Source organism: Camellia sinensis, chromosome 1 (assembly GCF_055761805.1).
Source record: "Camellia sinensis isolate YWXY chromosome 1, ASM5576180v1, whole genome shotgun sequence".
Classification (NCBI taxonomy): Eukaryota; Viridiplantae; Streptophyta; class Magnoliopsida; order Ericales; family Theaceae; genus Camellia; species Camellia sinensis.
This window is the reverse complement of record NC_138961.1, coordinates 32599723-32654087: the sequence shown is the minus strand read 5'-3', so window position 1 is coordinate 32654087 and position 54365 is coordinate 32599723. Positions and strand designations below refer to the sequence as shown.

Below are 54365 nucleotides of genomic sequence, written 5' to 3'. Positions count from 1 at the left end.
AACGAGAGAGAGAGAGAGAGACTTGGAAGAAAATTGAGTTCAACTAGAAAACCTTGCTTGAATTTAGAAGACTTGAAGAGGACATTGCAAAATTAGACTCCCACACTTGAAATTGGAGACTTAAGGTAGAGAATTTACCTTCTTGTTCATATTTTGGGTTGGTTTTTGCATGGTTTAGAGGATTGTCGGAGTTTAGAGCCAAGTTATGGCTTAAATTGTTGAATTGAAGCTTGAATCATGCATGCATGTGCATATCTTGAAATTTAGAGTTGTTTTCATGGAAATTATGCATGCATGTCCATTTTATTGTTATAATCCATGAATTCACCATGTTTTTGGAAGGATTGGCTCATTTGATCTTGTGTTTGAAGCTTTAAGTTCATATAAGTTCATGCATGTACATATTCTTGCATTTTGAAGTTGATTTTCATGAAATCTTGCATGCAAGTTTACATTCTTGTTCTAGTCCATGAGTTCATCATGGTTTTGAGTTTAATCTTGCTTTGGATCATGTTTTGAGGCATTAGAATTCACTAGAATTCATGCATGTCATATGTTCTTCATGTTCATGAAAACTTCTTTGAATTTGTGTTCAATTGAACTACCTTTGGGCTTTGATTTCTCAAATTGATCTTTGAAATATGTCATATTATGAGTTTACAAATGTTTTCCAGAAAATTAGCCCAAAAGGATCGATTTTGATGCTTTAAAGTTGAGTTTTGAGCTTGAGGTTCAAATATGGAAATTCCAGATTTTGGACTCACGCTCGAGCGGGGAACTCCACGCTCGAGCGTACACACTGAGTTCATGCAGTCTGCTCGAGCGGGGAAAGGGACGCTCGAGCGGAAAATGCGTGTATCCAGTACTTTGCCCATGTTTACAGTCCGCTCGAGCGAGGGAATGCACGCTCGAGCGAGGACTTGTGTCTCACGCTCGAGCGGGGATCGAGTGTCCGTCGAGCGTGAATTGCATGCATCCAGTACTTTTGCATGATTTTACAGTCCGCTCGAGCGGGAGAAACCACGCTTGAGCGTGGACCCCTGTTTTAGCAAATTTTGAAAAGTGTTTTTAAGTGCATCTTTGCATCCTCATTCCATCCTAAGTATTCTTAGGCCTAGTTTAAGGCATCTTAATGAGGATATTGATGTAGAACCACACCGAGGCAAATTAGGGATTAAATTATTATTTCCCAACTGTGTAGCTTAGTGTGTGTTCATTCTGTAACTGTAGGGTTGGCATCCGAGGACGCTCTAGCTGCTTCTAGCCCAGTGCTCTGTGAGTAACAATATTGTAAAGATATGTTCAATCATGAATATTTTCTGAATGAGCAACTGTACCGCTTTCTGGAATGATATTTCTTACTGAATGAATGTTTGTCCTATTTGTGAACTGTATTCGTGGCATCCATAGCAATTTACTGTTACTATATTGTACTGTACTGCTACTGTCACAGAGATCTCTGTCGGTTCCTATGTTTGGAACCACTACTGTTTACTGATATAATGGCCATCAACTGACTGTTCGGTCTGTTAAGACCTACTATACTATTTTGCTATTGGATGTACCACATATGACTATTATAGTTTCTGAATGACTGTTATGGCATGAATTATGAGCCACAAACTGAATGACTGATATACTGATAAACGACTGTTTTCAATACTGAAAGGACATTCATTCTTAACCTCTTTACGCATATGTTATTCACTGGGTTTTAGCTCACTGTTTTTATATATATATATATATATATGTAGGTGTCCAGGCACCGGATCAGAGCTAGGGGCGTGGGGTTTAAACTCCTTTTTTGTCAAGCCAACCAACGTGCCTCACTGCGAGTTTCCAAGTGCTACCAAGCTAAGGCTGCTTCGGAGTGTTTTAGATTCCCCCTTTTTTGTCTCTGTTTTGTATAGATTGTATAGACTGTTACTCTACTGTTATGGTAGGGATTTGGTCCCTAACCTGAATACCTGTATATGATGTATGTATATACTGTTATGGCTTGAATGTGTATATGTTTAAAAATTCTTTTTGCATACAGACTGTCACAACTCATTGGACATCTTTTATTACTGATTTGGCTTCCGCCAGCCCCTGTGCTCTGTATTACTGTCTTACTGATAAGCAGGCCTTTGGTAATCACAGATTATTGGCCGGTTACGGTGCTAAACTCATAGGGGCGGGTTTGGGTCGTGACAGAGATAGACGTCATTCATCCGTAAACACCGAATCGGGGCGAATCTATCTTAAAGATAGAGTGTCACACACTTGACTTGATCTAATTTTGTACTTAATCATTTCGATAAAATAAATTCTATAAGTAATTTATTTTTATTTGTTTGATTTGTTTCAAGTTATTTATTTTACACAAAAGATTGTTCCAACAGTTTATTAGTTGATTGGAATCACAGGTTAAGGGAAAGATACTATTTGATTGGATAAAGGGGGAACACCATGAAAATTGGAAGCTTACTATGGGATGTAATCTTCAAAGAATGTAAGAAAATTGGCATCTTTTACTTTCATTCCTTCTAAATAGTTTGGATACTCTCAAATGATCTTGGTTTTGAGTTTATGATTTTTTTTCCCCTCTTTTTTTAAATTGATCACATCTTTTAAATAATATTTTTATGGAATATAGTAAACTATCATCTCTAAACCAATTGTCTTCATTGTTCTTTGTCTTGCTATTTCATATAGGATTTCATTTGATAATATATGCAAGATTTTTTTGATATTCTATACAGAATTTCTTTTGTATTCTAATTATGGAGCTTTTCTTAATTGATTATGAAATGAATATTAAATTACCAATAGATTATAAATGCTGCCATGAGAATGCTCAAACTAGCTGTTTGGTTACTTCTCTTGCATTTGAGGCAACAAAATTGAAGTAACTTTTGTACTATAAACAACTTATACGATGCCAAAAAAAGACAATTCAATGTTTCATTCACCAATTGCGTTATTCTTGGTTATTCTACATGGAAATAGTGGAATGTGAATGTAGGAGAGTTAGGGGAAAGAAACCCAGGTGAATAAACTTTAATGGATTGATTTAAATTTTTTTGGTGTTAAAAGAATGATGCTAATGGAATATTTATGGTTGAATTACTCTTACAGGTTTTGAAAATATATTTTTTAAGTTTTTACATATACACTATCGAATTTTATAAAAAAAATTCCCTTATTTAATGTTGAGTTGTATACATTACCGAATGCTTAGGTTTTGTTGAGGAGTGTCTTTAGGCATGGGTTATCACTGTATTGTCTATGTTGTTGTGTATCAGTGTCAAAAAACATTAATTAATCTTCTAGGAGAATACAATTTGATTTGAAATTTACATTATTTAAACTTACGGTTCCTACACATTGTGTAGGTTATTTATATGTAACTTTGAATTTAGTTTGGCTGTCATGATCTAAATTTTATGTTTCTAATGGATTTGTCTCAAGGGTAGTAAAAAAATGTATAATCTGAATTTCGAAACATCAACAAATGTTTGCTGCATAGATTAGCATATATCCTTATTTTGATTTTCTTGAAAAAATAGAATCTTCGAGAATTATTTCAAGATTGAAAATGGAGTGGGAGGCTGTTCATATAGAATAAAAATTATGCTTGGAGAGCAAACGAATCCGTAATGCGATGAAACGAGTAAAAGGTGAGTTTCATATAAGACGTGTTTAGACTTGTTTCAGCTCTGAATTGTTGCCAACAAAATGATTTATTGAGTTTCATGCATTTTGCAAAGCTGGATAAAAAGAGGAGGCACCGAAGAATTTTTTTTTAGAGAATTATAATTTCATTAATTGTCTATGGTTGTAATGTTTTCTTGGAGATATTCCTATTCAAAAATTAAATTAGACCTTTTGTTTTTCCTCTAATAATGCAAGTTGGGAGGGATAGATTTTTTATTTATTTGTCCTTGACCATTCATGAAAGAAATTTAGCATTACTTTATCCTTAGTTTTGTTTGGATTGGTTTATTTTTTTTGTTAAGAAACACACTAGATTATAAATTTATTGTTTGGTGATTTATTAATTGCTAGAAAATTTATTTTAATCTAATTGGTTGGCTTGCAGTTAGAGTAGTGGAGCTTATTGTTTGTTTTCTCACATGACAATGGACATAGCTAAGATGGAGGATGCGTCAAGTCCATGGAGGGAGTGCTGGTAGACATAGTTTTAAGGCAAGATACCATTATATGACAATGTCATTTAAGCTAAAATGTCTGTTGGTCACACATAGAAGATGGTTTTGAATTGATTGTCTCTTTTCAATGTTAATTAACTCTCAATTACATCATTCTAAAAAATTTGGTTATTATGTTACTTTTGTTGGGTTTATTTTTTGTTTTACTTTATGCCCTTTCTTTTAACATAGTGAGTTTGAATGTGTTACAAATGTTAAGAGCATGAGATATTGTGCTATTTCAGTGCTTGAGTTATTTATCTTTCAAGGTTCATTTGGTAGTTTCAGACAGTTCTCAACTTTGTTCACAAAGTTTTATTAGAGAGCTTAGATGTATTACAAGAAGTTATTTATGGCGTATTTAGCTGTTCTATTAACTAAGTAGGCACTGTTAATTAGTTTTGCTAGCAATGTTCAATTTAGAAGTATCGTAGGCATGATTAATTTTCTATTTTGATTGTTGTGTGCTACTTCAAATTTTTAGACTTTAATTTTGTCATTTTAATTTGTCAAATTGTTAGAAGGCTATAGGAATTTTTTGAGTGTTGTAACCTATTATCTCTCAAGTTATTAGAAAGCTAAAGGATTTTGTCAAATTGTTAGAGATCAAGCGTTGCAATCTACAATCTCTCAAGCTGAGTCAATTTTGTAAAATATTTTGGTGACATGTTAGAGTTATTTGACTCATCTCTAACATTTTATTTGAAAAAAGGAATTGTTGGTTAAACACAAAAATGATCCGTAGCTCGAATAAAACGGGCTCGAATAGCTCGAAAGCAAGTTTCTCTCTCCTCCCGAGCTCTCTAATCAAAACTAGCACTCTCATCTCTCTTTCACTCTCGCCTCATTCCTCATCTCTCTCACTCTCGCCTTATCATCATCCCTCTCATATCTCTCGCCTTATCCCTCTCATTCACTCTCGCCTCTCTCTCATCTGTATCTCTTCAGTCTCGCCTTTATCACCTGTCTCTTGAAGAAGTATGAAGGACGACGAGACGGTGGATGAAAGACGACAAAGGACGAACAAAAGCCTGCGACAACGAATCTGAGGTAAACCTGAAATTAGGGTTTATGTTTTAATTAGCGAATCTGAGGACGAACAAAGTTAGGGTTTACGTTCGGTTTCAATTTTTGTAAAAATTAGTCGATTGGGAGTGTTTATGGTTGGATTTTGCTTGCAATTTGGGTTAGGGTTTGGGATTTGGCTTTAATTTGTTAGGGTTTGGGATTTACCTTTGAATCTGTTATCCTCTATATACATTTGATTGGTTTTGCTTGAAATACACATTTGTGATGAGTTTGGTTTGGTTTGAAGTACACATCCATGGGTTTGGTTTAAAGTTCATACATCTGTGTTCATATTTTCTTGAAATATCATTTTGTTATTTTGATTCTGTTTTTTGAATCTGTTTTGTTTGAACTCTGCAAAAATCTATTGTTTGAACTCTGCAAACGAATCTGTTCGTTGAACCCTAACACAGATTACAAACGAACAAATACAAGTTGAATGTTGAATCTGTTTGGGGTTTTCTCTTATCAATGTTGAACTGTTATGAATGTTGAATGTTAAATATGTGGTGTTCATTGATAAGAATCCTCTTCATCAACAGATTGAACTCTGTTATCAAGAACACATTTGAACAGATTGAATAGATTGAACTCTGTTATGAAGAACACAGATTGAATTAAAAGAGTTCAACATTCATCAAGAACACTTAAAGAGTTCCCTGTTTAGAATTTAAACATATTGAACTCTGTTATCAAGATTGAAATCTTTAAACAAATCTGTTATGAAGATTGAACTCTGTTTATGGATCACATCACTATGAATGCATTATTATGCATCAATATGACGCTTATCCATCAGTATGAGGAAGTTGAATCTGTTGGTATTTTTTATGTAGATAAAAAAATGGCTTCATCTTCTACTAATAATAGGAACATAAGATTAAAGCCAAGACTGATTGTGAAAGAACAGTTTCCATGTATATTGTACGAACTAATGAGAATGGAAATCGAGGACGTGTGTTTTTTGTTTGCCCAACAAAATATGTAAGTATCTGTTACATAAATTAATCTTTTACTTTTTACAAATTTCATTTGTCTGATTTGATTAACTGATTCTTGTGCATTGTAGAGTGCGGACGAACACTGCAATTACTTCGGGTTCGCAAATGATGATCACGATAACGTTACCTTCACAATCCGTTCCAATGTTGGACCTCGAACAGCTACAAGAATAGAAGAAATTAATGATCTAAGGAGAAGGCTTGGTGAGATAGACAATGCAATTCATGAGCATGATAGAAGGCTTCAAAGGATGGAGAAGATTTTCAAGGTAATGACTTATGTCATTATATTTTGTGTATTTTTTTACTGTATCATCTAAATCAATCAGTTGTTAGGTTTTGGACAATGTTGTGAATGTAATCAATACTTGTTTTGTATTTTATTTTATAATTTATATTTTGTAATCAATATTGTCTACCATTTTCAGTCAAACAGGTTTCTAGTTTGTAATCAATACTGCCTACCATCTTCACTGAAACAGGTTTCTATTTTGTAATCAATCTGTTGGATTGAATGAATATGTATGTTATGAATCTGTTGGATTGGATTGAGTTGAATATGTTATGAATGAATTTGTTTTATTTTGTAATCAATACAAGTTTCTGTTGGATTGAATGAATCTGTATGGAATGAATCTGTTGGATTGAATGAATCTGTTGTATTTTTGAATGAATGTGTTGGATTGGATTGAATATGTTATGAATGAATTTGTTTTATTTTGTAATCAATACAGGTTTCTGTTGGATCGAATCTGTTGGATTAAATGAATTCACTCAACATGTTTCTATTTTTAAATGAGAAGCATTCAAGGACCATTCCAGATTTAAAGACCATTCAAGGACCATTCCAGATTCAAGCATTGAAGGACCATTCCAGATTCAACAAATTCCACCAATTCCACAAACTTAAATAAATAATAGGACATTCACTGAACAGGTTCAGGTACATTCACTAAACAGATTCAAGGACCTTCAATTCACTTCAATTCAAGTCAACTTCTCACTTCGTTGAGTGAATTCACTGAACAGGTTCAAGGACCTTCAATTCACTTCAATTCAGGTTCAAGAACATCCACCAATTTTCAATTCAACAAAAAAAAATGAGACATTCAAGTCAACAAGTTCAAGGACCTTCAATTCACTCAATCCGAAGTTTAAAAAAAATGGGACATTCAAGTCAACAAAACAATCTGAAGTTTACAAATGAAATTCACGTACAATTAGCACTTCGAAACTAAAAAAAAAAATGGGACATTCGGATCCCCGTCGATGTTCAAGTCAACAAAATTTGATGGTACTATCGAACTTTGACTGCTAATATTGTTGACCATTCCAGCTTGAGTATGAGATGTGCTTCTAATGTCGTCCCCAATTGTTCTAACCGGTGCCTGTAAAAATAAAGTAAATATTTCAAAAAAAATTCCACAAACATATTCACCAATATAAAATTTAATTTGTCACAAGAATACATTTAATACGTACTGGTACATACATACTGTTTTGTGTGGCATCCATACAAGGGAAACAGTAAGGTTGATTTGGCAGCACCTAATGATGAAATAGTAACACAAGTAAATTAGTAATTTGAAGCAAAAAAATTAAATTCGAAAAAAAAAAACGAAACAACCTTCACATTTAACACGTACCGGTTCATACATAGTGTGTTGCACGCCTCCCGTACAAGGAAATCTTAACTTACGAGGTTCACCTTGGCGCACCTTCTGACCCTATAGTACCAGACATTGATGAATATTTTAAGTTTAACAAATTCTGAAACATATATATGTAGTGCGGAATGAAAAATGTATCTGTACCGGATTAGCCTTCTTATTCTTTTCCTTCAATCGATTCACTATTGCATCAACCTTGCTAACCTTGCTAACCTTCCGTTTCGTACATGGACGGCCTCTTCGACGAGCAACCAAAGGACTGAGTACCTTGCGAGCCATGCTTTCTTTTGTAGTATTGATACGAGGCGGACTTTTTGTTGAAGTATGGAAAGGTAGTAAAGTACTACTTGAAGGTGGTAAAGTACTAGTACATGGCATATTACTCGCACTACTTGATTGAACTATTCTCACTTCATCCTTGATTTTCATCAACCCAAGTTGAATCACTTTGTGTTTACCATCATCATCGGTAGCAAATTCTAGGATCTCATCCAACGTGTTGTGATAGTTATCATATAACTTTGGATGTAGAGAAGAGCCAAAGTTAGTATATGTGGTTGGAATGCATGTGCAGCCTCTTTCCAAGTCTTTTCTCCATTTCGAAACAATGTATTTATTTGGCACCTCATATAAGGATCTCTCAATGAGCACACAAAGTGAATAGGCACATACATAATACCTCTAAACTCAAACAACCGACACATACATTGGAGCTCACATTCAGTTGAATTAAAGTACACAACAAATTTCACTTTCTTCATCCCTTCACCCACAACAATAGCCTCCCTCACATGATAGGTATAAATTGCGCCCTCATCTTTGATAAGATTTGCACGACAATACACTAGATGCTTCATTTCTAGTTGACCTTCTTTAAATTTTGAATTAGTGTAAGCTACACGAAATTGCTTCTCAAAACGATACACCGTTAAGCAATCATACAATTTGTTACGAGACTTAAAATCTGCTTTTGTCTCATTCTCTACCTTACTTCTCAATGCATTGTCATACTGCTCAACAAATTGCTTTAAGGTTGTCTTGGAGTTCACATATCCATGAAAGAATGCATTCATACTCTCACTTCGTTGTGTAGTTGACATGCCAGCCCAAAATATGTCTTTAACATAGGCAGGAATCCACCTATATCGCTCACGGTACAATACCCCCAACCACTCGTTATCATTCAAATTGAAATTTTCAATCATTGTTTCCTAATATTCCTCAAATTCATCTTTTGTTAATGAATCATAAACTGCATTACTCAAAACAACCTTTATGGACTCATATAGCGAATATCCTCGCAATTTCTCCAGAATTATCTTCATAATATGCCATAAACACCAACGATACCGAGCCTGTGGGAAGACAATTTCTATGGCATTTTGCATAGCTCTGCATTGGTCAGTTATTATCGCTTTTGGGGGAGCATCTGACATGCAACTTAACCATTCTTTGAATAGCCAAACAAATGTCTCTATGTTCTCATTACTTAACAACGCACAACCAAACAAAATTGACTGTCCATGGTGATTAACTCCTACAAACGGAGCAAACGACATATCATATTTGTTTGTCAAATAGGTTGTGTCAAAGGAGATAATATCTCCAAATGCTTTATAGGTCGCCTTACTCCTTGCATCCGCCCAAAACAAGTTTCGCATGCGACCATCTTCATCAAGGTCAATTGCCAAATAGAAGTTCGAATTTTGTTGTTGCATTTTATGAAAATAAAATGAAACTAATTCAGCGTCTCCTACTCTAAGTCTCTATCTTCTACCATTCTGAATATAATTCCTTGCATATTGTTCATCAAACGTTAGTGCCTCATGTCCCCCTGCTTCAACAACTATGGAATGAAAATTCCTAGCCACCCCGATCCCTGCTGCATCGTTAACTTCTAGTCTTCTCTTCACCGGAGTAAGAATCCTCTTATTCATTGGAAAATGCCGTGAGTCAATCGGAATCAAATCATGAGTGTGCTCAAGCATAACTGTGGTTAACTTATATCTTCCATCTTTTTGTAGACTAGCTCTTACCCTTGCTTTACAATCAATTTTTGATGACAAACATGGTTCGAGGAGATTTACTTCTGATCTTTTTGTTCTATTCCGCGCCTGAGTACATTTAATTCCAAAGTACTTTACTTCTCCATCCCTTGTTACATTTTGTGTTCTATAAGCTATAGCAAATCCAAGCTGTTTCGCATATTTTGCATACAATGCGTACACTTCTTGCTTTGACATAAAATACATCCCCTTCTTCGGTTCTTCACCTTCACCACTCTCATTAAATTCAACATTGTTATCTTGTTCTTCAACTTCGTCACTCACATTGAATGAATTATTGTTTGAATCAATATCCGTTCTAGCTTCAAAGTAAAAGGTAAACAACTTTAAATAAGCAAAATAAGCAATATGGCAACAGAAAATTATCATTGGCAACATAAATTAAGGAGGTGAAAGTAATTATTGTGGCTCCTTTCAGATGTAGAATTCATGAAGCAAGGAGGTGAAATTAGGATTAGATAGAAAATTAAGTGAGGTCTCTGTGATTTACACTTTTAGTCTTTTGTAGATTAAAAAGGTTGGCCATGACATGATGCTTAAAAGAAAAAAACATTGGCTTCAATAGTGGCAAGAGTTACATCAAATGCCAAGAAGTCCAACTATTATGGAAATATTATGGTGACCTGGAACTTTGGTTTTATTAGCATAGTAAAATTGTTAGATGAAAAAATGGAGTTAATTTTTGAATATCTAACTAGTTTGTTACTTTTTGTTGGATTTCAGTGGAGAGCTTTGTTCGTTGCGGTATGACTTAACAGTTCCATTTGCTAGATATGTGGCCATGAATGGTATTACATCATTTAAAAGGTATCAAATAGTGAAGGTTTATCGAAAAGATAACCCATCTAAGGGAAGATACCGTGAATTCTATCAATGTGATTTTGATATTGCTGGTCAATATGAGGCAATGGGGTCAGACTTTGAGGTCATAAAGGTTATGACTGAACTGTTGGACGAGCTAAATATTGGTGATTATGAGGTACTTAGATTTTCAAATCATTCTGTTGTCTGTATTGCATTCAATTATGTTTGCACACTTAATACTTGATATGAGATTTAAATTACTACTAAAGCTAAGTCTTTTGGTCTTATATTTTCTATAATATTGTTTTAGTATTTGACCATTAAAATAGAAGTCATATTACAAAAACATGATTAAGGAATTATGTATGATATTGCATAACATATTCACCCAATGATATTTCCACACACACAACAGATTTTTGCATAACATATTCACCCAATGCTTAGAAACATATACATTCAAACAACATATTCAATGCCCAGGATATATTCAATATTCAATGCCCAGAACATATATAATTGTCAAACATATATATTCACCCAATGCCCAGAATATATTCAAAGAACATTTATTTTTATTTGTCAAATATTTCCACACACACAACAGATTTTTGCATAACATATTCACCCAATGCTTAGAAACATATACATTCAAAGACCATATTCACCGTCCAGAATATATTCAATATTCAATGCCTAGAACATATATATTTGTCAAACATATATATTCACCCAATGCCCAGAATGTATTCAAAGAAAATATTTTTGGGGCTTGTGATCCATTTCTGCTATCAATCCTTAATTACCCAATGCAAAACCCTAAATAAAAAAACAAAACCAACTGATGGGTCAAGAAGCATGAATCATAAGCAGCATGAATCATAAGTAACATAAAAATATCATAAGCAGCATGAATCAAGGAGCATCGACGACACCTTTCGGCGTACACAGCAGCAGCGACAACACTCTTTCGCACACACAGTAGCAGTGGCAGCACCCGTCGGCACTATTAGAAGCAGCAGCAGCCTCGTTGGCGGCACCCTTTCGCACACACAGCGTCGTCGGCCCTAATGGGTCTCCTCTCTCTAAGTCTCTCTACTTTGTTCTTTTTTTTTTTCTTTTTTTTTTTCAACTGAAATGTCTGAGTTTTGTATTCTAACACAGCTGATCTGTACAAAGAAATGAGGGTGGGTGTGGAAAGAACTCGGGCCAACTCAAGCCTCGATCTTTCGAGCTACAAAATGGTGCTGGGTTAAATATTATCTAATGCGGCACTATTTTATCACCAAGTTCAATTTTTAACTTTTATTGTGCCACCTTTTCTTTTTCTTTTTTTTTTCCAATTAACTTTTGCAATGCTTGCTTAAATATAAAAAATAAGTGCAAGACATGTAACCAAATTGTTCGAGACATGAGATCTCTATTTTTTGTGATTCAGTAGAGATTATTTTATTATGTGATTTTATTTGACTATGAGTTTAAAAACATATGAAATGTTAATACACTCCATGTGTGTCGTTGGTTGGCTCTCATTCTAAATTGAATGATTAAAGTTTTATTTTGGGCTAGCTAGGATGATTATTATTTTGTATCAAAATATTCATTCATCCACTCAAAAAAGGTATTGAAATCTTTTATTGAAGGTGAAATGGTTACCAATTATGATACTAATTCAGTAACATTCTTTTATTGAAGGTTTGTTATACATGTGTCATTTTAACGTGGATCAAATTATAAAATTTGCTATTTGGACTTAGATTTTAGCAAATCTTTTTAGATTCTTTGTTTATGTTACACTGATATATATAATTCATTATTTGGACTTTATTTTTGAAGTTTGCCATTTGAGATTTATAAATATTTTTACCAGTTTAATGTGTAGAAACAATTTCAACTTCTTATCTGTGAAGTTATAAATTGAAATAATATTATCATTTTGTATTAATTTATTACAATTGAATTCCATAACAGATGTGATACCAAAAAGATTGTTGATCGTGCCTTTAGGCACTGGTTATTTCTAGTTTTATATATAACGAAGTCATCATACAAAAATTATAAAATATTATTAAATTCATAAATAAAAAAAAAGAATGTAATACTACATTTTTCACATTGTACATAACAAACAACTAAAAAAAGAATCATATTGAACTTGGTATAGAAACTTATACAATAGCGGTAAGTATTGAAATTCTCTTCATAAGTAGTTGCAATAGAGAATTTTCATCACATCAATCATAAAATAATTATGTGAATTACTCTTTATTTCAAATTAAGGAGTATTACAACTATTGACATAGATTTTGCATAACCATGATATAATGGAGATTTTCCATTGTAACCAATATAATGAAAATGATTTCAGTTCCAAATATTGGTATCATCTTATATATCTTACCAATACTAGAATGTGAGTTGGTTGGTTGTATACTTGTCTATTGAGAATGTAAATTTTAACATTAATACTATGATGATTATATTTCATTACTACAAAAATAATTAAAGATCACACTTTGATAAATGAAAATATCTCACTTTTATTAGAAGTGTGATAAAAAAAAATTAGATTGATATTTTAATCCCACTTAATTTGATTGAGTGTGATAATATTTATTTTTTATTAAAAAATATTTATCATCTCATGTATTACTATTACATTAGTTTAATTGATACAAATTGCCCTATTACTCATAAATAGTACCAATGCAATAATAAAATATAAAATGACAATTAATTTTTGGAGTAATGCTAGAAATACCAATTTGGATCTCTAAATTTACTTACAATAATGTGGTAAGAGAGGTAAACTTTACACAATTGAATATATGATAAATTAAAAACTGACATATATTATGTCACATTATTGTGGATCAAATTATAAGATATTTTTTTTTCTAAATTTTAAACATTTTCCTAATTTTTAATACGCATTCATCACAACAATAATATTTCATTAATACTAAGAAAATTTAACATAAAACAATTTTTTGGAGCACTTCTTTGATAGACAATAGGAGAATCAATTCGATCCGCCTTTGGGGGTGCCATCCCCTCATAACACACCATCGAAGAATGAAAACACCCGACATCATGTATGGCTTTGTTTGGGAAGTGAGTCGATTTTTTAATTATTTTAATTTGAGATTAAAAAGTTTCGTTTGGATTGGAATAGTCTGTTTAGTAATCATTTCGTTTTCAGTTTTTAGTTTATATTTACAAAAACTTTAAAAACTGTCATAAAACTTGTTTAATAATTTTTTTGATTTATAAATAGTTGTCTCAGTTTATACATTTGAGGAAAAAATGTAAACTCCAAAAATGAGTTTACGTTGGTTTTTAAACAGAAATTAAAATTTTTGACTAACAATTTTTTTTCAATTAATTTTTTTTTTTCAATTATAATGTGTATGATTCCATTGTCATAAATAATATAAAATAAATATAAATATTTTAGGCCTGAACACATATATTTTTTAGATTATGTTTTTAAAATATTTCAAACATTTTGTTCAAACCAAACACGTTTGTAATTTATGTTTCTCAAAAAATAAACAAAAACTAGTTTATAAAATTTTTGTAAACATAAACCAAAAACGTAAACTTTACCAAATACTACCTTAGTTTTTTTGATTTTTGTGAGAGAAAAAATGAAATGATTATGGTTTAGATGTGACATTTTATCTTATTAATTTTTTTAATTTATTTTTTCTTTTTGTGACTATTTTAACCTGATAAGGGCATCTCCAACTGTTAACCAGAATTTTCATCAAATCTGAGTCAAAAAAAAAGAGACAAATTCCTTCTACTTGATATCGCCTGTTCCAACGGAGGAATTTGACTTTTTATCAAACCACCAATCGATTGAGGAGATGACTGGCCTGTCGACCGGCCGGTCGACTAGTCAATGCAAAAAATAAAAAAACAACAGTTGAATTTCATTACACTTGGGCAGATCAAAGCTATCGTTAAAATGTAATTAAGAAAAATGAAAATCCCAAAGCTTAAACCAGAAGCATGTTCATCGATGCAACGCCACAAAATTAAAATAAAATAAAGCCTAAAGCATACGTAGATGCAGGAACAGAAATGGGAATCACAGGCAAAATTTCCACGACTTAAACGAAAAGGAATTGCTCGGTATACGTTTATACTATGTGAAAACGATAAGATGAGTCTGAAACCTCCGGATTTGAACCTCATAAGAGGGATGACAGCAAAGTTCCATTACCAATTCCAAAACTTTGGGAAAGAATGGCTCATAATATGAGGAAAACCGAAGTGTTCTAATCTTCGAGCTCAATAATCTATGACTCCTGGGTGGTTTGGGTAAGACAACACATGCTCAGATTGTGGACTGGGACACACTGTCTTACATTCACACACGTACACATACACATACATACATACTCTGCTTTATAATTGTAATGCAAAAAGCTAAATGATGATGGCGAAGAAACCAGAGCAACTACCGTGTTGCTGAAGTCTCTTTTGGAGTCAATTTCACATTAACTCGGAAAATGGTTTGGATAACCAAATATACGAAGTGAATCACCACTTGGCAAAGAATGCATTTCTGCCCGGACACACCTTAATCGGTGTCTGGAGCCCATCTCAATTTAGGCCCAAAATTAGCCAAGAGTCATGATTTCACAAACCATTTTACCAACATTGTGATACCTATTTTTGTGGGAATTGTTCAAGGAAGAAGACGATTGGGGGAACATCCGTCTGAACGTCCAGCCGGTCGTCCAGTGGGTCCCATCCTCAACGGTCATACACAGTAAAACGATGAAAGGTGCCCAAATTCTCAGTTTGGTGAAACATTTGCTATTTTCTCAATTTGATACAAGTTTGGTAAAACCATTGGAGTACAAACATAAATATTTTTTCATCAAATTTGAATTTGATGATGGATCTGATAAAACATTGGAGATGGCCTAACCCCATACCAAATGTGGGCTATGAAATTCGGACTGTTGTTGTGAGAAGAGGTTGCTAGTGATGAGCAATGTGGTCTGAGGGGAGCAAAAAGTAAAAAAAAAAAAATTATTTTCTAAACAAGTGGAATAAAAAAAATTATTTGTAAGAGTTTAATAAAATTTCTAAATTATTTATAATTTTTTTTTTCAAATAAAAACAAACACAAACTGGTTTCTGTGTATATGTTTTAAAATATAAGCCTTACCAAATTATAAATGAAATACCTTAAGAATATAATAACATTTATTTTTGGGTAAATTACATTTACCTCCCCTGAGATTTCTGACAAATACAGGGACCTCCCCTGTGGTTTGAATAATTACAGTGACTTCCCCTACTTTACCTGACAATATATACAAACCACCCTTCTGTTAACTAGTCGTTAGACAGGTGATGAAAATTTCTTACATCAGCATATTATGGTGACTGAATACCAAAATTACCCTTTGTTCCTTGTAACCAAACAACCCACAACATCACAAATAAACATTGCTCTTCTTCCTTTCCCTCCTCTCCCGCTCCTCCACTGGTAGTATTACTGCCATCACCTCTCTCTCTCTCTCTCTCTCTCTCTAATCCTTACCACTTCCATCTCCTTATTATCCATTCCAAACACAACATTAAATATATACAAAAATTGTAAGAACTAGTAGACTTCATAATAGCATGATTTGTCTCTGCGCAGAAGTAACAATTCATAATATTTGGGAACTATAATGTGCAGGAAACAGAAACAACTAGAATGGCCTTAGCATATACATACAAATTTGTAAATTCATATTATTAGGCCATCCAGATTTAACATGAAAAAAAAAATAAACTAAATTAATTTAAAAAAAATCAAATCAAATCCAAGAATGCATGCTATACAGGCAATAAAAGTAAAATTCAAATAAAATGCTTCTCAAACAGATTCATTGTTCAAAGATTAGAAATAACCCAATAGATTTCAAAGAACTATGGTCCATATCTACCGTAACCCAATAATGAAATTGGGTTTCAGTTGGTCTAGATTTTGGCATCTATAATGTATTGTGAACCATCATGCCAGAGAAAATGAAAATTAATGAAAAAGAATCCAAAAGAATAAAGCCAATCATGTTCAATTCCTTTTTCATTACAAGCAACAATAAATAAAGCTCATAAATCTGTTCTATTGTAACAATGGAACTGTATGGATTAAACAAAAATCAATGGTTGAGAAGGCAAGAGAAGAAAAAAGTATGGTTTAAACAAAAATCAATGAAATCTGGTTTCAAAGAAGAAAAAAGTAATAGAAAGCCAGTTAGCAAGATTGATGAACTTTTGCATCTATCAATCACTACCAGAATGCTTGATGTGCAAAACTTATGTTTCATGTTTCTTCAACACCATCCCAATCTTAGGCCCACCATTGCCATCCTTGCAATCAAAAAGAGATAATGCTCCATTTTTATCAATTGATGCCATCTTCCTCATTTCATTCTCCCGTCGTTCGTCCTCCTTCTCTCTTCCTCTCCTTCCTCTTTTTTTTCTTCTTCCGATCGTGACCAAGATCGCAACCAACTATCACAAACCCAGATCGGTCAATGCTGTTGCCATCATCGGTCAACCTAGATCGGTCAGCGACGGACGGCGGAAAGGGAGTGGAAGAAGAAGAAGATGAGGAGAAGGAAAGACGGCAGTGGCAGACGGTGGAAAGAAGGGGCACTGGTGAAGAAGAGCTTTTCTCTCTCTCTCTCTCTCCCACTCTCTCTCTCTCTCTTATTTCTTCAGAGGGTTTAGATTGGTCAATGGAGGAAGGGAAAAGATCAATATAAATTTTGGGTTAAAAAAATATTAAAGGGTATTTTTATCTTTTTGTGCTCAAGTGAAAGGGTAATATGGTTATTTTATATAAGCAAATAACGTCGTTTGAGCAAAATTGACGGATTGGAGGAATCTTGGTATTGTCAGGTAAAGTAGGGGAGGTTACTGTAATTATTCAAACTACATGGGAGGTTCCTGTATTTGTCAGAAACCTCAGGGGAGGTAAATGTAATTTACCCTTTATTTTTATATTAAATTTTCAGTTTATTTATTTCTCCAGAAACATAGAATTATCTAATTTAGAATTCGATGTTTCAATATTTATTCTGTTTATTTTAAAAATTTGTAGATTTTAATCTAATTAGTTTCTCGAAAAATGCGTTGGACCCCCAGTGGGGTGCTGGGGGTCCTTGTTGATTGGCTGGAAAACAATTTTTTTTGTTTTTGGACTTCAGCCATTGGCAATGTGCCATGTGGCACTAGGGAGTGCTGGGGGTACTTAGTCACTGGGTGTCTCCAGCATCACTCTTAGTTTCCCCAAACATATGAGCAATCTAATTAGAAAATAAAGAAAAGAAAGAAACAGATAAAAAAATAAAAATAAAAAAATAGTTAGATGACGGAATGTGATGATCAAACCTGACCTCATTTTGATCTGAATACGGGTCTAAATATCGGGTAACCCGAATCCGATAAATCTCACAAGGGCGCCCATTTTCATAGCAATTCCCTTTTTGAATTTCCGCCCCATTTTCTCTCTCTCTAAAGAGTGGTGGGTAGGGTTTCAATTTCAAACATCAAATTCACAAACTGAATTGGAATGATCCAAACACTCTCTCACCTTTCTTTCTATAATTCTCTTCTCCAATAATCTTCTTCGTTTCCACAAATCTCCAGATTTTATTATCTTCGTCGAGAATTCAAATTCCCTCTGATTTACTGTAACTAAAATCTCTCTTTCTCTCTGTAGAACCCACACAAAAACTCACTTTCTCTCTCTAAATCAGAAAGCCAGAGAGGGATGATGAACTTCGCGGATCCATCGACGGCGCTCTTGGCGGCTGCCGGCGGCGACACCGTGAAGCTCTTCGACGTCTCCGTTCAGCCCGACGATCCCTGTACATTGAGCTACACTCCTTCACCTGGTTTTCAAGTCAATTCTGTCAAGTGGAACCACACCAGTCAGTATTTCTCACTCACTCTTTCTCTTCACTTCACTTGATTTGATTATTTTTTTCATTATTGAGTTTGAATTCATTGTAATAATGGGGTTGATTGATTTGGATGTTGAATTTGGGATGCCACTGTTGTAGATTTGGTCTTGGCGAGTGCCGGAGACGATAAGAAGATTTCCTTGTGGCGGAAAAATGGGCAGAGCATGGGGACAATTCCAGTGGCCGGCACTGATAGTGGCGACAACATTGAGGTAATTCTATGAATTGACAACATTTTAGGATCTCATTCATGTATTTATTGAATTTTATGCGAATGTTTGGCTTTATTATGGATAATTAGGGTGAAGAGAAGTAAAAATTTTGAAAATTTGTATCTTATTATAAGTGTAGTATTAGTAAACTTACTGACAACCACATATGAATACTTGATAATGTTAGTTTTACTAAAATTAAGACCCATAACAATCATACAGCTCATGCCCAACATATATGGAATTGAAACTACCAAATATTCTTGAATCCTATCTAAAACATAAATGAAACCAAGCAGAAGCATTCTAACTGAAAACAAATCTAATTTAAGACCTGGTTATGTCCTTTTCCTTGTTACTTGTTAATTATCTTTAACTTCTTTGTTCTGTGGTCTGCATCAAATTCTTGGTTTTTTTCATTGGAAGTTTGAAACTTATTGTTACATCTTGCCCTCCTATAAAGATTGTTAAAATCGGGATCCCAAGTAGGATCGTTGGGAGAGATTAACGGTTCGGATTGTAGAATCGGATCGAAAATTCCTACTTTGAATGCAAAATAAAATGAAAAATTATTGATAATCATAATCTTTATTACATAATTTTAAAAAGATTAAAGAAAATTGATAAATTTGATATAATGTATATTCTATGTTAACATAAATTAGAGGAGATATTTGAAAAATGAGTTTATATTCAAATTTTTTATATAAATATACACATATATATAAGAAATAAATAGTAACAAAAAAAAATGGTAGGATCGGGATTGAAGTAGAATCGGGGTTGTATGCGATTCTACATCATTTTATGACTAGGATCGTAGTGACTTTAAGATCCTACTAAATTTAAAATCCTTGCGTGATCCAGATTGTTTTGGCCTAATTGAGATCGTAGAATCGTAAGATCTTACGATCCAGATCAGGATTCTGATAATCAACTTTTGTTGGCGGGAACCTAGTGCTTTGGGTCACCCTTTTTTATAGGTTCTGTGGTCTAGTCTACTCTATTCTGTTTGTGTTTTGATTGTTTTTGGGGGATTTTTTTTTTTTTTTTGTTTTTTTACAGGAATCTATTGCAGCTATTAGCTTTGGCAACAAGGGATCTAGATACTTATGTTCCGGGGGAAGTGGTCAAGTTGTAAGAATATGGGATTTGCAGAAGAAGCGCTGTATCAAATGGTTAAGAGGTCATACGGATACAATAACAGGTGCGATGTACAATTGCAAAGATGAGCACTTGGCTTCCATCAGTCTTAGTGGGGGTCTTATTCTTCACAATCTTGCTTCTGGTGCAAGGGCTGCTGAACTCAAGGATCCTAACAATCAGGTTGTTATTTGGCTCCAATTTTTGTCTGAAAGACTATTAGCACCTTGGTTTTTTTTTTTCTTGTGTTTGTAATTTATATTATTGTTTCTTTGTATTCTAAATGTTTGTGTGATAATTATTGTGACTAGGTACTGAGAGTACTTGATTATTCTCGGATCAGCCGGCATCTTTTGGTCACAGCTGGTGATGATGGATCCGTACATCTGTGGGATACAACTGGTCGCAGTCCAAAGGTATGCTATAAAATGTTATATTGTTTTAAGCTGCAGAAACCTGATATAACCTGATAAGCTGGTTTTGTTAATGGGACTTCCTCATGTGTTTAGCTATTTATAATTTTTAGGGCCTTTAGACAGTTTGAAACTGTGGGATTCTCAAAATTCCTGCCGCTTTCAAGTTTGTCTAGTGATTTCCATTCAACTACTTAAAACCTAAAATGAATTGGAAGCCGATGCATGTAGTCTAGGGACAACATTAAGCAACACACAGATTGACTTGTCTCTCTTTAGCGAAATTATGGCTCTTCTGTTTATCTTTTGGTGCAATTGTATTATTTTTAAATGGAATGACAGGAGAATTTTTAACCATTTGTTGAGTGGTCCAAGATGCATGGTCCAAGATGTTTATTGATAGCTGTCTCAGTGCAGATGCATTGGTTCAATTTGTGAAACTGAATTACCAACTTTTAAGTTTTAAATTTACTACACTTTGTCATAAATTTTGACCAGAGCTTTGTTTCTAGTTTTATGATGTACTTGTCAAAAGATGTTTTCAGTTCTCAATTGGCTATCTTTTTGCACTTTGCAGGTTTCTTGGTTGAAGCAGCACTCTGCACCAACTGCTGGTGTTAGTTTCTCACCGTCAAATGACAAGGTCTCTTATTTATAATATTACTTTGATTTGTTTCATGTTTGTATGGTAAATGGAACCCACACTGTAAATTGTCTGTGGATGATGAAGTTTCTTAGGGACAAATTTGGCCATATCATTCTGATCATATCTTTTACTCACGTGGCATAAGTGCAGGTAATTGCTAGTGTTGGCCTTGATAAAAAGTTATACACTTTTGACTCAGGGAGTAGGAAACTCGCATCTTGCATTTCTTATGATGCACCTTTCTCTTCATTGGCATTCAGAGATGATGGCTGGATACTGGTTGCTGGAACAAGCAATGGGCGAGTGGTGTTCTATGATGTTCGTGGAAAACCACAACCTTTGGTTGAACTTCATGCATATGGCAATTCTGAGGTCAATTTCCTTTCTTCAATCTGTTATTTAGATAGAGAGATCTAAGTTTAGAGTCCTATATATGCTTGGCATATACTTGCATGATATAGCTTATGAATGTGTGTGAGAAATTTCATTTTTCTTCAGGTAATATGTATTTTTCCATAAATTCTAGAGATCCAATGAGCTATTCATTCATTCAGAAGAGATAGAGTGTTTTTTAAATGAGCTCAACAATATCTAATGTTAATGAGGTATTGAGAGGATGCTCTTTATAACTGCTATTTACTTGTGTTGCCCTCAATTGATAGTGTTTTTAAAATGAGCTCAACAATATCTAATGTTAATGAGGTATTGAGAGGATGCTCTTTATAACTGCTATTTACACGTGTTGCCCTCAATTTTTCAGTTGAGGTGATTCAATGGCCTCTTCTAGGATGACTTTTGAATGAAGCTAACTAGCACCATCAATAGAGGTGATTCAATGGATGTGTGCCTCTTCTAGTAGATGTTTTATGGGGGCGGGGGGAAAGAAGAGGAAATAGTTATTAACGTTGCAAAACACGCTCATTTCATGGGAAGTTATATAATGATGTTTGTCAATGGTCCATCCAAGATTGTCGCCTCTTAATTTTAGTTTAGATTGACATCACGGTCAACTGATTAACGAGTCTTACCATAAATTACACTTATTATCCTCATGTTTATCATTGACAACGCATTATGAATTTCAGCGGGCCGTAAAAGTATGTTCTGGCAAAGTTCAAACATTACTTTTGGTTTGTATTTATAATAAAGGTCAATGAAGCACAGGTATTAAGTTTCATTATGGTTATTAATGATTATGTATTATGATTTTCATCAGGCCGTCACAAGCCTTTGCTGGCAAAGATCAAAACCAGTTTTGGTAAATGAAAACAACTGCACAGCTGAGACTGCTCTTCTGGGAGGTGCTGTTGAAGATTCAATCCTTATGCCCGATCCACTCCCTTCTGTGACATCATCAAGCCTTTCAACTTCTATAACAACAGCTGGTTCTCGAAACCCTGGTCGTTCAGGCCCTTCTGTAGAGTCATCTTCCATGTTAGCAACCAGTAGTGGATTTATGTTAAGCTCGCTTCATTCATCTACAACAGAAGAAACACCACTTAGAAGCACTTTGTGGACTGGTGGAAATTTGACGAGATTACATGCGCCTCGTAATTATAATTTCAAGGATGATATGGAAGTGTTTTCCCCACTTGTGGAAGTCCAACCTATTACACCATCGCTTGATAAACTTTGGGATCAGCATGAGGGTGCAAAAAAAGATCATCTTCGAGTTGATAAGAAACCTTCTTTGCTCTTTCCTTCATCTAATAGGAGATTTCCTCTTTCAGAGGAAGGAGGTGGCAGTGATCATCCAATTTTTGACTGGAAACCTAGTTCAACTTCCAAACAGGTTTACTTTTTGCCCCTCTCTAATTCCCTTTCAATTTTATTGAATCACTTGTTTGCTGCCTGATATTACTAATTTAGATTGAGAGCATTAATTACTCATCATTTAAATAATTCTGTATATCTTTCCAATTTATCAAAAAAAAAAATTCTGTATACCTTTCCACTTGAGGATCAAAATTGACCTTTCAGTCCATGATGCCCCTAACATCATATTGAGATGGGAAGTGAACTGTTTGGCTATAAGTATTTCATTTTCTTTTTGTATTGTTTTGGTTTTCCCTCTGTCCTTGTAGGTGAATACAGTCCATTGTTTGGGTAATTACTCCATCTTACATATGAGTTTTACTCCATTTGTGTCTGGCCCATTTTATATCGCAGAATTGTAAAATTCAAAAAGTTTAATCATCACTTTTCCTTATTACCCTGCTTAAAATTTAATATTTGAATACAATCCCATTTTAAAATTCCCAACAATTATTCAAATGGGACAAAGAGCCCTTTCCCCTAATATTTTCATTTATGGTGACTGTATCACTCTTGCTTATGATGTATCTATTCCTTATTGTTGCATCTATCGGTCTTGGTGCCATTTTAGCCTATTCTGTTCCAACTTATCTTCAATTGGTGCCACACTTACCATTTCACGAATATATTCATTTCTAATTATCTTTCCTAATCTTAGCATGCGTAAATCTAAGCATTCTCATTTCAGTTTTGTTGGTATTCGTTGATCATCTAATATACCAGACACATCTCCAATTGAGCAAATTTACTTTGATTCTATGGATCAAATCGTATCCAACCTCACCATTCTTATTAATAATTGAACCTAGGTACTGAACATGTTCACTATTTGTCATCCCTTGGTTTTCAATCTCCACTTTTCATTTATTTCTACTTTTACTGTCACTAAAATTACATTTCATATATTCATTTTTATTTCTACTAATTTAAACCTTTTTGGTTTGAGTGCTTCTCTCCAGGCTTCTAGTTTAGTGTTAATTCCTTCTTTAGTTTCATCCAAGAAAAACCATGGTTTTATACTTCTTCTTTAAAGCATAGCATACAAGCAAAGTAGGTGTATGCATGCAATGAATGCCTCAAAAAATATATATATATAATAATAATAACTCAAGATTAAAGGAAAATACCTCGAAAATACCCCCACAGTATTTATTTATTTGCTGCAATGCTTTTGCCAGAACAATTTAATCAAAATATATATATATATATCCAAACTCGTATAAATTGAGTTTTGTGATTCCTATCATGAATGAAACATGGTTATAAGGTCAAGTAACCTTTAAAAATGAGACACAATAAAAAGTTATCTTTTAAAGATCACACCCAATCTCTTCATATATTGTCGCTTTATGCAGGATGACGCCCATTCTTTTCCACAGTTGGGATCCACTCCTAGTGCATCTTCCAAGAGCGATGACTATTCATCTATCACTCCTCCAGAAGCTTGGGGTGGCGAGAGATTGTCTGATAAATTCACCCACCATCGCCAATCGGTAATTTCGCCATCTCGATTTGCAATGATGACATCTAGTAGTCTGATGTCAGGATCAATGTTTTCTGTATCGCAAGACCTTACTTCTTCAACTAGCCAGACAAGTATGAGTTACCTAACAAGTACAAACCTGATCTCGGCAAATTTACGCAACAGGGACAACTCCTCCAATCAAGAGTCTTCACTGGGATTTCCAGAGCATATCCCCTTCAGTTCTATGTCCCTTTCTCTAGGGACAAAAAGTACTACTTCAGGGCAGTCTAACCTTGATTCTCTGGGGTCAGCATTAAACCACCCTCGAAAATTTACCACTTATGCTGAAAGGATGAGTACTAATCTGGCCTTTAGTGATGGAACATCCCTCTCGGTGGGTTCACCAAAAACAAAGAAAACAGGAGCTGAAACGAGAGAAGAACTTTTGAATAGCTTGTTATCAAGGACGGACACATTATCTGCTACAGAACAAAGGACTCTTCCATATGCGAATGTAAGATCACCATCATGGATTTATCTATTTTCTTGTTTGTACAATTTTCCTGTACCTCCATCTATTAAATTTAGGTGTGAACTTGACTTACATTTTGTGAGCTTAAATTTAGGTTTATTCCTGGAACTGTGAGGTAGACTTACACTTTGTGATAATTCAACATCTTGACCTTTCACCCAGATTTCTTAAAGCTAGCGTCGTTTTTTGTTAAAATAGAATGGTCATTGACCTGTAGTATTGTAACAGGGAGGAGTTTCACAACCCCCGAGAATCCCATCTCAACCTGACACACAGCAGGGGTCCTCTTTTACACTTCAGCTGTTTCAACGCACTCTTGAAGAAACTCTTGGTTCCTTCCAGAAGTCCATTCATGAAGATATGAGGAACCTCCATATTGAAATTTTAAGGCAGTTTCATATGCAGGAGGTATATATATATATCTAATATTCAAGTTCATTCCTTTGCTTTTGTTGTTCTTTATCTAGCTTCCACTCACTGTATCACTCTACAGATGGAAATGTCTAGTGTGATGAGCTCAATCCTGGAAAATCAAGCTGAGATTATGAAAGAAGTTCAGTCACTTCGTAAAGAAACTCAGCAGCTTCGGCAATTACTTTAACCATTGGCAGAGACTTCACTGGTTTTCTTTCACTTTTCATTTACGGTGGCTGGTTTTGGATCTCACAGTTGTTTTCACTTTCCACATCTGCATTGACTTGTGTGGATTTATCCTTAATGAGGGGGGAAAAGAGATGCTAGAAAGAAAAAAGCTAAAAAAGAAAGAAAAAGAAATGGTCTTTATTTTTTTAACATGTATAGATGTGATTGATTCAGCTTGAATGAGGGCTTTGCTTCGGAAAAGCATTTGTTAAACGTTTTGTCAATGTTATTTGTAAATCTTGTATTCATCATTCCTGTGGTTTTTAGTGTTTTGTGGTTTATTTTTCATTCTTGTGGAAGTTCCCATACTAGAGGATATTAACAACTGATTATTGTTATTGTTATTTTTTTTCAGATCCATATAATCTCCGTCTGTTCAATCTTCTCACTTCTTTTGGCAGGAACAAACAGGTTCAAATTTGCTTCCAGGTCATTTTCGCCTGAGATCAGTACCCAAGAAAACCCCAATTGCAGAAGGTATGAACTCCTATCTTATGTAGTACGAGCACAAAGTTGAGATGCATTTGTTTCATATTAAAGCATTTACAGAATTTTCCTTATAATTTACAGAAAAAACCTAACATAAATTGATTAAACCATTGTGGTACATAACATATCAAGTTTAAGCAACCCTCTACATGATGAAGGTTGAAGGAATATCAGCTTGGTTCCTTGACAACCCATAAATTCGTTTCTTTGTAGGAGTGACCAACCCTCAACACTTTTACACTCTTTGTATTTTTTTGACATTTTGTACAATAGAAAAATAAATGAAAAACGTTTTCTATTGTCAACATTTACCAATCTACCACCACCACCACACAAACCACCATTGCTGCTGCAGCTGCTACTACCATCACCCCACGACCGCCGCTACTACCACACCATGATCACCTCTGCCACAACCATGAGGACATCATTTTTTGGGTTACGACCAAGTAGAAGAAAATGTTTTATGAGGAAGATATTTTCTTTTTTTGATCGGCAAGAGGAAGATATTTCCTTGAAAATCTCGTGTAAAAAGTTTTTTTTTTTTTTTTTTTCTTCTAGGAAACAGTTCATATGGAAACAGAGTTGTAACAATATTATGATTACATTTGATTTAAATTGCTTTAAGCATCATCACTTCACTTCATTTTTTCACATCACAACCCCATGAAGTAGAAAAATCTCAAGCCATTGAACCCTGTCCCATTGCCTGACTAGCAGTCACCCCCAATCACATTTCTCTGCACACTCTTGTACTTGTATCTCTTTGCTACCAACACGTACATACACAAATTCAGACCACTCAAAACCACCAACAACCAGTAGAAATTGTCCAAACGACTCTTATTCAAGTCCTTCCCGAACCAACTAGTTCCACCCTTCTTGGTCACATGGTCCACAACACTTATCAGAAAGCTGCTCAAGAAGTTCCCGAGTCCGATCACACTCAGATACAAAGCTATCCCAAAACTTCTCATTGAATCTGGAACTTGATCGTAGAAGTACTCTTGTAGGCCAACAAGTGTAAACACATCTCCAATCCCAAAAATGATGAACTGAGGAGCTAACCAGAACACGCTCATAGACAGATAACCGACTCTCTCTACTCTGACGATCTCTCTCTCTACTTCTCTTAGCCTCTTTCGTTCCACTAATGCCGCTATAGTCATGGCTATAACTGGGAATACCATGCCAATGCCGATCCTCTGGAGGATTCTGATGCCTTGTTCGTTGCCGGTGGCTTTCCTGAGTGCTGGAACAAGGATCTTCTCATAGGCTGTGATGCAGATTATCATTCCGATCGCGGAGAGTGTGTGAATGGAGGCAGGTGGGATCACAAAATTGTTCCCGATGTTTCGGTTCATCGTGCTGCTTTGTTTGACAAAGAAAGTTGAGGTTTGTGCCATACATAAACCGAATGTCAGCGAAGTTAGCCATATGGGAATGATGTTTATGATGAGCTTTGTCTCCTCGACTTTGGTCACTGTTGCTAGTCTCCATGGATTTGGTTGTTTATCTGCTAGTAAATCCTCATTGCCTTCAATTACTGCAGCTTTGTCAAGAAAACTGTAGATAGAAAATGCATTAGGATTGATTCACAGAACTGTAAAAAACAAAAGAATCAAAAGATGATATGTGACTGCATCATTTTTAAGATATATATACCTGAGATTGTTTGTATGACATAGTAGCCTCCCTTGGGCCTTCTGTGACTTTGCAACTTCATACAACAAAGCAGGGTTAGAGGGACACTCTACATTTCTCTTCCTCACTGCCACAACCAAAACCTGTAACATCGGCGTCAATGGACTCCCCTCCGGCACTCTGTACCGATAAAACCTTCTTCCCCAGTAAAAAATAATGATTGTGATTGCCATTGTAACAGTGAGAATGAGATTGGCAACACCCCAACCCACAAAATCTTGCACGTAGACGATCAGTGTGACACCGAGCAAGAGCCCACAACAGAGAGCAAAGTTCCACCAATTGAAGTAAGACATCTTTTGCTTCCTCTCTTCTGGGTGATCATCATCAAATTGGTCAGCTCCGAAGCTTTCCAGGCAGGGTTTGTGGCCTCCAGTTCCCAGGGAGATGAGGTACATGGCTAGAAAGAAAACCACTTCATGGGTTTTTGTGGGGTGAGTGCATATGCCTGGGTGGTGGCATGGCTTTAGGCTTGGGATGAATTGAGCCATTGTCAAGAGGCTTAAGCCCTGGATCCAGAGGCAATTTTATACATGTTTCACTGGCAGCTAACATTATGCATCAAATCATTTGGGTAAAAAAAAAAAAATTAGCGAATTGTTTTTGAAAACTATTTTTGAGAATTTTTAATTTTATTTTTGGAGATAACCAACCTTTAAAGAAACGCTAATGAAAAATGAAAATGAAAAGGCGACCTAATATGCAAATAAAACTATATAAAGCAAGATTGTGTGCTTAATGACATAGATAGAAGGGGTGACAAAAATTAAAACCAAGGCCTTTTTGAACCAGAGCATAAGCTATTAAAAAATGAGTTTAACAACATATATTAAGCTGACATTAAATTTTTTTTTTGTGCATGAAATCTGGTTTGTAGCATTGTACAAGGAGTAAAAAATACAAATAAATTATTTATATAGAATAATGTGACTAAGTTGTGAGCATATCATTTTAACATAAAGGACCCATCAAGTTGCCTTACAATTACAAAATATATATACTTATATTGTATAAAATTTCTAAAAAAATAGAATTTTTCATGTCAACTTAGTTCAGTTTTATTTATTTATTTATTTTTAAAATCACATCCAGTTCAAGCCCCATTTTAGATAGGGTCGAAGAGGGGTAGATCAAGCACAGATTTAACATTTGATATAATTTACATAAAATTACTGTCCTCATTCAAACTTATACTTTACAACACCATAACCATAATAACCGTTGCTCAATCATGTCAATCAGGCAAATCAAGCCACTAACATATTCAAACCTATAATCACAAGCTTAATAAATAGGAATTTTCTAATTAAAAATAAAGTGATCATCATAACATTATTAGATAGAAGATGAGAGAGAGAAGTACCTTAAGATAGAGGATGGAAGAGAGCAAGACCATGGGGAATCGACCGGCGTAGGCATCAGCAAGGAAGCCACCAAGTAAAGGCATGATGGTAGTGACTCCAGACCAGTAGTTCACATTTTTTGCAGCTGTTTTAAGGTCTTGATGCATCACTCTGGTCAAGTATGATATCAGATTTGTTGCTATTCCAAAGTAGCTCAGCCTCTCACTAAACTCAATTGCTATATATACAAGTAACCAGATTAAACTATCAGAAAACAATTATCAAGAAAGAAATTTAAGGTCATTTTTGTAAATACAAATAATTTTCGTTTCAAATTAATTGAACTACATAGTTTTGTGTGAATTTTTTTTTTGCTCAAAAAACATGTTTTGTATTATTAGCAATAATGCTAGAAATATAAAAAATTACAGAAAAATACAGACAGTAAGTGGAGTGTGTTAAATTATCATCTTCGTCCGGCTGCAATGAAGCTGATGATAATGCTAGAATGACTTTGATCAAGAAGTAGAAACACTTTTCTCTAACTTCTAATTAAACTGCTTGTTAATCTATCGAAGTAATCTAATCAACTTCTATTCTTAAAACTCTCTTTGTCATCCACACATGCGTATATTTTTGTATATACAGAAATTTTGCACGCGTGCATGCTCATGCACCCAATACAATAATAAATACTCCTAAAAAAATAAACAAACTTGGTAATATGAACTTACTAATTAAAATGCATGAACTATACTTGATTTGATGAAACAAACTTGGAAATATGAGTTAAAACAATGATTAATTTACATATGATGAAGAGCGAAGCTTTCCAGACGCCTGTAGAAGCGCGGAGAGGAGCTCTTCCTCTATGATCCAAAGATGAATCATGCACCCACTTCTCCTGCTCATCATCTTCTCTACTTTCACCTCTGCTTTTCTTCTTAATCACTTCTTGTTCCATCTTTCTTATAAACTAAGACTTATGGTTCCTAATTAACCTAACTTACCAACTAACTCAGCAAAGAAACAAAGAGGGTTTCAAGAGGAAGACTCTTTTTGCTTTGTTGTTGATGGGGTGTGAATGCAAAAACTTGCAGTGCTTTTTATAGTGTGAAGCATCTAAACTAGTACTGCTGTTTGTTTGTGTGACAGCTGAGCAGGTGACAACTCTCTACGTAGTGACGAAAGAGATAGAAAAGAAAAAAAAAAAAACAAAGGAAAGCCATTTTGGGTGAATAGATAGGTATGAGTTTGTGAGTGAAAAAAAAATTGATGTTCAATTTTCTCTGATTATTAAGGTGTCCCTTTAGTGTGTAAAAGTTTTAGGAATTAAATTGTTTTGGATAAACTTCTCTTCAGTTGGGTTTTTCAATTGAGGTATGTTGTTGAGTTTCTATGGCCTTACCACAAAATGCATATTGATAATTCGAATTGTTTAATGTGTAGGATTCGTCGAATACCAATAATTACTTGATCAAAATACATTTATGCCAACAATTTATTTTTAAAATCATAGTTACCGTTGACACAATTTTGATCTGATCAAGTGGCTATTGATATCCTATCAATGTGATTTTTTACAACTATGAAGAACTCGACGAGTCCTATACGTTGAATAGTTCGAATCATCAATGTGAGTTCCGTGGTGGGTCTATAGAGCCCAACAGCACTCTCCAGTCTGATTTTAGATTGGAGACAAGCATGTGCCAAATTTCTTTGTCCTTAAAAGTGAAAAGAAGTGAAATATTTGTTGCAAAATATATTTGGGAACCAATTTCTATCCTTACAAGAATAATCGTTAAAAGATTCTCTCAAAAACTCAAAGAAAGATTTTTAGCAATAATTTTGAAATGTCGCTAATCAATACACTTTTAGGGACAAAATAATTTGGTACAAAAAAATTTAATTTTTGAAATAGTTTTGGTCGCAAAGATAGTAATTCATCATTAAATGATCAATATTGTTGCTAAAAATACAATAGCAACTAAAATATTTGCTCCCTAAAAAAATAATTTTATCTCTAAATTTGTCTCTAAAACTTTAATTTGTTGCATGTTGTTATTTGGTGTAGTAATTAAGGAGAAATCTACCATGTTCTTTGTGACATCTTAAATATTTAATTAATACCATAATCAATCACAATAACAACAATAATAATAATAATAATAATAATAATAATAATGATCGTAATAGTAAAATAAAATAATTAATGTTGTAGGTGGTAAAATATAATTTAAAACAAAAATCTTGGTCCAAAAAACGAAAAAAATTTAGCATAAAGGATAGAGAGTGTACACGCATACCTTTGCAACACTTGTTGGACTGAATTTGGACAAGTGGTCGAATTTTACGTGTCACACGTTGCCACACATTAAAAGCTATTGAAGGACAAACACATCTACCAAAAAAATTTAATTTTTGAGATAGTTTTGGTCTCAAAGATAGTAATTTATCATTAAAGGATCAATTTTGTTGTTAAAAATACAATAGTAATTAAAATATTTGGTTCTTAAAAAATAATTTTATTCCTAAATTGATTTCTAAAACTTTAATTTGTTGCATGTCGTTATTTGGTGTAGTAATTAAAGACAAATCTACCATGTTCTCTGTGACACTTTGAATATTTAATTAATACCATAATCAATAATAATAAAATAATTAATGTTGTTGGTGATAAAATGTAATTTAAAACAAAAATCTTGATCAAAAAAAAAAAAAATTCCCACTATACATAAAGGATAGAGAGTGTGCATAGCTTTGGTGACATGCATAGCTTTGCAACACTTGTTGGACAGGTGACTAAATTTAGACAGGTGACCGAATTTTACGTGCCACACGTTGTGTAGACATCCCATTTTTGACCGACCTTAAGACTCAGACGTCATCGATTGAGCGCTCGGTGAAGACGCATGTTGTGCTCGTTCTGAGATTACAGAGTCTCGACTGAGAGCCTTGCTTTCGGACTTCAGGACTCTTTTGTACTTTGCCTCAGTTTGCGAACCAGATTTTGTTTTCTCTTCCCGAAGGGAGAGAGAGGTCTTGTAGACCATCTCTTAGTGGCCGTAGGCTACTTTTCGTGGTCGTAGACCACTGTTCCCATTTGGAGACCAGTTTTCGATTTTCAGAGCCGTCGGCTGTGCGCCTCGATTCGGGACTACTTAACTTTCTCCGTTTGCTCCGGTTTTTGGCACACACCTTGTTTCCTCTCTCTAGAGGGACACTGTGGCCCGGGAGACCACCTTCGTGGTCGCACGCCACTTTCGATGCTTAACGGTCAGTTTTCAGGGCACCCAGCTGAGCGTTTTGGCCCCTGAACTCTCGTTTTGCATCCGTCTTGGTTCATTTTTGGCATGGACCCTATTTTCATTATTTTGGAGGTGGTACAAGGGTGGGAGACCACATTTTCTTCTTGGAGATCACTTTTCCCCGCCGGCCGAATTTTCTTGTCAAGTAGCTGGTCTCCCTGACTTTTGAGCCACATTTGCTGGTCTCCCACCACACCACTAGTTTGCATTGAGTGAGGAGACCATCCTTAGAGGCTGCCGACTAGCTTTTGTGCATTGACCCTTTTGACCCTAGCCAGCCGACCAAGGCAAGTGGTCGGCCGACCACTTGAACTGGTCGGCTAACTTCCCCCTTTTCTGTCTCACTAAGTTGATTCCAGCTGTGCCAGCTGGAGGACACAGACTGGATCCTCTATACACGTATATGGAAGATCTTCACTCTTGGTTTTAACCTTCTAGGAGAAGCTTTGGACCCTTGGCTCTATAAAGGAAGGGTTCATCTTCCTTTGCAAGGGTTCAAGAGTTGGCTAAGGCACATACATACATATCCTTTTATATTTCTCCCTTTAGGCCTTGAAAGGTTGAAGTTCTTGATCCCTTTGCATACTATCTCCTAGCACAACACCTCCACTATCAGCCTAAGCACTTTGGAGCTTGTTTTCAGCGGCTAAAGAGTTGCTGTTTTGGTCCAGAAGCTGCTGGAGTGCTTGAGCTTCAAGGGTAACACCATATTCCCTCTTTTGGTCTTTATTTTGCTTCATCTTTTAGCTATACTTGAAAGCATATTTGGGCTTTGTCATAAACTGAAAAAAGTCTTATTTTGAGGTCCTTAACATGTTTGTTTAAGACCATTTTTCTGTTGGGGGTCATCTACCCCCTTTACATCCTTCATTTCATCTTATTTTGAGCCATGCCTTAGGGCCTTTGCATTGACCTTTGTTTGGTCTCTTAGCCACTGAAATCTAGCGGATTTTCAATGGCTAGCATGCTGTTTTGAGCACCAAAATCAGAGAGGGGTGACCCTCTCACCCCTTGTCTTGTTTACTAGCATATTTGGCCTAACAAATGAGCCCTTATTTGCATGCTTCCAAGCCATGTTTCAGGCCATTTTTGGTGGGTTTTAGGACCTGCATAGGCTCTGTCCAGAGCCCATTTTTCCATTTTGGATGTCCATCTTGCATGTGTAGAACAACCCTCTTTATAGCCTATCAAAGGAGTCTATCATTCTTGCATGCATAGACCATGTTTCAGTGGTTTTTTGGGCTTTATTTGACATGTCATACCATTGGATTTTGCTGGTTTGGTGACCTCTTGATTTCCTCACATGCTTGTGGTGCAAATCCTCTTTACTAGCTTACATTGCATGCTATTTTAGCCTTTGATTCTAGCACTTTTTGGCCATGCTTTAAACTGATTTTGTGCATGTTTGGCACTGCCTTAGCTCTATTTCTATGCCTCATGGTCGAATGATGCTTGCTATGCATGGTTGTAGTTCAATACCCTTGCCTAGCTTTGAGTTTTGGAGCCTATTGCATGCTTATGTTGAGGTGTTTCCATATAGCGATCCCGGTTGCCCCTTTACTATTCTGTTGTGTTCCGGACTTGGTTCCGTGAAGTTGGTAGTTGTATCTATCTTGTTGTCGTCCTTTAAGTCCGCTTGATTGAGTTTTAGGATGTTTTGGGCAGGGTTGCTACAGGTTGGTTAGGCCTTGGTTTCAATTTCTTGTTGCCTAGTTTTTAGGCGGTCTGCTCGAGCGAGTCTTCTTGCGCTCGAGCGGGGATTGCACACTCCCAGTTATTCGTGTCCCTGCAAAACTTCTGTAGGTGTGATTTTTACGCTCGAGCGGGTTTCTTCACGCTCGAGCGGTGGTGCTCGAGCGGTGGTGCTCGAGCGGGTACTCTGACGCTCGAGCGGGTAGTACCTTTTCGGTGTAAGTTCTGGGAGGGGAAAATCTACGCTCGAGCGGACTGGTTTTCACGCTCGAGCGGATGTGCTTTATTCTTGTGTTTTGGCGCTCGAGCGAGTCTTTTTGCGCTCAAGCGGACCTAGTTTTTGTTCTTGACGCTCGAGCATTGTGTTTTACGCTCGAGCAGGAATGTCGTATATCAGTTGGCTGTGGGACAGTTTTAAATCACATTTTCTCATTCTTTCTCTCTCTTACTTTTCCGAAAAAGCCATTTGACAGCTCCTCTCTCTAAAACCTTAACTTCTCTCTAAGTATTGATCTAGTTAGGGTGTTTTCCTCACCTTTGGCCTTTACAAAAGAGTTGTTGATCGTCGAGGGCTATCTTTTGATCCGAGAAACTCATGGTTTGGAGCAAGTTCATTTTCATCATCTTCTTCATTGGGTGTCATCTTTTGAGGTAGAGATTCCTACTCACTCTTATGGTCTTTGACCTAGATTTTTAGTTGTTTTGATAAAGTGTTGAACTTGAGAAATTTTGGGACTTAGGGTTTCAAAATGTGTAAAAAGGGTTTTGTGATTTTGGGCTCATAACTTGTATTTTGGGTTTCAAAGTGATGATATAGTTGTTGGTTGATGATATTAGGCCATTGGGTCAATATTGGGAAATGGGGTGGAAAATCCTAATTTGTTGTATAAATTAATTGGCATAATTAATTTGGAAAAATTGTAAACATATGAAATGGAGGAGGAAATAATGAAATTGACTCATTATATGGTTGAAAGGATTGATATTTTATCTGTTGGAGCTTTTATTATCTGTTTAGAAATAACTGCTTAGGCTATTGGTGGAGGGTAGTTTTGATTGTTGTAGACAATGCATGATGATTAGGCAAACTAAAACTAATCAATTGGATATGTCATAGAGTATGACGGTTGATAGCATACATTAACGTTATGTATTGATTGATTGCGTATATGACCTTTGTGTATATATGTTGTGTGTGTGGGAGGAGATAGGGGATGTACTCCACGGTTTAGGGGAAGATAGGGGATGGACCTCTAAACCGGATGTTGTTTGGGAGGAGATAGGGGATGGACTCCACTGATACAGCTCATATGCATGTCAGATAATGTGTTGATACAGCTCGTATGCTTATCTTTGGAAGTGTTGATACAGCTCATATGCTTGTCACTAGATGTGTTGATATAGCTAATATGCATATCTGTTGAAATGTGGATAAAGCTTGTATGTTTATCTCTTGAGATGTTGATACAACTAATATGTTTATCTATTGTAAAATGGGAAATGTTTAATATGAGTCATTGTCTCATATAAGTGGTTGGCCAGGTTCTGAGCCATTGATGTAAATTGTGAAATTGATAGGAAATGAAAACTGAAATGAAACATGAACATAGTGATCATGAAGTGGAAATGGATTATGAATTGGTTTATGAAAGTTGAACATTTATCGATTGCTAATGTCTTAGTCATTGCTCATACTGTGTTTAGCATATCTCCACTGGGCGTTGGCTCACCCTTTATGGGACATTATTTTCAGGTGCAGGTAGTATGCCACCCCCAAGGACATAGTTTGGATGATGATGAGAGTTGAAGACTCTTTCTTTTGTTTATTTTGATGTATTACATGTAAATTCAAGCCAAGGGCTTAATATGTATTGAGTTAGTACTCTTCTTTTTGTAACCAAGTATTAACTTGGAAAGCTGTAAGCCCTTAGGGCATTTGCTTTGGTTGTTAACATGTAATACAATTGTAAGAATTACTCTGATGAATAGAAATGGTCGATTTCTTTTGTATCAATGCATGTCTAAAATGTTGGTTTAATGTTATTATTTTGAGGGCGTTACATTCCATGTTTTGGGACCATTGTGCATCATATTTTAGAGCTTACATGTATGCCATATTCCCATGTTTTTCCCTCTTTAAATGCATTTGAGAGTCGTGCTTGTATGCCTCGTTTTTGGACCATTGCATGAGCTTCATTTCCATGCCTTTCGAGCCACCATTTTAGTCCATTTTCCCACTGTCTTGGACCTGCCTAGGGTCTGTTTGGGGCTGGTTTGGCCATTTGTGCATTGCTTTGTGTACCTCTAGTGTAATGCGCTCCACTAGTTTCGGTATTCGGGCCATCTAGCATGCATTGTGTGAGGTGTTTGCATGATTTGGGACCATCTTGCATGTCATTTCAGAGCTGAAAAATGTATGATTGTATGCCATATTTCATCCCTTGCCATGCTTTGGTAGAATGGCATTTGATGCCTTAAGTTCGGTCCATTGCATTGGGCATGTTTGCATGAGTGTTCCTGCCTTTAATTTCATCATGTTTGGCCACTGATTTGAGTGTGGATGAGGCCCATTCATTTTAGTTTAAGTCCATCTTGCATTGTGTATGCCATGTCCATGTTGTCTCATGCTTGATCATTGCATTGTGTATGCCTTAATCATTTCATTGTTAGTCTCTATATGTGCATTGCGTATGCCATATAATTTTAATGTGCATTGAGTATGCCATTGATTATTTCATAGCATTGTGTATGCTAGTAGCATGCTTGCATATCATCATTTGCATGTTTGCATCATTTAGTGGCATTATGTTTAGGTTGCATGTTAGAGTTGCATTCATGCATGCCATGTGTATTGCATTGTGTTTGGAGTAGGGTTTAGTCCAAATACGGGAAACGAGGGACGTTTCGTTCGGTCGCCGACACTTTTGACTGTCCATGATTGAGTTATTGGCTTTACTTGCTTATGTTTGCATTCATTTCACATCGAGTGGTGCAATTCGACCCCTCGGCCATCATGCATCGAGATGCGTGATTGGTGGCACGGGGATCGAGGACTACACTCCCTAGAGCTTATGCAATGACGGGGAGAGTGGTCGTGCACACATATGTTGAAAATACTTTGCCATGCCCTTTTCTCGCTCTCTGTTGCAGCAAACCGGAAACCAGCAGCAAAAACTGGTCAGCAGCCTTCTGGAGCTTTATACAGTGTTCTGGGACCAATTGCAAACAGAGTCAAATTGGGGCATCGCGATGGATTTCCCGACAAGGCGACTCGAGCATGCATGCATCCCTTATCATTCAAGGCGGAGCTGAGCCAGTCCATTTCATATATTTTGCATGCTAGCTTATTTATTTTAGTTAATTTGTTAATTAATTAGAGTTGTGTAATAATTAGCTGTAATTCGTTATTCATTCGGTTGTGTATTATTTATTCGGACCCTCCGAGGAGGGCAATGTTGTAATAAGTGTGCGTGTGTGTGATGTATGTCTTCCAACCCCACGTCTTTCTCCCTTTTATTTACCTGCTTATGATGGTTAGTTTTAGGGCATGTTTCAATTAGCATCTATATGTTCGCATGTTTGCATCCATTCATCTGTCTTGCATGCACCGGGCTCGGCGCATCATACTAACTGCATTGTATTTCAATTGCAAGTTGAATACATGTTATCTGTTGCATTTCATATGTCATGTTTAGAATAGCCGAGCCTATCTTAGTTGCATTTTGCATGTGTTGCATTAGCCATCTTAACATGAACTAGGATCATGCATTGATTACTAACTAGTTTCTGTTTTGGCTTGGAGTACTCGGTAAGTATTTATGCTTTAGCATCCTTGCATGTGTGTGAGTGACTGCCACTACAAGAAAAAGCACCTCTGGCGACTAAAAAAAGTCCTTTTTTAGTCGCCAAAAGTCGACTTTTCACTTTCCCCGACTAAATATTTTAGTCACCGGTTTTGTCGCGAATACGTGGTCGCCGGAGGTATTAGCGACTAAAAATGTTTTAATCAGCAAAAAACAAGTCTCCAGCGACCAAATCTTTTGTCGCCAATAGTCAATTGCATTTTTGAAAATTATACATTTAGCGACTAATCTTTTAGTCACCAATAGTGAATTATTATTTTTTTTTATTTATACATTTGCCAACTAAGCTTTTTGTCGCCAATAGTCAATCTTTTGGCGACAACACATTTTAGTCGCCAAAAGCATATTTCAGGAAAAAAAAAAAAATTACCCTCTGTTGTTGCCAAGTTTCGAACCACCAACCTCCTACATTCTAAACCTTTAGCAACACACTCTCCCCACTATGCCAGTACAACATCACATGAATATAAATGCAACATATATTATTTATATAGTATATTGACCGATATTAATACAAAACTATATATATAAATAATTATTTTTATTTAATATAATTTATGTAAAAAATAAATTATTTACTAAAAAAAAATTGAGGTCACTTCACCAATTCTATAATTTTGGGCTACTAATTATTTTTTAATCGCTAAAAAAATAAGTTCCGCCTAAAAATAACTAGTTTTGGTGACTAAATCTGTTTTTAGTCGCCAAAAACGTCCCCTTTTGGCTACTAAACTGAATTTTAGTCGCCAATTGCCTGTTTTTAGCTACTAAATTTTTTTTAGTAGCCAAAAAGCTTCACTTTCAGCGACCAAACTGTTTTTAGTCGCCAAAAACCGTCACTTTTGGCTACTAAAAAACCTTTAGTCGTTAAAACCCATATAATCGGCAACTAAATTGACTTTTAATCGCCAATAACTATATATTTGGCTACTAAATTGTTTTAGTCGCCAAAAGTCTTCACTTTTGGCTACTAATTCCATTTTAGTCGCTGAAAGTGCTACTTTCAGCGACGAAATTTTTTTTTTAGTTGCCATTTGTGCTTTTTGTTGTAGTGTGCCATGATAGCATGCTTACCATAAGGCTATGTGCTTACGTGATATAACTACCTGAATGCCTGTGGGTGAACGTTGGGTTGCTTTAATTGGAATAATTCGTCGAAACTCGTGTTTTAGCCTACTTGCGAGTAGCAAACTTCAATCCATTTTCAAAACAAACGGATATGCAATACTTTGTTCCAACTTAGACAATCTAGCCTATACTTTGTATGCTGTGCGCATCACATAGTAATTCTAAGTTAATAACCAGAATAAAAGCACATAATGTTTTCAAAACTCGATATCATGGTTAGTAGAGGTCGATCTTTGATCGGGCTAGAGCAGCTCACGAAGTGACCTTCCCTAATCGTACCCAAGTTCCCGAGCCGAGGCAACTTTGGTGATGACGGACACGTGGCCTTAGGCACGAGTCAGGGTTTCCTAAATCCCCCCCAAAATAAAATATTTAGGTAGCGACTCTATATCTGGCAAAGCAGTCCATATTTGGCACTTCTTTCTAAAAATCAGTTTTTCAAAACGATTTGCCGGATTTGGACTCTTTGATGATTCATCAGTCTTGCATTACACTCCGCGAGATTAGATACAGGACCGTGACATTGAGTCCGAACTGTAGTGAGCCCAAATGAACAAAATGAGATTCCCTCCCAGGACGTTCGGGGACGTCTACACGTTGCCACACATTAAAAGCTATTGAGGGACAAAGCACATTCACCCACTATAAATACTTACTGAGTAGAGTTACTGGAGCAAGGATTCCCTCTTTAACTCTCTTACTTAATTTCTTATTTGATGAGTTATTGGATCAACTTTTAGGTCAAATTTTGATGATTTGAACCGTTTATATTTTAAAATTTGTCATGTATATCATACTTGTAAAAAATTAAATTGATTGGATATCAAAAACCACGTAAACTAAAAATTTTATTAAACAATAAAACTGTTTATTAAATTTTTTTAATAAACGGTTTTTAGTTCTTCCGATATTCAATCAATTTGATTTTTAACAGATATGATGTACATGACAAATTCTAAAATGTACGGTTCGGATCATCGAAATTGGGTCCAAAAGTGGACCTAATGACCCATCAAGTAGGGAAGTCAAGGAGGGGATCCTTGCTCAGAGTTACTGAGCATTAGGAAAAAGAAAATAACTGAGGCAGCATACGGGTAATAGCAGGGGCTCAATAATAGAAAAGTAAAAGTTAAGGGTCAATAGTAAGGTGAGTTATATTATACCTTAGGTCATCATAATATATTTTACGTATGTTTTGAGTTACCATAATTTATTTTACACAATATATATTTTATAAATTATATTAATATTTCAATTACGTAGATTATTTTCTGACATCTATTTGCTAAATTGAAACCTATGAATATGTTTGTTTAAATTTTAGAAAGTATTTGACAATAATCTTATAAACAATTATTTTCTATAAGTACCACCATAGGAGTCCCATGCCTTGGGGGACATGCCTTGGGAGATTTAAATAACCATTGGCCCCCCTGTTTGGCCACTTTATAGTCCTCTGTTTGTCATGGATCCATTGACCCCTGTTCTGATTGTCACTTTAGTGACCCCTGTTCTATTTTGTTCTGTACCGTAGTTATGATTATTTGCTTATATGATTTCCGCATTCTACCTATGTGAATTAAAATTAGTCATGTATTTCAATTAGTTATGTATTTCAGTTACCAAACTAATTTCTGTTTAGCCTAATAATTATTTATGGATTTTGTTTGTACCCTCGTGCTCACTGTATAATATTTCTCACTTTGCCATGTACTTATAACTGTTATCCCCTTTCAGGTGATGAAATTTAGCGGGGTCGGGATTGGAAATGAACCGTGGTTTTTTTTTTATTTTTTATTTTCTTTACTATCTGTAATTATGATCGGACTTTTATAATAAAATGAAGTCCAGATGACTATTTTTCTTTTTACTAATATTTTTGGTACCCATTTAATTTATTTAATTTATCCATTGCGCTATTAATACAAAAATGTTAGAATTATTTTATTTTATTTTTATTATCTTGTTGCGACGCCGAACCTTTAGATACTGAGTTTGGGTCGTCACACTGGATTTGGGTCGTGACATTCTCCTTAAAAAAAAGTGCACAATAAAGTCATAATTTTTTGTGATGAAAGCATTGAATGTTTGTGGTGTTTGTTGTGATACGATATAATAAAATTGTAAATAGTAAATTTATGATGTGCTTTTTAAAATTATGAATGATGAAATTATAAATATTTATACTTTTTTTTATGATATTTTTTGATAAGAAAAGTTATAATTTTGTGATAAGAAAAATTATGATATTTTATGATTTATGTTATAAAATTTTATTTAAAAAAATTATAAAATACATATCCCATATACAATCTTTTAAGAGGTGTCCATTATAACATGTCGCACTAAAATGTTGATAGGATCATAGGACAACATGACCATCCATGCCAACATAGGCCGACTAAGAATAATATCGAGCCTAACATGTAACGATGCTGACAATGATAATTTAGACCATTTAGCTCGTAAATTTTGTAGCGAAAGTCGTCTGTGTAAAAAATTAATTTCATTAGATATCGGTCATTAGATGAATAAATTTTATTTCATTTTATAAAATGAACATTTTAAGTTTACACTTATAATTGTCATCTATTTTAGAAAAACAAAATGTAATTTATTTACTTGTTTACTGATGTGTAATGAAACTTATGTTTTGCACAACTTATTTTTATTACTATATTTACAAGATAAATGGTTTAAATTATTGTTAGGAATCCAAGATGAGACCATGAAATAGAGTATGAAAAGATATGAGGAGAGCAGGGTAGCAATGAGTCATTCCCAATGAAAGTGCACACTGGAGAGAGAATTATTTGGTTTCCAAATTGAAATTAAGAAGACTAAAGTGATGAATGACTCTATTTACATACCACCTTTCATCTCAATGTATATCACTACTTAATGTACACTTTTAATAACTTGATAAATACAAAATTTGCTCATTACACACCACAATCTTCCATCTTTACCCTTACACACCCCCACTCACATCTTTCATCTTCACCCTTACTCACTCTCGTAGCCCACCCATGATCTTCCATCTCTCCCTCTATTCTCTGTTTCTTCAAAGACGCCAATGGTGAAGACCCATTCTCCTCCATTCTCTATTTCGTCAAAGACGCCGGCGGAAACAACTCCACATTGGAGATATAGTAGGTGAGAATTCTCATTTTGCTTAAATTTAAGAGTTTTATGTATGTTTTTCCATTGCTATGAGCATTGTATATGAATGTTTGATTTTGCGAACAAGTGGCATTGTATATGAAAGTTTGATTTTGTGAACCGTTCGACATTAGTCTGTCAAACATTAACCTTTTATCCGAAGTGTTTCTGTCGAAAAAATTCAATATGTCTGACATTTTAGTGTCGAACTTAAGTAAACTATTTGGACCTAGTCTGTCGAACAAGTTCAATATGTTCGAAATTTGAGTGTCGAACAAAATTGAATAGTTCGTCTTTGTACTTCCGAATGGACTTATCCTTCACTGTTTTCTGTTTCATTTTCATAAATGGATGACCCTTTGCGTATTCCACCCATTGCCTCAAAGAGACGACATCATGCATTAACAAATCCTGCTTGTGGCCGCCCTCGAGGTCAAATGGACTTATCCTTCACTGTTTTCTGTTTCATTTTCATAAATGGATGACCCTTTGCGTATTCCACCCATTGCCTTAAAGAGACGACATCATGCATTAACAAATCCTGCTTGTGGCCGCCCTCGAGGTCGACGTCGATCGAGGTCAAGGTCAGGATGATATATATTTTTCGTTGTTTCTTTAAGGATTTTTGGTTTTTGTCTCAAGGTTTTTAGATTCTTGAGAAAGAAGATATGTAAGTAACGTTTGAGATATTTGATGTGTATTGTATTCATTATTATCCTTTATGGTAATTTTATAAAAGGTATGTATCATAACTTTTTATCCTTTGTGGTCATTTTACATAAGGTTAATATTGTAATAAAAACTAAACTAATTAATGGTGTGCCTTAAAATGAAAGGTAGTGTGTAAATAGAGACACCCTAAAGTGACATTTCACTTAAATTACAAAAATTAATAATGTAATTAACCCTATATTTTTTTCCTGTTACCACATTAATTAAAGTAATTCTTTTATTTGATTGAAAAAAAAAAATAAAATAAAACAAACTAATCACAAATCACATAACAAAATCTTCTCACATTGGGGGACTCACAAAAGAGTGAGACTCTCCTATGAGAGACATGTACTTTATAATTAATTTATATTTTATTTTCACCGAAAGAATGTGAAATACCTTCTTTTTTTTCTTTTTTTTGGCCATCGAAAGAATGTGAAATACTAAAGCTAGGACTAAACATTTATCAAATTTCTCTCTCTCTCACTTGTTTGAAAAATGTTGTTGAGGCTTATTTTGAAAACTGACTTTTTTTAGTTTATTGATTTTTTTTTAAAAAATATACACAAAAAAATAGAGAGGTAATGTGACCCAGATAAGCCAATAAACTAATAAGTTGGTTTTTTTTTCTAATTGTCAAAATTGGAAAATTACAACCTAGTGTAATGTTAGAAAAATAATTATAAAATTATGAAAATTATGAAAAAATTTATAATTTTAATTATTAATATTAATAATTTTTTATTAATTTATAATTGTTTTTATAAAAATAAACTAATATGTAATTTCCCCAAAGTAATTATTCATGTTATCTCAACATTGACTCGGAATCAAACCAAAGCTTCTTGCTTAATGTAAAATAAATAAAAATTAAAAATTAAAAAAATAAAGCTGAGATTCTGACATTATCTAATGGTTGAATAATGGTTGAATAATTAGTTATTCTTGTATGAGAGGTCATTATTGAAGCTATCTTCATAATAATCCACAATAAAAAAAATAAATAAAAAAATAAAAAATAATTAAAAAGAACAGAGCGTAAGGTTTTGTTTGGCAACTTTCAGTTTTAATTAAAAAGTTAAAAATTATTATAAGTTGTTACATTACTTTTCTATTTTTCTGTATAACTTTTTATAAAAAGTCAAAAAATTATTAAAATAATTTGTTCCCATACACTATCCATTTTTATATTTGATCACTTTTTTATTTTGACTTTAAAATTTTTGTTTTTATTTTTAACTTTGATCATTCATGTTTTGATTTTTTTTCTCAATTTACTCATAAAGTTAATTTCTGTTAAAAATTAAATAGAAAATGACACACTGATAATTATGTGACATAAAAATATTTTATTATATATAACTCATACTTTTGATACAAACTTAAATTTTAATATAATAATATATTTTTATATTATGTGGCACTTATCGTAATTTTTTTATTTAAATTTGAAAAAAAAATTAATTTTAGAAATAAATCGAGAAAAATTTAAAATATAAAAAATCAAAATAAATAAAATAATAATAATTTTTAAAAGTCAAAAGGATAAAGTGACCAAACAGGGCAAAAGTGTAATAGACTCAAAGCAATCGTTCAAAAAAAAAAAAGACTCAAAGCAGAATTACTTCTGACTTTGACTGGGTACCTATAATATAACCTAATGCTTTATTTATTTTACTAAGGATTGAAAACAACTTCTGTGATTGAAATTTTTTTTTTTTAAATAAAAAATAAAATAAATTACATTGATGAAATGTTTTAAAAATATATATATAATAAGTCTTACATGTTTAATGTAATTATATTAATTTTTCTTTTTGTGATGCTAAAGCAATTAAAATTAATGCAGATAGTGTGTAGGCAAAAAAATAAACAACATAAAATATATATTTAGTATAAAAGAGATAATAACATTATTTTTCATCTATACAACTAAAAAATTATTAATAGAAAAAAGACAAGTGAATTGATACGAATTAAAACTTTAAAAAAACTTAATGTAATTATATTAAATTTGTGAGAATGTATTTTCTTCTAACTTTAAAAGAGATTATATAATTTATTCCAAAAACAAATTTTAGTATTTTTTTTTAAAGAAAAAGCTATCTATCAATATTCACTAATAGAACCAACCACCATGTTTGGTTCCAAAAAATTGAATCAACTTTTTAAAAAATTGAGTTTTTTATTTTTCGTATTTTTTTTTAGTAATTTTTTTTGATATTTTAGATCATTTTTATTTTTATTTTTAGAAACACCTAATCTAAATACACTTAAAAAAATAAATATATTGTATTTATTTTTGTATTTTATTGTATTCAATGAATTTTTAAATTTTTTTTGTATGAATTTTTTTTTTTTAAAAATGTATAAATTTTTTACTTTTTAAGTATATTAAGATTACGTAAATTTAAAAATTAAAAAAAAATTTAATTAAAATATTGAAGTAAACCATTAAAAATATAAAAATATAAATTAAAAACTTAAAAATTTATTTTTAAACATTCAAAATCAAATAAGATGAAGTATCAATATTCATTCATATATCAATTGATTACTTTTTCTGATAACGTTATTCCCAAAAAAAAGCCTGCCACTGTCCTTTAAGGTAAGCCAATCACTGTAAGGGATAATGGTGCACTTTCTTAGGTGTTGCTAATGGAGTTTGAATACATTTCTATGACCAACGGGGGTTGGTTAAGTGATAACACCTTCGAATCTCTCGTTTAAGATTTGAGTTCGAGTCTTTATATTTTTTTTTGTTAAGATTAAACATATTTTTTAGCGTTTGAAATACGTGAGAGATCTAAGTTTCGTTTCCGACGTAGGTACAATAGAATTCTCTACAGATATGTTGTAGGTGCTAAAGAACAATATTCCCTAACGGATATGTTAGAATAGCCTATCTGCATATCCATTTTATGAATCTAAAAAAAAAGAATACATTTCTATGATTTTAAGCTCCCAAAATTCAATTCCACAAAAACGTTACTTATATAATTATTTGATATCTTTAATTAGCACTTTTGAAAAGAATCTTGAAAAGTAACTGTTGGTGGCAGATCTAGCTTATGACAACTTAGAATAGTGAAGTAAACAATCTATAAACAGAAGATTAATTTCTTTCTAAAATCTGACAAGGACTGTGTAAAAAGATCAAGAACTAAGACAGCTTTCAAGTATGATTGTAGCAAATAAAAATAATGAGTGAAATTATTTTCCATTAATAAATAATCATAAATAAAATTAAGTAAATAACTCATGCTTTTTTTTAATCTAGCTAGTTCTCACTATTACAATCTGAAACTACTATTTGATATGACTACTATATTTGATATTTACTTGATTATAGCATGTAAATGAGTTTTTGAAATTAATCAAGTAACAAAGGTGTTATATCTTTATAATATATCACTCATATTTTGACCTTTGATGAAATAGAAGAGAGAGCGACTAGACAATGAAGAGAGAAATGATAAAGAATGAGGAGTGAGATCTATTCCACATCATTAAGAATAAGGAATGTTAAATTAGAGCTCTCAAACATTTTTATCAAGTAAACATTATATTTGCAGTCTAAATTGATGAAATTTGTGTCACATGCACACATTTTGAGAGTTGGCTACAAAAAATTTAAGTCAAAATCAAATGAAAAAAGAGAGCATTACCTTTCACTTCATTTGACTCATGTCAAAACCCTAACCCTAATTCTAACTCAATAACGCTCCCTCAAAGCTCCTCTTGCTATTGTCTACCACATCCCATCCCTTCACCCAACCCCTCCAGCCACTAAGCACTACCACCTCTTCCTTTCCCCACTGTCCTCGCGACCCTTTTCCCTACTTGAAAGGGAGAAAAATAAAATATAAAACAATATATTGAGGTTATTTATACTTTTTATTAATAGAATTAATTTTTCACGTTAATCCCAAAATAAGACCTAGATTTTTTCCATTTATATTTAAACATAAAGGTCGCCTTTGTTTGTCGAATTAAATTAGATGGAATTATAAGTACGATAGTATTTAGTGATGGAATTATTAGTGTACTGATATTAGATTGGAGATATAAGATAAAGTGTGTTTGTTTATACACCGTCAGATTAATAATTCCTTTTTGTTTTGCTATTTTTGGATGGTATTAATATATGAAATTCTACAATTGCCCTTCTTTCATTGATAGAATGATGTAAAGCAGGGGGCAAAATTGTATTTAGGCATCAATCTCACAGGAGCTCTCCCACAGTTGAGCTACTCCAGTCATAGTACTGGATTGTTAATCTATCTAGGGTGCATTTGTTTGGACGGACTGGATAAGGAGGAATTGTAATTCATCAGACTATTAGTCTTGGGATATATTGTCCCGGACTATTTGGTTAGACTAAATTTGTATCTTATGTTTGTTTAGTCATGTGATTATATGTCTGGATTGGACTATTTTTAGTTATCCAATGTTTGTTTGGGATATTATGGAGAAGGATAAATGTTCAAATGACTATTTTATCATTTTTAATTATTTATTAAGTAATAGCAATATTAAACATAGCTTTAATATTTTAATTATTTTTAGCTAGATTGAATAAAAATTTGTTTTATTTTATTTTTTGCACAATATTTTAATTATTTTAATTTATTATTTTCAATTAAATTAAATTTATAATTTATAATTTATATTTTTTATTTAATATATAATTTTAAATTAACGACAATAAAAAATAATTTTATTCAATATATAAATTAAATTTTCAACAACACTAAAAAAATTTAATTTATAAGGCCATAATTTATAATTTATTATTGTTAAATAAATTTAATTTATAATTTATATTTTTTATTTAATATATAATTTTAAATTAACAACACTAAAAAAATAATTTAATTTAATATGTAAATTTAATTTTTTAACAACACTAAAAAAATTTAATTTAGAATGCCATAATTTATAATTTATTATTTTTAATTAAATTTAATTTATAATTTATAATTAAAATTTTTTATTTAATATATAATTTTAAATTAACAACACTAAAAAATAATTTATAAATATTCATAAGACTATTTCATCATTTTCTAATTTGTTTGCTAATTAATAACATGGAGGGTAAAATAGACATTTCACAAAATAATTCTATGGGATACCAATCCCATAGTTTTTTATCCCACCTCCCCCATGGGATATGATAGTCTTTTATTTGTGGGACTAATAGTCCGAACTATTAGTCCGAAGCAAAAAAAATGAAACAAACAATGGACTATTAGTCCGATGGAATTAATAGTCCAATCTCACCCCCTAATCTTTCAAACCAAACACACCCCTAGAGCCTTAATCCTCCCGTGCATTCCCAAACCAAACATGTCATTGGTAAATCCCACCTCATACACAATCCATTCCCAACCTTCACGCGACCAAACAAACAAACCCAAAAGGGTTGAAGTAATATGTTCAATCTTAGTGTTGAGAAAGCACAAGAAATTCCATGATTGATGTCAACTGTGTGGCTCCATTAATGGGTGATCTGGTGGATGTGAGCAAAAGAGTAGCTACTATTTTTTGAAAGTGGGTTCCTAGAGCAATCAAATAGCAACGACCACCCTACCAAAACCATGACAAAAAATTATCATAAAACATATAAAACACGAGTTTTTTTTTTTTTTTGGTTCTGTTACACGAAACAACTTCACTACAAGAAAATACATCTTTGGCGACTAAATTTTTAGTCGCCAAAAGTCCCTTTTTAGTCGCCAAATGTCACATTTCCACTTTCCCCGACAAAATCTTTTAGTCGCCGGGTTTGTCGCAAAGAGACGGTCGCCAATATCTTTGGCGACTAAAAAAACTTTTAGTCGGCAATACACAGGTCTCCAACGACTAAGGTTTTAGTCGTCAATAGTCAATTCCATTTTTGGAAATTATACCTTTGGCGACTAAACTATTAGTCGCCAATAGTGAATTAATTTTTTTATTATTTATACATTTGGCGACTATTTTTTTCGTCGGCAATGCTCAATCTTTTGGCGACCACAGTGTTTAGTCGCCAAAAGCATTTTTGAAAAAAAAAAAAATTTTCCCTTTGTGCCTCATACCTCCCACGCTTCGAACCTGAGACCTCCAGGTGGTTCCAAACCTTAACCACACACTCCACCCCACTATGCCACTGAACCATCTCATGATTGTAGTTGCAACTTATATTTTTTATATATTACTTTCACCAGTATTAATACAAAACTATATATATAAATGTAATTATATATATATTCAAAATATAATTTATGTAACAAAAAAATTATTTATTAAAAAAAATTTAGATCACTTTTGGCGACTAAAAAAATTATTTAGTCGCCAATTCTATTATTTTTGGGCTACTAATTAATTTTCCGTCGCTAAAGAAAACTATTCTGCCTAAAAACCTACCCTTTTGGCGACTAAACCTGTTTTTAGTCGCCACAAACCTCCCCCTTTGGCTACTAAAGTGAATTTTAGTCGCCATAAACCTGTTTTTAGCTACTAATTTTTTTTTAGTAGCCAAAAAGCTTGACCTTCAGCGACCAAACTGTTTTTAGTCGACAAAACAGGTACAATCAGCGACCAAAGTGGTTTTTAGTCGACAAAACCTTAACGTTTGGCTACCAAATGGTTTTAGTAGCCAAAAACCCTAACCTTTGGCTACTAAAAAATTTTTTGTCGCTAAAACCCCTATATTTGGCGACTAAACTGCCTTTTAGTCGCTAAAACCATTGCATTCGGCGACTAAACTCTTTTAGTCGGCAAAAGTCACCAATTTTGGCGACTAATTCCATTTTAGTCGCCAATTCTACGACTTTCAGCGACGAAAATTTCCATTTTAGCCGCCAATAGTGTTTTTTGTTGTAGTGCTTATAGCACTGCCATGATTTCCATGCATGTGGACTGTAATATTGTGTTTGATTGAGGAATATGAGGAGAGATTTGAAAACGAAAATAAAAAAAAGTATGTGAAATATAAATAAAATATGTCTATATTTCACCTAGTTTCACACATCTTTTTCTTTTTCTTTTCCAAATCTCTTCCCAAATCCCCCAACCAAACACATGAATTGTTAGCTTGTGTCAACCCATCCAAAGATTAAATGACAATGCTACAAAGGTAAGAAAAAGAAATTTGAAAAAGGATTTGAATAAATGACCTAAAAAATGACATGTATGTGCCATTGGAGTTAGTCCAATAGCCAAAACTTGAGTTATAAATAAAAAATTAAAGGATTTTGAACTTATTTCTCAAAATTTATATTATTTGCGAAGTTGAGTTTTCAACTTGAAGTTTTGAAAACTCAATTTGAATTTTTTCTATAAAGAAGTTATTTGAATTAATTAAGGTCACAATTTGATAACACAATCTAAAACTAAAGTTGTATTTTCAACACACCATTTCAAAAAAAGACCTCTCAAGGAAATAAGTTTAAAGGCGATGTGCCTTTGATAAAAATCTCAACTAAAAGAATCTATGTGAGGACACATGTTCAACTCTTCCTCTCCTCCTCCAATGTACCCAAGAAAATAAAATAAGATGTTGGCCAGATTTATTCGTAGGTCTCATTTGACAGCATTACATTTTAGCCTAAAAGTTAAAAAGTCACAAAACAATCAAAAACTTAACAACCTATATGAAAAAATTAAAAATTCATTTTTCTCTCTACTTTTTGCATACCTTTTCGTAAAAAATTAAAAAGTCATCATAAATATATTAATTTTTTTTGCATCATGTTTTAACTAAAAAACTAAAAGTTACTAAAAAAATCTATTTCCAAACGAGATCTTAGTATTTTTCATATTATTTCAAATTCAAACTTATATCAGACTAGAATTACTTTTTCTAACTCTGTTTAATAAAAAAAAAATACACGATCGGAAGGAGGTAATGATTGCCATTAATAACTTCATGGGATTCTTTCTCACAATAATCAAGGAAAGTAACAATCAAGAAAACTAAACCAAGGCATATATTCAAAGTGTTTTGCAAAAGCAAATGTTGCAAGGACCACATAATGGGGAATGTTATTGCTTGGATGATCATGAGTTGAAAATAGTCTTTACATATGTGTATATATAACTACATATAAAAGAGGCACTTTGCTTGAGGTTTTTTTTTTATAAATAATTTATTAATAGTGCCTATATGTTGAGTGAAATTTTTTTCGTAATTATACAAATATTCTTGATCAATTATGCAATAAGTTTTTTCGTAATTACGTAAACATTCTTAGTCAAATATAAAATAGATTTTTTTCGTAATTATGCAAACATTCTTGATCAATTATGAAAAATAAATATTTTATTTTTTGACAAATTACAAATACACTTATAAAGTTTGTTTAAAATATAAATCAGTCCTATAATATTAAAAATTAAAACTATCATTTGTTATAAATTTTAATTTAACACAATACTCGAGGAGAGAGAGAGAGGAAAAAAAAAACTCTTCTCCTATACAATAATAAATTATCAAAATTATTTAATAAAAAATATTTCTCATATCATTAAAAATTGTTAATTGACATGATGATTTATTTATTAACAAAAGAGTTAATTGAAAAATATTTTTCTTATCATTAAAAATTATTAATTTACTTAATGATTTACATATTAATAAAATTGATCGTTTGTTATGCGAGTATGATTTATGTATTAATAAAATTAGTCATTTGTATATATATGTATTTTCTTCTGCTTCTTTATTAGTTTAGTGACTTATCTTAGTAGTTTTTTTTAAATAGAAGAATTATCTTAATATTTGTTTTATATTTATCTATTAAGAAAAGGTACACACCATAATTTTTTTTTTCATATATTCGGAAGAAATATTAAAGACTCATAAATTCACCCAAAATGATATGGTAATAGAATTGGAGTCGACATCATTGAGTATATAACAAATCAAAAAATATACATATCATACCACAAAATTCTATCATATATCTAATGATTTATTCTATTCAATTTCATATAACAATATTTTAATTTTTAAAAAAATTATCAAAATACAAAACTTAAACATACTATCATAACAAACTAGTATGTATATATATGCTCTATGGTTGGCATGTGCATCAGTTCCTTGAACAAATGGATAGGCTTGGTGTTAAAAGGTTTATATTCCCTCCTTGACTCCCAAAATATGCCTCTGTAGCACACAACTTTTTAGTTGTTTTGAGATCAAACAGCTAGGATGATCAGTACTAGGGAATGCGTTTGTTGAAGTGCCTTTGCTTTAGAATCTTCAACACATTGAACCCCTCACAACACTTATACCATAGTTCTAAGCAAAAAGGCTAGATGCTCCCTCCTTTTAATCACTTTAATGTCAAGTGAAAAGAATATTTTTATTTTTATTTTTATTTTTATTTTTTGGTGATTCAACAAGAGCATGAAACTTGGATTAGTTTGGTTTGGTAATAGTAGCATGAAACTTGAGCCACTGCATTCTGAACTGCAGTGCAATAATGCTATTTGCTACAGCTTATCTGAGAAGCTTATGGCTTCTTATATTTGGATGTTTATGCTAGATTGTTTGGTATAGTTCAGCATATAACTTATCAGGAATAAATAATTTAAATAAAATGATTATCTGAAAGTTAAGAGAGAGATGTTTTCGACTTCTACTTTCTGATTATCAACTTTTGATTTATAATAAACTGACCATACAGACCCATATCTTATATAGAATAATTAGCCAAAGAAATTTTAAAACAATCAGAGTGGCAAAAATCTAAGTTGGAAAGAGACAGCATGCTAAAATTGTTGATGTTGAGCTAGGTTAGACAACTAAGGGATGGATTTGGAATTAGTCTAATCAGAGCTAGTGAGATCGGACGACTAGGGGATGACTTTAGAATTACTTCAAATTTGATTGTCTAATCAGAGCTAGTGCAGTTTGACAATTCATGGATTAGTTTAGAATTACATCAAAATTTGATAGTTTCATATGAGCTAGTGAGGTTTAACAATTCATGGATGAGTTTGGAATTATTTCAAGTTTGGTAGTTTGGTCAGACACGACATGCACAACTCAGCTGTCACTTCATTTGGTATATTTCCTAAACCAAGTAGTATTTCAATTTGGGCTTAACTCAAACTTGCCTATTTTTAGTGAGCTTTCATTTTCTTAGTCATTTCTTGTTTGGTAAGGATTAGAATTAGGTCATTATAAATAGACAATTAAAGATCCTTGAAAGACAATTCAGAGTTTCATTTTGACATGGGTAAGTCCATAAAAGGTATAACCTACCCCTTAGGGCCCAATACATAATTCAAATACTAAAGCTCAACGTTGTTGGAGTTTAACATGGCATTAAGAACCAATGACATCTAAACACATGGCAAAAGAAAGACAAGCCACATAAGCAGACAAAGATCCTGCAAAGTTATTGCACTGCACATCAGCCATTAATGAAGTCTCTTACAGCATTTATTGTGATAACCCCTCCCCGTCGAGACAGAACGGCCTCACCATGAACAAGGCAAGCTAGAGTATAGACTTTCGGCCAAAATGACAGGTCGGAAGGGACAATGAAATGATTACCAGAGAATATAAGCAGGCATCGAGGAAAAGAAGAAAGTTAAGCTTTCTATCTTTAATCTATCTCTACATTCCATCTCTCTTTCTAACTTGCTCGTCGGAGGGTTCGCTGGGGGACTCCCCGTTTACCGTTGAACTCTTGTGCAGCTTCCTCTGTGGGCTTGGTACCTCGGACACTGGTTTGGGAAGCGTGGATCAGTTCGATCCATTCCATCTAGAACACGCTGTATCATCAGTTGGCACCGTCTGTGGGAATCCTTTTGCTCCGCGGGGCAGTTGTGCTCATTGTCGCCGGAGACCCTTTCTCAAAAACCCCTTCCTGCCACCTACTAAAGTGGATGGTTACAACTAGATCTATGGCTTCTCACCACAATGTTGCCGACCACCAAGCCGACCCTCCCAATCCAAACAACCCGTCGCAGTATTTCACCGAGCTCACCAACAGTATTAACCGCCTGGCTGAGCAAAACCAAGCCCTGATTAATGCTCTACTCCAAAGAAACCTTCCTATGCCTCCTCCACCACCTCCAGATATTACACTCAACCAAGAACGAGCCCTGAGCCATACTATCCAGCAGCCCCATCCACCCAACTTGGAAAGCTTGTGGCCCCCTCCCCCAGATATAAACTCGCTACCCCGGGTCCCACCTCCATCGGTCCAGGCATCCACACCCGAGGGAGAGGCCAGTAGTGTCCAGCCCCCGCTGCATTCCGGCAGTGACAACGTTCCACTTTGGGACGCGGAACTCCGAGCC

At 33.8% G+C, this 54365-nt stretch overlaps 3 protein-coding genes and 2 pseudogenes across 3 annotated transcripts; 2 read left to right on the top strand and 3 right to left on the bottom strand.

The window, feature by feature from the left end:
• Nucleotides 1-9143: 9143 nt before the first annotated feature.
• Nucleotides 9144-9650, bottom strand: LOC145790028 (protein FAR1-RELATED SEQUENCE 8 pseudogene; annotated as a pseudogene).
• Nucleotides 9651-9698: 48 nt separating this feature from the next.
• Nucleotides 9699-10367, bottom strand: LOC145790022 (protein FAR1-RELATED SEQUENCE 5-like). The gene has a single exon (XM_082867858.1). The coding sequence runs from the start codon at nt 10365-10367 to the stop codon at nt 9699-9701; it is 669 nt and encodes a 222-aa protein (XP_082723984.1).
• A 235-nt stretch (nt 10368-10602) lies between these two features.
• LOC145790002 (histidine--tRNA ligase, cytoplasmic pseudogene) lies at nt 10603-11046 on the top strand (annotated as a pseudogene).
• A 7249-nt stretch (nt 11047-18295) lies between these two features.
• Nucleotides 18296-25943, top strand: NEDD1 (Transducin/WD40 repeat-like superfamily protein). Its single transcript, XM_028241050.2, has 10 exons — nt 18296-18754; nt 18887-18999; nt 20065-20325; nt 20454-20558; nt 21133-21198; nt 21352-21573; nt 22418-22993; nt 24372-24995; nt 25242-25421; nt 25507-25943. Exons 1-10 carry the CDS (start codon nt 18595-18597, stop codon nt 25612-25614), a joined length of 2415 nt encoding a protein of 804 aa, XP_028096851.2. The 5' UTR covers nt 18296-18594; the 3' UTR covers nt 25615-25943.
• Nucleotides 25944-26218: 275 nt separating this feature from the next.
• Nucleotides 26219-30472, bottom strand: LOC114296733 (protein NRT1/ PTR FAMILY 5.6). The gene is made up of 4 exons (XM_028241063.2): nt 30002-30472; nt 29212-29429; nt 27810-28357; nt 26219-27710 (listed from the first exon to the last, which is right to left on the bottom strand). Exons 1-4 carry the CDS (start codon nt 30153-30155, stop codon nt 26858-26860), a joined length of 1773 nt encoding a protein of 590 aa, XP_028096864.2. The 5' UTR covers nt 30156-30472; the 3' UTR covers nt 26219-26857.
• Nucleotides 30473-54365: the final 23893 nt, after the last annotated feature.

Excerpts from the sequence above, each read along its gene's own strand:
- LOC145790022 (XM_082867858.1), bottom strand. The coding sequence starts at position 10,367 with ATGATAATTTTCTGTTGCCATATTGCTTATTTTGCTTATTTAAAGTTG.
- NEDD1 (XM_028241050.2), top strand. The coding sequence starts at position 18,595 with ATGATGAACTTCGCGGATCCATCGACGGCGCTCTTGGCGGCTGCCGGC. Across the intron at positions 18,755-18,886 it reads TGTCAAGTGGAACCACACCA|ATTTGGTCTTGGCGAGTGCC; the intron begins GTCAGTATTTCT and ends CCACTGTTGTAG. Across the intron at positions 21,199-21,351 it reads TCTCACCGTCAAATGACAAG|GTAATTGCTAGTGTTGGCCT; the intron begins GTCTCTTATTTA and ends GCATAAGTGCAG.
- LOC114296733 (XM_028241063.2), bottom strand. The coding sequence starts at position 30,155 with ATGGAACAAGAAGTGATTAAGAAGAAAAGCAGAGGTGAAAGTAGAGAA. Across the intron at positions 29,430-30,001 it reads AGCTTCGCTCTTCATCATAT|CAATTGAGTTTAGTGAGAGG; the intron begins GTAAATTAATCA and ends TTGTATATATAG. Across the intron at positions 28,358-29,211 it reads CTTCCATCCTCTATCTTAAG|GGCTTAAGCCTCTTGACAAT; the intron begins GTACTTCTCTCT and ends CTCTGGATCCAG.